At 47.0% G+C, this 72,089-nt stretch overlaps 1 protein-coding gene across 1 annotated transcript; it reads left to right on the top strand.

Annotated features, from left to right (window-relative positions):
- Window positions 1-20,766: 20,766 nt before the first annotated feature.
- On the top strand, window positions 20,767-69,704 carry LOC141156646 (pancreatic alpha-amylase-like). Its single transcript, XM_073642848.1, has 10 exons — window positions 20,767-20,964; window positions 40,742-40,888; window positions 49,193-49,390; window positions 49,491-49,721; window positions 52,570-52,703; window positions 68,024-68,146; window positions 68,265-68,364; window positions 68,434-68,555; window positions 68,853-68,978; window positions 69,302-69,704. Exons 1-10 carry the CDS (start codon window positions 20,797-20,799, stop codon window positions 69,489-69,491), a joined length of 1,539 nt encoding a protein of 512 aa, XP_073498949.1. The 5' UTR covers window positions 20,767-20,796; the 3' UTR covers window positions 69,492-69,704.
- Window positions 69,705-72,089: the final 2,385 nt, after the last annotated feature.

Below are 72,089 nucleotides of genomic sequence, written 5' to 3'. Positions count from 1 at the left end.
CATGGGGAAGATTGCTGACTTGAAAGATGTCCAGAAGGCAGTCATTGACACACTCCACAAGGAGGGTAAGCCACAAAAGGTCATTGCTAAAAAAGCTGGCTGTTCACAGAGTGCTGTATCCAAGCATATTAATGGAAAGTTGAGTGGAAGGAAAACGTGTGGTAGAAAAAGGCGCACAAGCAACCGGGATAACCGCAGCCTTGAAAGGATTGTTAAGAAACCCTAAGGCCATTCAAAAATTTAGGGGAGATTCACAAGGAGTGGACTGCTGCTAGAGTCATTGCTTCAAGAGCCACCACACACAAACGTATCCAGGACATGGGCTACAAGTGTTGCATTTCTTGTGTCAAGCCACTCATGACCAATAGACAATGCCAGAAGCGTCTTACCTAGGCCAAGGAGAAAAAGACCTGGACTGTAGCTCAGTGGTCCAAGGTGTTGTTTTCAGATGAAAGTAAATTTTGCATTTCATTTGGAAATTAAGGTCATAGAGTCTGGAGGAAGAGTGGAGAAGCACACAATCCAAGCTGCTTGAGGTCTAGTGTGAAGTATCCACAATCAGTGATGGTTTAAGGAGTCATGTCATCTCCTGGTGTAGGTCCACTGTGTTTTATCAAGACCAAGGTCAATGCAGCCGTCTACCAGGACATTTTAGAGCACTTCATGCTTCCCTCTGCCGACAAGCTTTTTGGAGATGGAAATTTCATTCTCCAGCAGGACTTGGCACCTGTCCACACTGCCAAAAGTACCAATACCTGGTTTATATACAACAGTATCACTGTGCTTGATTGGCTAGCAAACTCGCCTGACCTTAACCCCATAGAGAATCTACGGGGTATTGTCAAGAGCAGGGGTCTCAAACTCGGCTGGGTATATGGGCCGCACATGGAAAAAATTTGAATTTGGGGGGCCGCATTCTTTGTTCAATGTGACATTTTTAGTGATACCATTTTTTTTGTATACACCTTTTGAACATTTTTGCCGTGTTTATTTTTTATGGCTTTGGTCGTTATGGATGTGGCGATAATAAACGTGCACTTTTTTGTGTTTACTTTAGTTTACATATAAAACAGCATTTTTAGTGCCCAATATTTTTTCATGCTTTATTTTATTTTTTATTTTTTTTACAATTTTATTTCCCCCAATTGGCCACATACAGTAATATTGTCTTACAATTAGCATCATATAGTAATAATGGAAAACATCTTGTAGTAATGTTCCCCATCCAAGTCCCCATCTTGTACTAATGTGCCCCATCCAGGTCCCCATCCTGTGGCTATGTGCCCCATCCAGGTCCCCATCCTGTGGCTATGTGCCCCATCCAGGTCCCCATCTTGTGGCTATGTGCCCCATCCAGGTCTCCATCTTGTGGTTATGTACCCCATGCAGGTCCCCATCCTGTGGCTATGTGCCCCATCCAGGTCCCCATCCTGTGGCTATGTGTCCCATCCAGGTCCCCATCTTGTGGCTATGTACCCCATCCAGGTCCCCATCCTGTGGCTATGTGCCCCATCCAGGTCCCCATCCTGTGGCTATGTGTCCCATCCAGGTCCCCATCTTGTGGCTATGTACCCCATCCAGGTCTCCATCTTGTGGCTATGTACCCCATCCAGGTCCCCATCCTGTGGCTATGTGCCCCATCCAGGTCCCCATCCTGTGGCTATGTGCCCCATCCAGGTCCCCATCCTGTGGCTATGTGTCCCATCCAGGTCCCCATCTTGTGGCTATGTACCCCATCCAGGTCTCCATCTTGTGGCTATGTACCCCATCCAGGTCCCCATCCTGTGGCTATGTGCCCCATCCAGGTCCCAATCTTGTGGCTATGTACCCCATCCAGGTCTCCATCTTGTGACTATGTACCCCATCCAGGTCCCCATCCTGTGGCTATGTGCCCCATCCAGGTCCCCATCCTGTGGCTATGTGTCCCATCCAGGTCCCCATCTTGTGGCTATGTACCCCATCCAGGTCTCCATCTTGTGGCTATGTACCCCATCCAGGTCCCCATCCTGTGGCTATGTGCCCCATCCAGGTCCCCATCCTGTGGCTATGTGTCCCATCCAGGTCCCCATCTTGTGGCTATGTACCCCATCCAGGTCCCCATCTTGTGGCTATGTACCCCATCCAGGTCCCCATCCTGTGGCTATTTGCCCCATCCAGATCCCCATCCTGTGGCAATGTTCCCGATCCAGGTCCCCATCTTGTGTCTATGTGCTCCATCCAGGTCCCCATCTTTTGGCAATGTTCCCCATCCTGGCGCCCATCTTGTACTAATGTGCCTCATCCAGGTCCCCATCTTGTGGCTATGTGCCCCATCCAGGTACCCATCTTGAGGCTATGTGCCCCATCCAGGTCCACATCTTGAGGCTATGTGCCCCATCCAGGTCCCCTCTTGTGGCTATGTGCCCCATCCAGGTCCCCTCTTGTGGCTATGTGCCCCATCCAAGTCCCCTCTTGTGGCTATGTGCCCCATCCAGGTCCCCTCTTGTGGCTATGTGCCCCCTGTGCTGTTCTTCACACACATAAAATAGAAAAAAAAGATGATTCTCACCTGTCCTCCGTTCCCTCGGCGTCCTTCCTGCAGATGTGGCCCGCAGGCACAGACCCCTTGACGATCCCGACCTGGTCCAGGAGGAGCCTCCGACAGCAGCGCTGCATTGCCGCACAGAGACTGTCTCCCAGCACAGCACTTCCAATGTCAGCCGCCGGCCAATCAGAGGCCAGCAGCTGACATCTGCATATGGCAATGACGTCATACTCGCTGCGCCGACACGCAGATATCAGCTGCTGGCCTCTGATTGGCCGGCGGCTGGCATTGGAAATGCAGTGCTGGGAAGCAGTCTCTGTGTGGCAATGCAGCGCTGCTGTCGGCGGCTCCTCCTGGACCTGGTCGGGATCATCAAGGGGTCTGTGCCTGCGGGCCGCATAAAGCAGCCTCAGGGGCCGCATGCGGCCCGCAGGCCGCGTGTTTGAGACCCCTGGTCAAGAGGAAGATGAGAGACACCAGATCCAACGAGCTGAAGGTTGCTATCAAAGCAACCTGGGCTTCCATAACACCTCAGCAGTGCCACAGGCTGATCGCCTCCATGCCACGCCGCATTGATGCAGTAATTGATGCAAAAGGAGCCCCGACCAAGTATTGAGTGCATTTACTGAACATACATTTCAGTAGGCCAACATTTCGGATTTTAAAATAATTTTTCAAGCAGTTGTTATAAAGTATTCTAATTTACTGAGATAATGACTTTTGTGTTTTCATAGGCAGTAAGTTATAATCATCAACATTAACAGAAATAAACACTTGAAATAGATCACTCTGTTTGTAATGACTCTATATAATATTTGAGTTTCACTTTTTGTATTGAAGAACTGAAATAAATTAACTTTTTGATGATATTCTAATTTTGTGAGAAGCACCTGTATGTTGAGGGTGAAGTTTGCCTACACAGAGGGGAACAAACAGAGTTAATGCTATGGGTGAAGAGTCCATTTACCAGCAAAGCAAATTGTAAACCAGTTCAAAGGTGGGCAACTAGATTATTACATGTGATGAAAGGCTTCTCCTATAATGAAAGGTTAGAAAAGTTGGGCTTGTTTAGCTTAAAAAAAGTCGTCTCACTGGAAATCTTATTTATATGTATAAATACATGTGTGGTCAATACAAATGACTGGCAAATGATTTACTGTTTCTAAGGACCTTACAAACAACCAAGGGACATTCTAGAAGAAATTTGATTCTTGTATCCAAATAAGAAAGGGTTCTTTATAGATAGAGCAGTCAGACTATGGAATGCCCTACTGAAAGTTATGGCAGATACTATGTTCACATTTTAAAAAAGGACTAGATGCTTTCCTCACAATCAGTGACATTGTGAGTTATAAATAATTTATCGATAGAGAATGTATAACTGGTGGAGAAAGCTTGAACTTGATTGATGAATGTGTTTTTTTAACATATGTAACTATATGTAACTAACTATATGGAAAATAAGGTGTTAATATATGTGCAAACTATTCATATAATCCTGCATTAGGGGACAAAGTATAGATGACAATATATATTGTAAAATTAATAATTCATACAAAAATAAATAAAAACACAGTTGGTGAAATTATGAAAAAATTAAGAAAGCGCATAAATTGACAATACAAAACACATGCAAAACATGACAAATGCGAATCAAAAAGTAAAAAGAGAAACTCTGAGTAATACGTAAAATAAAAAAAATGCATCCAATATACACACAGCATTAAATATATGGTAATTAAGTAATAAGTAATTAAATCATTTCAATTTACAAAAAGTCCACATCACAGAATGTATGTTTAAGCCCTTTCCGACCCAAGGCGTACTAATACGTATCTGTGCCCTTGGACTTATGGACAAGATACGTATTAGTACGCCCTATCTTTAAAGCGGCACCGCGACCGAAGTCGCGGTGCTAAAATTAAAATTCCGGTGCCATCTTACCTCAGGGTAGATGGCGCCGGCATCTCGGGGGGTGGCGCCGCCCCCCCCCGCACCCACGATCGCTGTGATTGGCTATTCAATTCTGAACAGCCAATAACAGCATTTCTCACTGTTTCCGGCAATCAGATTGCCGGAAACAGTGATGTGCAGCCTAGGATCGGTGCTCCTAAGAGCCCTCTCCCCAAACTGCTAGGATCGGTGCGATCGCCGATCAAATCGATCGCACCGATCACAGCGGGACCGCGCTGTAACAGGGCGGTCACGGGGCGGTGACCGGCTTGTGACCTGCCTGTCACCTCCCCATGACCCCCTGTGAAGTCATACAAGCCCCCAGCCAGCTCTGATTGGAGCGATCGATGATGACATCGATCGCTCATATCAGAGTACATGAACACAGGTGACACGGCGGTCACAGGGCGGTGACCGGCTTGTGACCTGCCTGTCACCTCCCTGTAACCCCCTGTGGTGCGTGCCCAGGCCCCAGCCATCTCTGATTGGTGTGATCGATGTCATCATCAATCACACCAATCAGAGTACCTGACCAGGTGGTGACCGGCCTGTGACCTGCCTGTCACCCCCCTGTGACCTCCCTGCAGATCCTCACACTTGGTGAGGATTTCTACAGAGTGGTCACGTCTGGTCACTCTGTGCTGGGCCTTGTAGATCCACAACCTTTTGTGACACTGCAAGACCTCTCTCCTACCTGCTCCAGTCGCTGCTTCTGCTCCGGCATCCCTCCTGGATCTCCGGCATCCTGCTGAACTCTTCAGGCTGCTGGCTGAGCTTCGGCGTCTGGCTGCTGTCCAGGGTCCTGGATCTCCTGCTCCTGTCTCCTAGGTCGTCGGTCTCCAGCTCCTTATCCTGCGGATCCTGCTCCTGAGCCTGCTGAAAGAAGAACAGAGAAGACTTTGGTAAGTGCATCTCTGTTCTCCCCTCATCCATCCCTCTCCCCCCCACCTCCCCCCCCCCTCCTTTTTACCAATTTTTTTTTTTCGTGCGTCCTGCAGTGGCCGAGCGCTGAGGAGTGTCTACGTCACTGATCAACGTCCGTGCTCGCTGCTTTTCACGACTTTTCTTTTTTTCTTTTCACAACTTTTCTTTTTTTCTTTTCCGTGTTCTCTGTTTTCACGACTTTTCTTTTTTGCTTTTCCGTGTTCGCTGTTTTCACGACTTTTCTTTTTTCTTTTCCGTGTTCTCTGTTTTCACGACTTTTCTTTTTTTCTTTTCTGTGTTCGCTGTTTTCACGACTTTTCTTTTTTCTTTTCCATGTTCGCTGTTTTCACGACTTTTCTTTTTTTCTTTTCTGTGTTCGCTGTTTTCACGACTTTTCTTTTTTTCTTTTCTGTGTTCGCTGTTTTCACGACTTTTCTTTTTCTTTTTTTTTTCTTTCTCTTCTTTCTCTTCTTTTTCTTGTCCCTGTCAATTCTCCCCCCCCACCTTTGCACCACATCCGTGCACACACCCAGCAGCTGCCGAGATTTGATTGGTGACATAGTTCACCAATCCGCACTCGTGCTCGCTGTTTGAACCACCCACGGTAGTTCTTTTTTTTCTCTTTTTTTTCAGGAAAAAAAAAGTTCACACCAAGCACACTGACACACACACACACTCTAAATAAATTACTGACACACACGCACCACATGCACGGAAAAAAAAAATGGCCGGCTCGTCCCAAACTTGCTATTCAGCGGAGGAGGCATACTCTTTTGTTGCCTCCGACACTGAGACCGACAGCGAGGGCGAGGATCCCACATTTCTTTGCTTTTCTGATGCCTCATCGTCCTCCTCTTCCTACTCTTCTTTCTCCTCTTCTTCCTCAGGTTCTCCTGGACCGCCCCGCAGTCATCGCAGGAGAGAAGATGTTCCAGCGCCCCCCAATACTGACCCCATATGGACCTCGCCCCCGAAAATTTTGAGCCATTGATTCCTGATTTCGTGGCGGAATCAGGAATCAAGTTTGACACCACCGGCCTCACAGAAATAGACTTTTTCAAAGTCTTTTTCTCTGAGGATTTTATAAACCTCATAGTGGGCCAAACGAATGTGTATGCTCATCAATTTTTGGAACAAAACCACTCTTCATCATTTACTGACTGGTCTCCTGTAGACGCAGAAGAAATGATGACATTTTGGGGCCTGGTCCTTCATATGGGGATCCTGAAAAAAACAGAGATTCGGCAATACTGGAGTGTTGACGTTTTGTATAACACTCCAGTGTTCCGAATGGTGATGATCGGGAAACGTTTTGAGGCCATCCACAAGTTCTTGCATTACAACGATAATGCAAGGTGTCCTGCACGCGATGACCCGAACTTTGATCGTCTTTTCAAAGTTCGGCCAGTCATCGAGCACTTCAACAACAAGTTTGGTGAAGTGTTCGTGCCCCAAAGGGACATCTGCGTGGATGAGTCCTTAATTGCTTAAAAGGGGCGGCTTGGATTCCGGCAGTACCTGCCCAGTAAAAGGTCCAGGTACGGGATCAAGCTGTATAAACTTTGTGAGAGTACCTCAGGGTACACTCACAAGTTTAGAGTTTATGAAGGGAAGGTATCCCGGATTGAACCCCCTGAATGCCCCCCTGTTCTGGGAGTGAGTGGGAAAATTGTGTGGGACTTGGTGCACCCACTGCTGGATAAAGGTTATCACCTGTACGTGGATAACTTTTATACAAGTATCCCACTCTTTAAGTCCCTCTCTGCACGACATACCGCAGCTTGCGTTACTGTCCGCAAAAATCAGAAAGGCCTCCCAATGACGCTAATTGGGCAGCTGCTGAGAAGGGGTGAGAGCAGAGCCCAATGTAGCGACCTCCTGTTGGTGGTCAAGTACAAGGACAAGAGGGATATCCTTCTCTTGACCACCATACATGGTGATGGCTGCACCCTCAGCACTGTAAGAGGTTCCACTACACAGGTCGCCAAAATAGACTGTGTAGTGGGGTACAACAAGTACATGGGGGGAGTTGATCTCTCCGATCAAGTCCTCCAGCCATACAGTGCTTTGAGAAAGGCCAAGGTATGGTATAAGAAGCTGGCCGTGCACATTGTTCAGATGGCAATGCACAACGCTTTCCTTCTGTCTCAATGTGCAGGCCATACTTCTGCGTCGTATCTTCACTTTCAGGAGACAGTTATCAAGGCCCTGATATTTGGCAGTGGTGGCGGAGCGGGTCCCACTACTTCTGGAACTGAAGGACCTCGAATTGTACCGGGCAAGCATTTCCCGGGGCAGATCCCTCACAGCGGAAAAAAGGGTAAGTCACAAAAGAAGTGCCGAGTGTGCTACCAAAGAGGAATACGCAAGGACACCATTTACCAATGTGACACCTGCCCCGACAAACTTGGCCTCTGCATGAAAGACTGCTTCAGAAGATACCATACCTCCATGGACTATTGAATTAATTTCTGACGTATGAGAACCCGACGAACACTACACAGCAGACGTAGTGTTCGTCAGGTTGTCATACTTCAGGTGTGTGGTGTTTGTCAGGTTGTAATACACAACTGGCATATAACACTACATAATAAAATTGACAAATCAGGAATCTGTTCCAAAAAGGGGGCACTTGTGGGGGAGCTCCAATGTTTAGGCACACAGGGGCTCTCCAAACGCGACATGGTTCCAATTTGTTAGCGGACACCATGTCGCGTTTGGAGAGCCCCTGTGTGCCTAAACGTTGGGGCTCCCCCACAATTGACCCCATTTTGGAAACTAGACCCCCCAAGGCACCTATATAGATGCATAGTGAGCACTTGGAACCCCCAGGTGCTTCACAAATTAATCCGTAAAAATGAAAAGTATGTTTTTTTCCACTTTTTCATTTTTACGAATCAATTTGTGAAGCACCTGGGGGTTTCAAGTGCTCACTATGCATCTAGATAGGTGCCTTGGGGGGTCTACTTTCCAAAATGGGGTCACTTGTGGGTGAGCTCCAATGTTTGGGTACACAGGGACTCTCCAAATGCAACATGGTGTCCGCTAACAAATTGAATGGAAAATCGGCTCAAATTGTTAGCGGACACCATGTTCCGTTTGGAGAGCCCCTGTGTGCCCAAACATTGGAGCTCCCCCACAAGTGACCTCATTTTGGAAACTAGCCCCCCCAAGGCACCTATCTAGATGCATAGTGAGCACTTGGAACCCCCAGGTGCTTCACAAATTGATTCATAAAAATGAAAAACTGTTTTTTTTTTCACTTTTTCATTTTTATGAATCAATCTGTGAAGCACCTGGGGGTTCCAAGTGCTCACTATGCATCTAGATAGGTGCCTTGGGGGGGTATTCTTTCCAAAAAGGGGGCACGTGTGGGGGAGCTCCAATGTTTGGGCACACAGGGGCTCTCCAAACGCGACATGGTTCCAATTTGTTAGCGGACACCATGTCGCGTTTGGAGAGCCCCTGTGTGTCTAAACGTTGGGGCTCCCCCACAAGAGACCCCATTTTGGAAACTAGACCCCCCAAGGCACCTATCTAGATACATAGTGAGCACTTGGATCCCCCAGGTGCTTCACAAATTGATTCGCAAAAATGAAAAAGTGTGTTTTTTTCCACTTTTTCATTTTTATTAAACAATTTGTGAAGCACCTGGGGTTCCAAGTGCTCACTATGCATCTAGATAGGTGCCTTGGGGGGTCTAGTATCCAAAATGGGGTCACTTGTGGGGGAGCTCCAATGTTTGAGCACACAGGGACTCTCCAAATGCAACATGGTGTCCGCTAATAAATTGAATGGAAAATCGGCTCAAATTGTTAGCGGACACCATGTTCCGTTTGGAGAGCCCTTGTTTGCCCAAACATTGGAGCTCCCCCACAAGTGACCCCATTTTGGAAACTAGACCCCCCAAGGCACCTATCTAGATGCATAGTGAGCACTTGGAACCCCCAGGTGCTTCACAAATTGATTCATTAAAATGAAAAAGCGTTTTTTTTTCACTTTTTAATTTTTACGAATCAATTTGTGAAGCACCTGGGGGTTCCAAGTGCTCACTATTCATCGAGATAGGTGCCTTGGAGGGTCTAGTTTCCAAAATGGGGTCACTTGTGGGGGAGCTCCAATGTTTGGGCACACAGGGACTCTCTAAATGCAACATGGTGTCCGCTAACAAATTGAATGGAAAATCGGCTCAAATTGTTAGCGGACACCATGTTCCGTTTGGAGAGCCCCTGTGTGCCAAAACATTGGAGCTCCCCCACAAGTGACTCAATTTTGGATACTAGACCCCCCAAGGCACCTATCTAGATGCATAGTGAGCACTTGGAACCCCAGGTGCTTCACAAATTGATTCGTAAAAATGAAAAAGTGAAAAAAAAAAACACTTTTTAATTTTTATGAATCAATTTGTGAAGCACCTGGGGGTTCCAAGTGCTCACTATGCATCTAGATAGGTGCCTTGGGGGGTCTAGTTTCCAAAATGGGGTCACTTGTGGGGGAGCTCCAATGTTTGGGCACACAGGGGCTCTCCAAACGCAACATGGTGTCCGCTAACAATTTGAGCCGATTTTCCATTCAATTTGTTAGCGGACACCATGTTGCATTTGGAGAGTCCCTGTGTGCCCAAACATTGGAGCTCCCCCACAAGTTACCCCATTTTGGAAACTAGACCCCCCAAGGCACCTATCTAGGTGCATAGTGAGCACTTGGAACCCCCAGGTTCTTCACAAATTGATTCGTAAAAATTAAAAAGTGAAAAAAAAAACACGCTTTGCCTAACACGCTTATGTCTAATAATAACCATTGCCACAATGCAAATCAAATGTATCAGATATAAATTATGTTATAAATGGTTAGACAAGATCACAGGTTAAACATGGCCAGATGTGCTAACACAAAGAATAAAAAAAGAAAGATAGCATATTCCTTGAAAGGAATCAGATCCATTCCACTACAATGTTTAAACAGGAGATGTCTTGAGTAGTGTTGAGCCACCCCTGTAGTGTTCGGGTTCGGTTCGTCGAACACCGGGATGTTCGAGGAACTGTTCGTCGAACTGTTCGTCGAACACCTTAGAACACCGTCGAACACCGTTAAAACCAATGGCAGGCAAACAAAAACACATAGAAACACATAGAAAACACCTGCAAAGGTGTCCAAAAGCTGACAAACTGCTCAGAAGACACTCTCTTTAAAAAAGCCGGCCGGCAAATTCAGAAGCGGCATACACCGGTACCCGACAATTTAGACAAGAAGGAATAGAGCATCACACATAGATTAGATAGATAGAAACATGTCAGTCACACATATAAGAAGCACAGTGACAGTGTTGGTTACTGCACTTGTCATTTAGTGTAAAGGATTTATTAAAAAAAATATTAGTGTTTTCATGCACCGTCTCTTTAAAAAAGCCGGCCGGCAATTCAGCATCTGTACCCGACAATTTAGAACAGAAAGAATAGAGCTTCACACATAGATTAGATAGATAGAAACATGTCAGTCACATATATAATAAGTACAGTGATAGTGTTGCTTACTGTACTTGTCATTTAGTGTAAAGGATTTATTTAAAAAAATAATAGTGTTTTCATGCACTGTCTCTTTAAAAAAAGCCGGCCGGCAATTCAGCAGCGGTACCCGACAATTTAGAACAGAAAGATAGAGCATCACACATAGATTAGATAGATAGAAACATGTCAGTCACATATATATGAAGTACAGTGATAGTGTTGGTTACTGTACTTGTCATTTAGTATTAAAATAAAGGATTTATTATTAAAAAAATTGGCGTGGGGTTCCCCTTAATTTTAGGCTCTAGCGGAGGTTAAGCAGACGGCTGGGGCAGATGTTTGAAGCCTGGGAAGGGGGTAATACCCACGGAGCTTCCCAGGCTACTAATATCAGCCCCCAGCTGAATACATAGCCTTTACTAGCTATTAAAATGGGGGACCCCCCAAAAAAAATGACGTGGGGTCCCCCCTAATTTAATAGCTAGCAAAGGCTAGGCAGACAGCTGGGGGCTGATATTAATAGCCCAGGAAGGGAGCCATGAATATTGGCCCCCTCCCAGGCTAGAAACACCAGCCGTCAGCCGCCCCAGAAATGGCGCATTCATAGGATGCGCCAATTCTGGCACTTAGCCTCGCTCTTCCACGCTGCCCTGGTGCGGTGGCAGGGGGTAATAGGGTTGGGGTTGATGTCAGCTTATAATGCCAGCTGACATCAAGCCCAGGTTAGTAATGGAGAGGCGTCTATAAGACACCCCCATTACTAACCCCATAGTCAAAGTTAAAAAAAACACAAACACCCAGAATAAAGTCCTTTAATTGAAATAAAGACACAATCCTTTATTGTTCTAAATTAAACCATACTTACCATCACGCCCATTCCAGCTGAAGCCAACGATCTCCTGCAATAAAAGAAAAATAATAAAGCAACCTCATCCTTACCTTTCCATGGTTCCCACGACAGCTTCAGCTCTGCTACATCGAGATGACAGGCTGGACCGCAGCAGAACGCTGCCATCCAGCCTGTCATCCCGCAGACACTGAGAAGCGCAGGCTTGCTTGCGCTGCTCAGCGTCTCTCTGTGACGACATCCAGATGAGCCGAGTTCATGTCCAATGAACTCGGCTCACCTCATGCACGTCACTGACAGCGTGGGAAAATTCTCACGCTGAAGCGCTGATTGCAGGAGAATTTTCCCACGCTGTCAGTGACGTGCAGGAGGTGAGCTGAGTTCATTGGACATGAGCTCACCTCATGCACATCACTGACAGCGTGGGAGAATTCTCCTGCACTCAGCACTTCAGCGTGAGAATTTTCCCACGCTGTCAGTGACGTGCATGAGGTGAGCCGAGTTCATTGGACATGACCTCGGCTCATCTGGATGCCGTCACAGCGAGACAGTGAGGAGCGCAAGCATGCCTGCGCTTCTCAGTGTCTGCGGGATGACAGACTGGATGGCAGCGTTCTGCTGCGGTCCAGCCAGTCATCTCGATGTAGCAGAGCTGAAGCTGTCGTGGGAACCATGGAAAGGTAAGGATGAGGTTGGTTTATTATTTTTCTTTTATTGCAGGAGATCGTTGGCTTCAGCTGGAATGGGTGTGATGGTAAGTATGGTTTAATTTAGAACAATAAAGAATTGTGTCTTTATTTCAATTAAAGGACTTTATTCTGGGTGTTGTGTTTTTTTTAAATACTTTACTAGAAATTCATGGCGGTCATGTCTAATACTGGCGTGACCCCATGAATTTTGGGCTTGGGGCCAGCTGATAATACCAAGCTGGCCCTAACCCCTTTATTACCCAGTGAGCCACCGCACCAGGGCCCTGGATGAGTTGGGTACAGCGCCAGAAGATGGCGCTTCTATGAACGCGCCATTTTCCGGGGTGGCTGCGGACTGCAATTTGTAGCGGGGGGGGGCCCAGAAAGCTTGGGCCTCCCTGCGCTGCAGATTCCAGTCCCCAGCTGCCTAGTTGTACCTGGCTGGACACAAAAATAGGGCGAAGCCCCACGTACTTTTTTTTTAATTATTTCATGAAATTCATGAAATAATTAAGAAAAAAAGGGCTTCCCTATATTGTTGTGTCCGGCCAGGTACAAATAGGCAGCTGGTGGATGGGGGCAGCCCGTTCCTGCCTGCTGTACCTGGCTGGACACAAATATAGTGCGAAGCCCCACTTCAATTTAAAATGAAATAATTTAAAGAAAATTGACGTGGGGCTTCGCCCTGTTTTTGTGTCCAGCCAGGTACAACTAGGCAGCTGGGGGCTGGAATCCGCAGCGCAGGGAGGCCCAAGCTTTCTGGGCCACCCCCGCTGCAAATTGCAGTCCGCAGCCACCCCGGAAAATGGCGCATTCATAGAAGCGCCATCTTCTGGCGCTGTACCCAACTCATCCAGGGCCCTGATGCGGTGGCTCACTGGGTAATAAAGGGGTTAGGGCCAGCTTGGCATTATCAGCTGGCCCTAAGCCCGAAATTCATGGGGTCACGCCAATATTAGACATGACCACCATGAATTTCTAGTAAAGTATTTAAAAAAAACACAACACCCAGAAAAAAGTCCTTTAATTGAAATAAACACACAATTCTTTATTGTTCTAAATTAAACCATACTTACCATCACGCCCATTCCAGCTGAAGCCAACGATCTCCTGAAATAAAAGAAAAATAATAAAGCAACATCATCCTTACCTTTCCATGGTTCCCATGACAGCTTCAGTTCTGCTACATCGAGATGACAGGCTGGACCGCAGCAGAACGCTGCCATCCAGCCTGTCATCCCGCAGACGCTGAGAAGCGCAGGCTTGCTTGCGCTCCACAGTGTCTCTCTGTGAGGGCATCCAGATGAGCCGAGTTAATGTCCAATGAACTCGGCTCACCTCATGCACGTCACTGACAGCGTGGGAAAATTCTCCTGCACTCAGCGCTTCAGCGTGGAAGAATTCTCACACTGAAGCGCTGAGTGCAGGAGAATTCTCCCACGCTGTCAGTGACGTGCAGGAGGTGAGCTGAGTTCATTGGACATGAGCTCACCTTATGCACGTCACTGACAGCGTGGGAGAATTCTCCTGCACTCACCGCTTCAGCGTGAGAATTTTCCCACGCTGTCAGTGACGTGCATGAGGTGAGCCGAGTTCATTGGACATGAACTCGGCTCATCTGGATGTCGTCACAGAGAGACGCTGAGCAGCGCAAGCAAGCCTGCGCTTCTCAGTGTCTGCGGGATGAGAGGCTGGATGGCAGCGTTCTGCTGCGGTCCAGCCTGTCATCTCGATGTAGCAGAGCTGAAGCTGTCGTGGGAACCATGGAAAGGTAAGGATGAGGTTGCTTTATTATTTTTCTTTTATTGCAGGAGATCGTTGGCTTCAGCTGGAATGGGCGTGACGGTAAGTATGGTTTAATTTAGAACAATAAAGGATTGTGTCTTTATTTCAATTAAAGGACTTTATTCTGGGTGTTTGTGTTTTTTTTAACTTTGACTATGGGGTTAGTAATGGGGTGTCTTATAGACGCCTCTCCATTACTAACCTGGGCTTGATGTCAGCTGGCATTATAAGCTGACATCAACCCCAACCCTATTACCCCCTGCCACCGCACCAGGGCAGCGTGGAAGAGCGAGGCTAAGTGCCAGAATTGGCGCATCCTATGAATGCGCCATTTCTGGGGCGGCTGACGGCTGGTGTTTCTAGCCTGGGAGGGGGCCAATATTCATGGCTCCCTTCCTGGGCTATTAATATCAGCCCCCAGCTGTCTGCCTAGCCTTTGCTAGCTATTAAATTAGGGGGGACCCCACGTCATTTTTTTTGGGGGGTCCCCCATTTTAATAGCTAGTAAAGGCTATGTATTCAGCTGGGGGCTGATATTAGTAGCCTGGGAAGCTCCGTGGGTATTACCCCCTTCCCAGGCTTCAAACATCTGCCCCAGCCGTCTGCTTAACCTCCGCTAGAGCCTAAAATTAAGGGGAACCCCACGACAATTTTTTTAATAATAAATCCTTTATTTTAATACTAAATGACAAGTACAGTAACCAACACTATCACTGTACTCATTATATATGTGACTGACATGTTTCTATCTATCTAATCTATGTGTGATGCTCTATTCTGTCTGTTATAAATTGTCGGGTACCGCTGCTGAATTGCCGGCCGGCTTTTTTAAAGAGACGGTGCATGAAAACACTTATTTTTTTTGATAAATCCTTTACGCTAAATGACAAGTACAGTAAGCAACACTGTCACTGTACTTCGTATATATGTGGCTGACATGTTTCTATCTATCTAATCTATGTATGATGCTCTATTCTGTCTGTTATAAATTGTCGGGTACCGCTGCTGAATTGCCGGCCGGCTTTTTTAAAGAGACGGTGCATGAAAACACTATTATTTTTTTTGATAAATCCTTTACGCTAAATGACAAGTACAGTAAGCAGCACTGTCACTGTACTTCTTATATATGTGGCTGACATGTTTATATCTATCTAATCTATGTGTGAAGCTCTATTCTTTCGGTTCTAAATTGTCGGGTACCGGTGTATGCCGCTGCTGAATTCCCGGCTTTTCATGTTTCACTATTGGCACTGTTCCCATCCATTTGGGCAATCACTGTAATGCCACAACCACCATGGCTGTGGCATTACAGTGAGTGGCAGACAATCCCTGCATGATTGGTGCTCTAAATAGCGCCAGACATGCAGGACACGCTTTTGGTGCACGAACAGTTATCGAACATAACCTCGAACAGCCGAATTTTTTGCAAATCGTTCGGGTTCGTCGAACAACTCGAACACCGCCCAAAACAGCTCGAATTTGAGATTGGCGAACAGTTCTAGTCGAACAACGCTCATCTCTAGTCTTGAGCTGAAAACTGCATAAAGGAAAAAAAATGTACATACTGTATAGACACGTATAATGAAAAAAAATCAGCTAGATAAAAACAACTAAAAAAGTAATGACATATATGCACATGTGTACACATATTCACACATATGCCCATCATATAAAGGAGAAAGGCAACCAGCCTTGTTCTTAGAAGTGGAAAATTGATATTTATTAAACTGTCACATCCTATACTTTTACAAACAAAAGTACATGAATTGCAGAAAAGGACCAAAACTATTATATTAATTTAATCCTTGGGGAGGAAGAGTATTACATTTTGTGATCCTCATGGTCTTACGTTGCACTATTGTCTTCCAATGTCTCAACTTTGGGCCTGCTGTTGTCTAATTGATAACTACAAATATGGAATGTGGATGAGTTACAACTGTGTAAAACTTTAAATTGTCAAGGAATGTTTTTTGGCTTATTCAAATCTTGTTCTTCTCGTGCCTCCTCAATACAACCAACAACCATATAAATACTCCTACAACCATGTTAACATGTACACCATTTGAATGGCCAAGTCATCATGCCACCATATAGCTTATCACATGGATAGGTGGCAGTATGGATAACACAGATGCTGGAGGAATCAATGTGATGTGTGATATTGTAGGACTTGTTATGTGTAGAGTCCCATAAAACCATTGTAGTTACCACATTAGGATATGTGACAGAACCACCACAGGAAGAACAGCCCCATCTGAGGCAACAAGATCCAAAGACAGATCTTGGTTTTGTCTCCCTGTGGTATTCGTGAACCACCTTATCACATCCATTTTTGGAGCTGCGATATGTAAATAATGGAATTGAACCAATGTATTCATGTAAACCTGAATTACGTAAAGATGTCCATAAACTCAGTTTGAATTTTCTGAATGCTCTCCTCAGACATCGTTTACTGTAGCCTCTATCCAAGAAGCTCTGTTGTCGTGATTTTGTCTGTTCTTCAAATCTCAAGTCTTCTGAGCATATATAGCAAACCTATAAATATTACCTGTTTGTTATATTGTAAATTAAACACATCGTAAGTGCAGAGTTTGCATGTAGTAATTTATTGGCTGATGTAATTTTTCCTGAAAAAGATCTATTTTTATAGACCCATGGTTGTCCATATACCTGTAAATCAAGAAAGTCGACTGACTAGTTTACAATAAAAGATGGATCCTGCATTGCCAGGCAGCAACCCCCCCCACAAAGATTATAGGCGGGACAAATTTCATCTGTTTGTGGCTGCCTGGATTCATGTCCTTATTGGGTAATAATACTTCTGTGTCCTTAATTTCATGCATATAGATTTTCGTATTTATAGTACCGTGCGCTTACTCATACATACATACACACATATATATATATATATATATATATATATACAGTATAGACCAAAAGTTTGGACATCCCTTCTCATTTAAAGATTTTTCTGTATTTTTATGACTATGAAAATTGTACATTCACACTGAAGGCATCAAAACTATGAATTAACACATGTGGAATTATATACTTAGCAAAAAAGTGTGAAACAACTGAAAATATGTCTTATATTCTAGGTTCTTCAAAGTAGCCACCCTTTGCTTTGATGACTGCTTTGCACACTCTTGGCATTCTCTTGAAATTGAACTTTTTGCATTTAATTGATGGTGCATCCACGGGGACCAATCAGAGTGGACAGTTGTCTAAAAATTTGATCATGCTCTAATTGTTGGCAATCCCTGACGAAGGAGGTCGTATCCTCGGAAACGCATCGGATATCGCTGGGAGCATTCTTTCGATTCCGAGAGGCTCGCAGTTTCAGTGACGTCACTCCAACATGGAGCATTGATTCACCACTCTGATACTCACACAGGTGTGACCGGTCGGCACAACGTGCTACACCACGTGGATTGTCTTGTGCCATACTACTGTGCATCACATCTCCCTCATCCAGCTCTTTCTCCCACAGAGCTAGTGGAGCTTGTGGCACCTATCTGACCAATTTCTGGACACAGTGGGTCTTGTCCACTCTGCACCAATCATCACAAACATCTGAGTCCCCGCAGTCTTCCATATCCACCGGAGAATCTGTGAAGCAGGTGAGCGGTCTCTTCCAGCTGGTTCGGTCTGTACCGAGTCGGGCCAGCCACAGAGCACCATGGACATTAGAAGCACTGCCGCTTTCTGCACTTACCTTGGTGCATTAGAGTCAGCTGGATCCTCCCCACAGCACCACCGACATCGGAGCCGTTGGAGCGCCTGTCACTTATCAGTATATCCTGGTACCAGCGGGCTCTAGCAAGTCGCATCTACCACAGAGCACTGTGGACATCAGAGGCATTGCTGCTCTCCGCACTCACCTAGGTGACTGTGGAGCAAGTGGGCAGCGTTCACCCTAGTGGGTTCCTCATGGTCCACATCAGGTAAGATCTTGCTTTACTCCACTTGATTTTCTTCATTTGGTGTGTGAGCGCGTTCTGCTCTTTCTACATCGGTATAAACTATTGAGCACGTGGACTACTAGTGCATTTTTAGAACGCAGCTCTTCATCTATTATTCATTGTATTAGTGGCAGCGCTATTGCAGACCTTCTTTGCATCTAACAATTAAGAAAAATGTTTTACAAAGAATAAAAAATAAAAAGTATTAAAAGATTAAATAACCCGCCTTTTCCTTCTTCAAAAATAACTGAAAAAATAAAAATACAATGTAAAGCTTTAAAATTGATACAAAAAAACAAGCCCCAACACTGGTCCACCAACCAAAAAATAAGAAACGTTATGGATTTCACAGCACAAACAATATTTTTTTCATAAATATTGTTACCCTTTTGCTCATCAGTATAGTTGTCAAAATACAGGTGCATCTCACTAAATTAGAATACCATCAAAAATTTAATTTATTTCAGTTCTACAAACAGAGTGATCTATTTTAAGTGTTAATTTCTGTTAATGTTGATGTGTATGGCTTACAGCCCATGAAAACACAAAAGTCATTATCTCAGTAAATTAGAATAATTAACAAAAAACACCTGCAAGGCTTCCTAAACATTTAAAAAAGTCCCTTAGTCTGTTTCAGTAGGCTCCACAATCATGGGGAAGACTGCCGACTTGACAGATGTCCAGAAGGCAGTCATTTGCACACTCCACAAGGTTCCAGAGTTCCAATTTTCATTTGGAAATCAAAGTCCCAGAGTCTGGAGGAAGAGTGGAGAGGCACACAATCAAAGCTGCTTGAAGTCTAGTGTGAAGTTTCCACAATCAGTAATGGTTTGGGGAGCCATGTCATCTGCAGATGTAGGTCCACTGTGTTTTATCAAGACCAAAGTCAGCGCAGCCGTCTACCAGGAAATTTTAGAGCACTTCATGCTTCCCTCTGCCGACAAGCTTTTTGGAGATGGAAATTTCATTCTCCAGCAGGACTTGGCACCTGTCCACACTGCCAAAAGAACCAATACCTAGTTTAAAAACAACAGTATCACTGTGCTTGATTGGCCAGCAAACTTGTCTGACCTTAACCCCATAGAGAATCTATGGGGTATTGTCAAGAGGAAGATGAGAGACACCAGACCTAACAATGCAGATGAACTGAAGGCTGCTATCAAAGCAACCTGGGCATCCAAAACACCTCAGCAGTGCCACAGGCTGATCGCCTCCTTGCCACGCCGCATTGATGCAGTAATTGACGCAAAAGGAGCCCCGACCAAGTATTGAGTGCATTTACTGAACACACATTTCAGTAGGCCAACGTTTCGGATTTTTTTCAAGCTGTTGTTATAAAGTATTCTAAATTACTGAGATAATGACTTTTGTGTTTTCATTGGCTGTAAGCCATAATCATCAACATTAACAGAAATAAACACTTGAAATAGATCACTGTTTGTAATGACTCTATATAATATATGAGTTTCACTTTTTGTATTGAAGAACTGAAATAAATTAACTTTTTTGATGATATTCTAATTTACTGAGATGCACCTGTATACTATTACAGCATGGTGCAATTATAGGCTCTTTGCCATAATGTAATCGAGTGTCATGGAGAGGGAGAGTGTTATCTTTACCTATGCAGGGAATTTAGAACTTTGTATAAAAGCAATGTTCCAACCAAAAATTCTAATAGTTTTAATCCCTTACCCACATGCGACAAACATGCAACCACATGTTGGGCCCTCAATGTATGGCAGAACAAATGACAACTTTCTGTAACTGCTACAGGCAGAGCTTCAAATGAAATAAATACACTGTGACATACAGCAGCCAAGCAATCATAGGCTCAAATGTAAAAACAAAAATATTTTAAAGTTAAGAAAAAAAAAAGAAAGAAAAATAAACAAACATACAATTTCAAATTACCCTTCTGATCCTGTTCTGTAAATTAAAAATGAATTAAAAATTGAAAAATAATCCTATTAGATATTACCACACTTGTGAGTCCTATCTTTGAAAATATAAAATTAAACTCCTCACCTTCCCCCCAAAAAAGGGAATAAAAAGACTTAAAAAAAAGGCCTCATCAAAATCGATAGTAAAAAAGTATCATGACAATAAAAAGAAAGTGAAAGAATGAAAAAATGGCCTTGGCTCGAAAGGGGTAAATATATTGTATGCTATGAAATGGACTGACACAAAATGTTGGACTTATTTAGCTTTTTTTCTGCTATATTTTGATTTTGGAAGAGTTGGTTTCCTCTAATATAAGGATAATTTTAAACTGTCTCTTGGAGGACATTTTATTTTCCTGTAGACCTCAAAGTACACAGGTTGAAGTAAGTTGATCATGTGTTTTTTTTCAACCTTCATACTGTATGTTACCCTGTAAGTTGTCCTTGTTTATATGAGTTCTGTTTATCATGTTCAATTGATATGAATATACTACAAATATGATAAAACATGTCTATTTGTGGGAATTTCCAGAATATTATCACCTGGCTTCATATATCACAGAAAAAGATTTGCAGGTGGCCACTTAGAAACACAACCCATTGCGTAACTCATAGTATAAAAGAGTATTCCAAAACTGTATGCTGTCACATTAGCGGGCAGGATGAAGCTCCTTCTTCTGTTGGTGGCTATTGGGCTATGCTCAGCTCAGTACAATCCCAACACTAAATATGGACGAACATCAATCGTTCACTTATTTGAGTGGAGGTGGGATGACATTGCAGCAGAGTGTGAAAGATACTTGGGGCCCAATGGATTTGGAGGAGTCCAGGTGGGTAGATCAATATAAATCTTATGAATGTTACATGTTATGAGTTTTGCATTTTTGTCTCAACTGATTTGTTATGTTGTTTAACATGATTACTGAAAGATAATTGTCTGCTTTGCTATCACCCTTTAAATGTCTTAAGCTAGAAATTATTTATTAAATTAATTTGAATTTAGCAAAATCTATGAAAAATATCCTGTAAACAGTAAATGGAAATTCACATAAAAAATCAATAAACCTGCAAAAAACATGTACAAACCAAGATAACAGCATGGTAAAAAAGTGATAAGTAATTTATAATATTATAGTTAAAATCTCATTCATTAAAAACTCACACAGAAAAACAAAAATAAAAACTGGTGAGTAAGCACAGGGGTAGAAAAAAATTGCAATTAATAAATCATAAATATATTATATAAGCCTTCTTTCAAAAGTAACCTCCTCAAAATAAATATATCAAAATATAAGGCCAGTAATTATAAACAGTATCTAAAAAAAAACAAGTGGTATATGAAATAGTTATGAAAAAATGTAGGGCTGCTCAAAAGAATACTCAAGAATATGTCAAAAATAGGTCATAAAGTGCACAAGACAAAGAAAAATTATTACATTATTTCATACGCTACTTGTTTTTTTTTTATAAATTATTTATATTTGCTTCTCTTATATTTTGATATATTTTTTGATTGTAAGGAGGCCATTTTTGAAAGATGGCTTATATTATATGCCCACACCACTGACTGGCATTTTCTTTGTACATTGTATAGTGACAGAAAGCTGCTAATCATTGGTGAGGTGTGGTTGGACTTGGAGACATGAGGTCAGTTGTCCTGTAGTGATGATCTTCTGCTGATAAAACATTGATTGTATTGAAACAGTAAAACACAGCTTAGTAAATGACACACCTCTATAGTCAGGATCTCTTCCATTACATCATGGTTATCTCAGATTACATTCCAAAACCTTGTGACAGATTCCCTATAATGGATGTAATTTGAATTTAGTAAAATTGACAACTCATTAAACAGTTATGAACAAAATTGATAATTTATTAAATCGTTATTTCCCAAAAATCAAGTTATCCATTATACAAAAGATAGGGGAAAACTTGTTGATTGCTGGTAGTCTGACTTCTTGGGCGCCCAGTGGTCCTGTGATTGACGCTCCCGAACCTTGAGAACAGGGTTCTACAGCCCCATATTGAATGGAGTGGTAGTGTACACGATTGGCTTCCAGTCCATTAATTGTTAAGGGGGCTGTTGAAGAAAGCCAAGTACAGCACTTGTCTCTCTCTGACACTTTCATGGACAATAAATGTAGCAAAGGTCGAGCATGTGTATCTACACTCTACTCCAGATTGCGCTTCATAGCACCATTTTCGAGTTTCCAGATGGATATAGGGAATAATATGGGAATAGTGTTTTAAAGATGTATACATACCAAAAATGTAACATAGCAAATTAAGATAATAAAAAATAATAAAAACAAACATTACTCATCAACTAATTACTTTTTATATCTAGTACTGATGCTCAAATGGTTCCCGCATATTGATTTTTATTTTCCTGGTGCATTGATGGCATGTGACAACTGCAGCAAATCACTGACCTCAGAACTAATGCTAGAATATGTGGCACAGTGATTGTTTGTAATAGTCTCTCTTGACAGATGATGGTGGGCAAAGGAAGGATTGAAAAGGCTGGACATATTGGATTTTAACTTGCTCCATCCTTTGTTCCCACTAAGCTGCCACAGAGGTGTCTAACAGGGAGTTGCTATTCTCTTTTACTGAAAAAATATGCACAAGCAACAAAATTGATCATGCATGTGTATGTGGGGATCCACCGAATAGCTTTAGAATGGTTCCCCAACAATAGTTTGATCAAAACTGTCCCTCTAGTGATACCTACAGTGATCAAAAATTTTCCAATAGAATCAGTTAGCTATTTAGTAGGTATCGAGTTTGTTTTAGATTGAAAGACATTGAGGCAAAGTTACTATTTTTAATGAGCCTTTAGCAGATAATGGATCAAAATTTAGCTAACTTTGGCACAAACTCTAGTATTACACTGTGTTCCAAATTATTATGCAAATAATATTTTCTCAGATTTTCCCAAATTACCTATATGAATTGCAGTCATTGTAATTTTCCAGTCAAATAACTATTAGAGTACAATTGAAAGGTTTTTTTACAAACTGCCGATGATAACAGTATATTTAAAAAAAAATAAAAAACTCAAACTGCACTCAAAATGCATGTTCCAAATTATTATGCACAGCAGAGTTTTCAACCTTTTCATTTTACTAAAGAACAAAAAAATTGTCCTGTGTGCTGCTGCTGCTCAAAGTGCTAGACTTAGCCCCAGGTCTCAGGGGCCAGGAAAAATCCTTTTTTTTTCATCTAAATCCTCTTTTTTTTCCCTCAGTCAGACTGCACAAATACCTGTCTTATTAACCTTTTGGTATTTCCACCCCCCAAAAAAAAATTTGAGTGTGTCTGTGAGTGTTCAGACACAAATATATCTGTTGAAAAGAGTCTGGTTTAGGCCAGATAACTAGAACTGTGGTTTTGCAGTTCCATGGTTCAAATCTCTGTATTATCCACTTTGTCAAATCTGGGTGTTATACACCTTTTTGCCTTTTTTTCCATAAAAAAAAACAGTTTGAGTGTCTCGGTGACTGTTCAGACACAAATATATTTATTTAAAAAAGTCTGGTATACGCCAGGAAATTAGAACTGTGGTTCTCCTCTTCCACGGTTCAAATCAGGGTGTTATCCACCTTTTTGCCTTTTTTCCATAAAAAAAACTGTTTGAGTGTCCCGGTGACTGTTCAGACACAAATATATCTGTTTAAAAGATTCTGGTGTAGGCCAGGGAACTAGAACTGTGGTTTTCCTCTTCCACTGTTCTAATCTCCTTTTTATTACCATTTTGCCATTGATAGTGCGAGTGTAAGCTATTTTACTTCATTTACAATGGGCAAGGCGTGTGGCAAGGGACATGGAACTGGATGTTCTGGTGATGGTGCGGGCAGAGGATGGGGCCGTGGCCAAGGTGAAAATGTGCCACAACCAACAGACACATCTTCCCGCTTCCAGTTCTTGACTGAATTACCAGGGAAGCACAGAACAACACCACTATTGCGAACTGATCAGTGTGAACAGGTTATTAATTGGATAGCAGATAATACTTCCAGTCACCTGGGCACCACCACCTCCAGTCTGTCTTCCACACGGTCAAGTCTTAGTAGCCGTGAGTCTCGACCGCATTCTCCTCCTCACCCTGATGCTCCTTCCTTCCACAATGCCGAGTGTCGTCAGACAGCAACTGATCCCACAGTTGGACTCTCTGAAGAGCTGTTCACTGGTCCATTTCCATATTTGGGCCCCTAGCCTGCTCCGCTTAAAGTGGTGGAAGAGGAGATCCCATGTAGCGATGCCCAAATATTTGAACAGCCACGGCCACAGGAAGGTGACACTGGCAATTTGTCATAAGAGGTGAATGATGAAGAGACACAATTGCCACGAAGTGAGGAGGAGAACCGTGGTGCGCAAGTGGAAGAGGAGGAGGTGGTGGATGATCTAGTAACTGACCCAACGTGACAGGTGGACACGCAGAGCGAGGCCAGCAGCACACAGGGGGAGGAAGGCAGAGTACCCCAACAGGCAGGAAGAAGCAGTGTGGTGGCCGCAGACAGAAGGCTGGCAACCGTTCCCGTAAAACATCAACACGAGGGACATTGCCAGTACAAGGGGTAAGTCTTCCAGAGTCTGGAATTTTTTTAAAGACTTTGCTGATAACCCCAAAAAGGCCATTTGTACCACCTGCCAGTCCAGCATCAGCAGGGGTGACAAAACTACCAGCCTGACCACCACCAGCATGATCAGGCACATGGCAGCAAAGCACCCGACTTTGTGGGGCGAACCTCAGGGTCCACGACCAGTGTCAGCGGGTGTCACCACTGCTTCTTCCGCTGTTGTGCATGTAAGAGAACCCCCTGTTGTGCGTGCAAGGCAATCCTCTGTCCATACTGCATGCAAAGATGCCCCCTCCTCTCAGTCTTCACTTGTTCACTTGTTATGGCAGTTTCTCAAGAAACAGCATCAACGTCCACGTCCCACCGCAGCATTCAATTGTCCATATCTCAGACATTTGAACGAAAGCGCAAATTTGCAGCCAACGCCCCACAGGCAAGAGTCCTAAATTCGCACATTTCAAGACTGCTTGGCTTGGAAATGCTGCCTTTTAGGCTGGTGGAGACGGAATCCTTCCGCAACCTGATAGCGGTGGCAGTCCCGCGGTACTCGGTCCCCAGCCGACACTATTTTGCCCAGTGTGCCATCCCCGCACTACACAAGCACGTGTCCCAAAACATCTGCCGTGCCCTCAACAACGCAGTTGCTGGGAGAGTTCACCTGACAACGGACACGTGGACAAGTGCTTGTGGCCAGGGACGGTACATCTCCCTGACGGCACACTGGGTAAACATAGTGGAAGCCGGGACCCAGTCGGATCTTGGGACGGAACACATCCTCCCCACACCGAGGATTGCGGGCCCTATGTCAGTCAGAGTTGCCCCCACAGTGTACAGCTCCTGCGCATCATCCTCCTCCTCATGTTCAGCCTCCATCTCAGATATCACCACATCAGTTATAAGCTGGAAGCACTGCAGTACTGCCTCAGCCAAGCGGCAACAGGTTGTGCTGAAACTCATAAGCTTAGGTGATAAACCTCACACTGCTTGTGAGTTGTGGACAGCTATGAAAGAGCAGGCAGATCTGTGGCTGAGACCGCTGAACCTACATCCAGGGATTGTCATGTGTGACAATGGCCGCAACCTGGTGGCGTCTCTGAGGTGAGGCGTGATCACACACATACCATGCCTGGCTCATGTGCTTAACCTCGTGGTTCAGCGGTTTCTTAAATCGTACCCCAAGTTGCCAGATCTGCTCATCAAAGTACGCCGCCTGTCAGCTCATTTTCAGAAGTCGGCTACAGCTTCCGCCGCCCTTGCTGTGTTGCAGCAGCGTTTGCAGCTTCCGCCACACCGACTGGTGTGTGATGTCCCCACACGTTGTAACTCTACCCTCCACGTGTTGCAAAGGATTTGTGAGCAGAAGAGAGCAGTTGTGGAGTACCAGCTGCAACAAGGCCATCAATATTCAGGTCAGACTCCACACATAAGACCTCAGGAGTGGACCTGGATGTCTGACATATGTACCATCCTGACAAACTTTGAGGAGTCCACCAAGATGGTGAGTGGCGATGACGCCATCACTAGCGTCAGCATCCCACTTGTCTGTCTTTTGCAACGCTCTCTGCAGAGAATTAAAGAGGAGGCATTGCAGCCAGAGTATGATGAGATGGAACAAGAAGCTGTAGCGGTCGATTACACACAGCCCAGCCTCATCTCCTCCCAACGTGCATTGGGGGACAATGAGGGAGAGGAGGAGGAGGAAGAACAGGAGCTTGTATCATGCGCAGTAGACGGTAGTGCCTGTACAACTGTCATACCGTTGGTTCAGCGTGAGTGGCCTGAGGACAGGGGGGAGAAGGAGAAGGAGGAGAGCATGGTCAGTCGTCATCTTGGTGAGGACACGGAAGTCTTGCCCGTTGCCAGTCTGGCACACATGGCTGACTTTATGTTACGCTGCCTTAACCGTGAGCCTCGCGTTGTCAAAATGTTGGGTGACAGTCATTACTGGTTGGTGACACTTTTAGACCTCCGCTAAAAGGAAAACTTTCACTCTCTTATTCCTGAGGTGGAGAGGTCTACAAAAATGGGGCAGTACCAGAAGGCCCTTGCTGCAGAACTGTTAAAATAATTCCCATTTGAACACGCTAGCGGCAGAGGTCACAGTTCATTGCCCAACCAAGGCGTACAGGTGAGGGAGACACAACTCCAGTCCAACTGAGACAGGGGAACACTGTCAACGTTCTGGGACAGTTTTCTGAGACCCACCCAGCTTACAGGCCCTGAGGCACGGGGTACTATCACAAGGAGTGGAAAGTTTCAAAAGATGGTGAGGGAGTACCTTGCCGACCATACCAGCATCCTCCATGATTCCTCTGTGCCTTTTAATTATTGGGTATCTGAGCTGGACACATGGAATGAACTCGCTCTGTATGCCTTGGAGGTCCTCGCCTGCCCTGCCGCTAGCGTGTTATCGGAGCGTGTTTTTAGTGCTGCTGGGGGAATTATAACTGATAAGCGCACTCGCCTGTCAACTGACAATGCTGACAAGCTGACCCTTGTCAAAATGAACAAGGGCTGGATTGGGCCAGACTTCTCATCACCACCAATTGACAGCAGCGTAACATAAAGTCAAATCCACTGTGTTATTTCGGGAGGTGTATTCCCATGAACCGCTTCATACCCACACATGGGTATACGCTTCCTCATTTCAGCTGTTTTTTGCTCTTCTCTTTATCCTCAGCCTCCAGCACCACTATACCACCAGGGTGACCGTGGTCCATGTTGCCAGCATTGCAAGTTCCTTCGTCCTAATTTTTGGCAGCTTTTGCTTGGAAGGCATAGGCAAAGACTATGGGAGTCCCACTCCCCAATAACGGGAATAATGTTTTTAATATGCTGTACTGCATGGCTCTTGTAAGGGGCATTGCAAGTTCCTTCGTCCTAATTTTTGGCAGCTTTTGCTTTGAAGGCATAGGCAAAGACTTTCGGAGACCCACTCCCCTATAATGGGAATAATGTTTTTAATATGCTGTACTGCATGGCTCTTGTAAGGGGCATTAAAATCGTCTTGTTAAGCTACTGTGACCTCCACGTCTCTTCCAAGGGTCATTGATATTGTCATTTTATTCTACTGGGACCTCCACGTCTCTTCCATGGGGCATTGATATTGTCTTTTTATTCCACTGCGACCTCCACGTCTCTTCCAAGGGGCATTAAAACCGTCTTGTTAAGCTACTGTGACCTCCACGTCTTTTCCAAGGGGCATTAAAACCATCTTGTTAAACCACTCTGAACTCCATGTCTCTTCCAAGGGGCATTAAAATCGTCTTGTTAAGCTACTGTGACCTCCACGTCTCTTCCAAGGGTCATTGATATTGTCTTTTTATTCCACTGGACCTCCACCACTCTTCCAAGGGGCATTGATATTGTCTTTTATTCCATTGAGACCTCCACCACTCTTCCAAGGGGCATTGATGTTGTCTTTTTATTCCACTGTAACCTCCACCACTCTTCCAAGGGGCATTGATATTGTCTTTTTAATCCACTGGGGCCTCCACCACTCTTCCAAGGGGCATTGATATTGTCTTTTTATTCCACTGGGACCTCCACGTCTCTTCCAAGGGGCATTTAAACCGTCTTGTTAAACCACTCTGAACTCCACGTCTCTTCCAAGGGGCATTAAAACCATCTTGTTATGCTACTGTGACCTCCACGTCTCTTCCAAGGGGCATTTAAACCATCTTGTTAAACCACTCTTAACTCCACAGCTCTTCCAAGGGTCATTGAAATGATGTTTTTAATTACCTCTAACCTCCACGACTCTTCCAACGGGCATTGCATTTCCTCCTAATTTTAGTCAGCTTTTGCTTTTCAATGCATAGGCGAACACTAAGGGAGACCCACTCCCCAATAATGGGTAGAAGGTTTTTAGTACGCTGTAATCCACATCTGTTTCAAGGGGCATTGCAGTTCCTCATAATTTTTGGAAAGCCTTCCATTCACTGCTTAGGCCAACAGTGCACTGGAGACCCAGTTTCTATAAATGGAAAAAACGGTTTAGTAAAAGCCCTCTGACCTCCACGTCACTTCCAAGGGGCATTGGAGTGCATCGAAATTTTTGGTAGGCATTGCACTCACTGTATGCCCTATAACTGTGTAGCCGAACCGCTCCTTTTGGTACAGAAACATATCCTGCAAGACATGTGTGGTTGACTGGCCTGATATTGATGTGAATGGTCCCTGTTCCTCCTGCTCTTTCTCCTTTGCCACCACCTCATCCATAATTCATCACCTGAAGCTTTGTTTTAACAGGAGTCATAGAACTGGGATAGTAGAAGGAAAACATCCAGCAATCCTTGGAGGAGGTAGGATATGCGCCAAAACGCTGACCACCTCAGGAGTAGCCGCTACAACATACATGCGCTTGTATTCCAAGGAACAGAAAGCTAAGGAGATTGATGGCCTCATGATCATGAATAATTTACTCGTTGTGTAGGAGGCCGACCACTGCTGCTGTGTACCTTCTGAACTTTGTGTTGAAGCCTGATTGACCCAGGACCCGCAATCCTCTATGTCTGGAATACGTGTTGCATTCCTGTGTCCAACTGTGTCCCAGCTTCCACAATTTTAACCCAGTGTGAAGGCGTCAGTGAGATGGACCATCCCTGGCCACATTCACTTGTCTACGTGTTTGTGGTTAGGTTGTCCTTCCCACTAAATGCACTGGGGAGGGCACAGGTAATGTTTTAGTATGCGCGCTTGTGTATAAGGTGCACCGGGACAAATAGGGGCGGCTGGAGACCGTTTATGGACACCTGGCCGCCCCCAGGTGGCTGGGGACCGTGTGTGGGCACCTGGCCGCGGGGCTGCTGGGGACCGAGTATGGACACCCGGCCACCCCCTGGCAGCTGGGGACCAAGCGTGGACACCCGGCCGCCGGGCAGCTGGGGACTGAGTATGGATACCAGGCCGCCGACGCAGCCATGACATGGTGGCCAGATTCCGCCTCCACATGCCTAAAAGGCCTAATTTCAAGTGCAAGCAAGCATTATGGTATTGCAGCCTGGGGGTGGGTGGGCGGCAGGATGCATACTTGCGCTTGCATTGCAAGGAATGGGAGAGGTACAATTGAACATTGCCCTGGGACAAGGACTTGAACAGGGATAGTTGCAAGTCTGCAACGACAGGTGCAGGGCGGGAGGCATCTTCGCATGTGCCATGAACAGGGGGTTGGCATGCACACACTACAGCAGAATAGGCTGTCCTTCCCACTAAATGCTCTGGGGAGGGCACAGGTAATGTTTTGGTATGCGCGCTTGTGTATAAGGCTCACCGGGACAAACAGGGGGCTGCCGGGTGTTCATACTCGGTCCCCAGCTGCTGTGTGGACACCCAGCCGCCGGGCAGCTGGGGACTGAGTATGGACACCCGGCCGCCCCCTGGCGGCTGAGGACCGAGTGTGGACACCCGGACGCCGGGCGGCTGGGGACTGAGTATGGATACCAGGCCGCCATGACATGGTGGCCGGCGTCTGCCTCCAACAGCCTAAAAGGCCTCATTTCAAGTGCAAGCAAGCTAGCAGTATGGTATTGCAGCCTGGGGGTGGGTGGGTGGCAGGCTGCACACTTATGCTTGCATTCCACGAAAACAAAGCAGATGCTAACTACTATCATCATCATCATGCTCCTCACCTTGGCACTCTCAACTCCCCTGAGGGAGAAGCCAGGGCCCACCGGAGGAGTCTCTGGTTGTCTGGTGGGCTTGTCCAATGCTGCCCTAAAGCAGGCCAGGCTAAGAAAAGTGTGGGGAAGGTTCCCGGGACAAATAGTGGCGGCTGAGGACTGAGTATGGAGACCTCGCCGCTGACGCAGCCATGAGGTAGCGGCCAGCTTCGGCCTCCTCCAAACTAAAAGGCCCCATTTCAAGTGCAAGCTAGCAGTATTGTATTGCAGCCTGCGGGTGGGTGGGTGGTTGGCTGCATATGTGCGCTTGCAAGGAATGGGGGAGGTACAATTGAACACTGCCCTGGGACAAGGACTTGCACGGGGATAGTTGCAAGTCTGCATCTTCTGATGCGGCAAGGATCACTTCTGATGGGCACACTTTTAGGCAATGACCTGGGTGTCAGAGATGCTTCCAGGGGTCTTCCCCATGCTGTTCCCATGTCTTTTCAGCACTGTATGCATGTGTCACACAGCACATGGCCAGATAAGGTTGTAAAATGTTAAAATGACATTTCTCGGTGAATGCATTTGTCACGGTTGAAAGCAATACAAAAGTGCAAAAACGCATAAAAAATGCTGCTTGTGGACATAGCCCAAGGTGTGGAGGAGTATTTTTGTTTTTGGTTATTTATTTTTCTTTATACACAAGTCTTTACCCTGGAAAGGATGTTCCTTAACATATTTCACAGGAAAACAGTTTCAGTTTAGTTTTTGATCGTTTTATTGTGAGTCCGTAAAAGTGGCTTAATATCTCTGACCATGTTGTTGACAACAGTGACCTGGGGGTCAGAAACGCTTCCAGGGGCGATCCCCATGCTGTCCTCATGTCATTTGAGCACTGTCTCTATCGTTTTGGGCACTTTTTAAGCATTCTACAAACTGCCGGGTTTGCCACTGCAAAAATGCTCTGGTCTCCCATAGACTAACATTGGGCTCATTGCTCGAGTCGAGCACCCGAGTATCACGGTGAGCTCGGCCCGAGCTTCGAGCACCCGAGCATTTTAGTGCTCACTCAACACTAGCAAAGATGAATACAGCTGGATATGCAGGTTAGCATGAGCTTCAGCAGAAATGGAAGTACTAGATGCAGCAGATCATAGTGTGCGAACAGCACTAGGGACAGTAGATATGAGAAGGCAGGCGAGCACCTAGATGCAGTAGAGTGCGGATAACACCGTCAATCTACAAAGAAAACTAGATAGTATCTTAATGTAGCAGAAATGAATGTGCAGACAGAGGTGAAAAGACAATAAAGCACATATTGTAGCAGAGATGGATGTGTGGGTAACACTCAGGAACAGCAGAGATGAGTGGACAATCAAGTTACCTTGTTGTAGCAGAGCTGGATGACTACAAAGTACATAGGAAAAGCAGAGCTAAGTAAACAATCAAGCACCTTGTTCTAGCCAAACTTGATGTGCGGATACCATGCAGGAACAGCAGAGCTGAAAAGATAATCAGGCACTTTGTTGTAGAGCTGAATGTGCAAGTAGCATGTAAGAATAGCAGAGCTTAAAAGACAATCATACACCTGATAAAATCAACTCTCAATGTGAAAATAGTACTCAGTAGCATCTGAGTACTCAGTAGAGATGAGCGGTGTTCGACTAGAACTGTTCGCCAATCTCAAATTCGAGCTGTTTTGGGCGGTGTTCGAGTTGTTCGACGAACCCGAACGATTTGCAAAAAATTCGGCTGTTCGAGGTTATGTTCGATAACTGTTCGTGCACCAAAAGCGTGTCCTGCATGTCTGGCGCTATTTAGAGCACCAATCATGCAGGGATTGTCTGACACTCACTGTAATGCCACAGCCATGGTGGTTGTGGCATTACACTGATTGCCCAAATCGATGGGAACAGTGCCAACAGTGAAACATGAAAAGCCGGCAATTCAGCAGCGGCGTACACCGGTATCCGACAATTTAGAACCGAAAGAATAGAGCTTCACACATAGATTAGATAGATATAAACATGTCAGCCACATATATACGAAGTACAGTGAAAGTGCTGCTTACTGTACTTGTCATTTAGCGTAAAGGATTTATCAAAAAAAATAATAGTGTTTTCAGGCACCGTCTCTTTAAAAAAGCCGGCCGGCAATTCAGCAGCGGTACCCGACAATTTAGAATAGAAGGAATAGAGAATCACACATAGATTAGATAGATAGAAACATGTCAGTCACATATATAAGAAGTGCAGTGACAGTGTTGATTACTGTACTTGTCATTTAGTGTAAAGGATTTATTTAAAAAAATAATAGTGTTTTCATGCACTGTCTCTTTAAAAAAGCCGGCCGGCAATTCAGCAGCGGTACCCGACAATTTATAACAGACAGAATAGAGCATCATACATAGATTAGATAGATAGAAACATGTCAGCCACATATATACGAAGTACAGTGACAGTGTTGCTTACTGTACTTGTCATTTAGCGTAAAGGATTTATCAAAAAAAATAATAGTGTTTTCATGCACCGTCTCTTTAAAAAAGCCGGCCGGCAATTCAGCAGCGGTACCCGACAATTTATAACAGAATAGAGCTTCACACATAGATTAGATAGATAGAAACATGTCAGTCACATATATATGAAGTACAGTGATAGTGTTGGTTACTGTACTTGTCATTTAGTATTAAAATAAAGGATTTATTATTAAAAAAATTGGCGTGGGGTTCCCCTTAATTTTAGGCTCTAGCGGAGGTTAAGCAGACGGCTGGGGCAGATGTTTGAAGCCTGGGAAGGGGGTAATACCCACGGAGCTTCCCAGGCTACTAATATCAGCCCCCAGCTGAATACATAGCCTTTACTAGCTATTAAAATGGGGGACCCCCCCAAAAAAATGATGTGGGGTCCCCCCTAATTTAATAGCTAGCAAAGGCTAGGCAGACAGCTGGGGGCTGATATTAATAGCCCAGGAAGGGAGCCATGAATATTGGCCCCCTCCCAGGCTAGAAACACCAGCCGTCAGCCGCCCCAGAAATGGCGCATTCATAGGATGCGCCAATTCTGGCACTTAGCCTCGCTCTTCCACGCTGCCCTGGTGCGGTGGCAGGGGGTAATAGGGTTGGGGTTGATGTCAGCTTATAATGCCAGCTGACATCAAGCCCAGGTTAGTAATGGAGAGGCGTCTATAAGACACCCCCATTACTAACCCCATAGTCAAAGTTAAAAAAAACACAAACACCCAGAATAAAGTCCTTTAATTGAAATAAAGACACAATCCTTTATTGTTCTAAATTAAACCATACTTACCGTCACGCCCATTCCAGCTGAAGCCAACGATCTCCTGCAATAAAAGAAAAATAATAAAGCAACCTCATCCTTACCTTTCCATGGTTCCCACGACAGCTTCAGCTCTGCTACATCGAGATGACAGGCTGGACCGCAGCAGAACGCTGCCATCCAGCCTCTCATCCCGCAGACACTGAGAAGCGCAGGCTTGCTTGCGCTGCTCAGCGTCTCTCTGTGACGACATCCAGATGAGCCGAGTTCATGTCCAATGAACTCGGCTCACCTCATGCACGTCACTGACAGCGTGGGAAAATTCTCAAGCTGAAGCGGTGAGTGCAGGAGAATTCTCCCACGCTGTCAGTGACGTGCATAAGGTGAGCTCATGTCCAATGAACTCAGCTCACGTCCTGCACGTCACTGACAGCGTGGGAGAATTCTCCTGCACTCAGCGCTTCAGCGTGAGAATTCTCCCGCTGAAGCGCTGAGTGCAGGAGAATTTTCCCACGCTGTCAGTGACGTGCATAAGGTGAGCTCATGTCCAATGAACTCAGCTCACCTCCTGCACGTCACTGACAGCGTGGGAGAATTCTCCTGCACTCAGCGCTTCAGTGTGAGAATTCTCCCACGCTGAAGCGCTGAGTGCAGGAGAATTTTCCCACGCTGTCAGTGACGTGCATGAGGTGAGCCGAGTTCATTGGACATTAACTCGGCTCATCTGGATGCCCTCACAGAGAGACACTGTGGAGCGCAAGCAAGCCTGCGCTTCTCAGTGTCTGCGGGATGACAGGCTGGATGGCAGCGTTCTGCTGCGGTCCAGCCTGTCATCTCGATGTAGCAGAGCTGAAGCTGTCATGGGAACCATGGAAAGGTAAGGATGATGTTGCTTTATTATTTTTCTTTTATTTCAGGAGATCGTTGGCTTCAGCTGGAATGGGCGTGATGGTAAGTATGGTTTAATTTAGAACAATAAAGAATTGTGTGTTTATTTCAATTAAAGGACTTTTTTCTGGGTGTTGTGTTTTTTTTAAATACTTTACTAGAAATTCATGGTGGTCATGTCTAATATTGGCGTGACCCCATGAATTTCGGGCTTAGGGCCAGCTGATAATGCCAAGCTGGCCCTAACCCCTTTATTACTCAGTGAGCCACCGCATCAGGGCCCTGGATGAGTTGAAATAATTAAAAAAAAAGTACGTGGGGCTTCGCCCTATTTTTGTGTCCAGCCAGGTACAACTAGGCAGCTGGGGGCTGGAATCTGCAGCGCAGGGAGGCCCAAGCTTTCTGGGCCCCCCCCCGCTACAAATTGCAGTCCGCAGCCACCCCGGAAAATGGCGCGTTCATAGAAGCGCCATCTTCTGGCGCTGTACCCAACTCATCCAGGGCCCTGGTGCGGTGGCTCACTGGGTAATAAAGGGGTTAGGGCCAGCTTGGTATTATCAGCTGGCCCCAAGCCCAAAATTCATGGGGTCACGCCAGTATTAGACATGACCGCCATGAATTTCTAGTAAAGTATTTAAAAAAAACACAACACCCAGAATAAAGTCCTTTAATTGAAATAAAGACACAATTCTTTATTGTTCTAAATTAAACCATACTTACCATCACACCCATTCCAGCTGAAGCCAACGATCTCCTGCAATAAAAGAAAAATAATAAACCAACCTCATCCTTACCTTTCCATGGTTCCCACGACAGCTTCAGCTCTGCTACATCGAGATGACTGGCTGGACCGCAGCAGAACGCTGCCATCCAGTCTGTCATCCCGCAGACACTGAGAAGCGCAGGCATGCTTGCGCTCCTCACTGTCTCGCTGTGACGGCATCCAGATGAGCCGAGGTCATGTCCAATGAACTCGGCTCACCTCATGCACGTCATTGACAGCGTGGGAAAATTCTCACGCTGAAGTGCTGAGTGCAGGAGAATTCTCCCACGCTGTCAGTGATGTGCATGAGGTGAGCTCATGTCCAATGAACTCAGCTCACCTCCTGCACATCACTGACAGCGTGGGAAAATTCTCCTGCAATCAGCGCTTCAGCGTGAGAATTTTCCCACGCTGTCAGTGACGTGCATGAGGTGAGCCGAGTTCATTGGACATGAACTCGGCTCATCTGGATGTCGTCACAGAGAGACGCTGAGCAGCGCAAGCAAGCCTGCGCTTCTCAGTGTCTGCGGGATGACAGGCTGGATGGCAGCGTTCTGCTGCGGTCCAGCCTGTCATCTCGATGTAGCAGAGCTGAAGCTGTCGTGGGAACCATGGAAAGGTAAGTATGAGGTTGCTTTATTATTTTTCTTTTATTGCAGGAGATCGTTGGCTTCAGCTGGAATGGGCGTGATGGTAAGTATGGTTTAATTTAGAACAATAAAGGATTGTGTCTTTATTTCAATTAAAGGACTTTATTCTGGGTGTTTGTGTTTTTTTTAACTTTGACTATGGGGTTAGTAATGGGGGTGTCTTATAGACGCCTCTCCATTACTAACCTGGGCTTGATGTCAGCTGGCATTATAAGCTGACATCAACCCCAACCCTATTACCCCCTGCCACCGCACCAGGGCAGCGTGGAAGAGTGAGGCTAAGTGCCAGAATTGGCGCATCCTATGAATGCGCCATTTCTGGGGCGGCTGACGGCTGGTGTTTCTAGCCTGGGAGGGGGCCAATATTCATGGCTCCCTTCCTGGGCTATTAATATCAGCCCCCAGCTGTCTGCCTAGCCTTTGCTAGCTATTAAATTAGGGGGGACCCCACGTCATTTTTTTTGGGGGGTCCCCCATTTTAATAGCTAGTAAAGGCTATGTATTCAGCTGGGGGCTGATATTAGTAGCCTGGGAAGCTCCGTGGGTATTACCCCCTTCCCAGGCTTCAAACATCTGCCCCAGCCGTCTGCTTAACCTCCGCTAGAGCCTAAAATTTAGGGGAACCCCACGCCAATTTTTTTAATAATAAATCCTTTATTTTAATACTAAATGACAAGTACAGTAACCAACACTATCACTGTACTTCATATATATGTGACTGACATGTTTCTATCTATATAATCTATGTATGATGTTCTATCTTTCGGTTCTAAATTGTCGGGTACCGCTGCTGAATTGCCGGCCGGCTTTTTTAAAGAGACAGTGCATGAAAACACTATTATTTTTTTAAATAAATCCTTTACACTAAATGACAAGTACAGTAAGCAACACTATCACTGTACTTATTATATATGTGACTGACATGTTTCTATCTATCTAATCTATGTGTGAAGCTCTATTCTTTCTGTTCTAAATTGTCGGGTACAGATGCTGAATTGCCGGCCGGCTTTTTTAAAGAGACGGTGCATGAAAACACTATTATTTTTTTTGATAAATCCTTTACACTAAATGACAAGTACAGTAAGCAACACTGTCACTGTGCTTCTTATATGTGTGACTGACATGTTTCTATCTATCTAATCTATGTGTGATGCTCTATTCCTTCTTGTCTAAATTGTCGGGTACCGGTGTATGCCGCTGCTGAATTTGCCGGCCGGCTTTTTTAAAGAGAGTGTCTTCTGAGCAGTTTATCAGCTTTTGGACACCTTTGCAGGTGTTTTCTATGTGTTTCTATGTGTTTTTGTTTGCCTGCCATTGGTTTTAACGGTGTTCGACGGTGTTCTAAGGTGTTCGACGAACAGTTCGACGAACAGTTCCTCGAACATCCCGGTGTTCGACGAACCGAACCGAACCCGAACACTACGGGGGTGGCTCAACACTAGTACTCAGACATCTGTCTCTAACAGAGTCAAGTGAGAAGTGTGAAGGATGTGGTCCTGCTTTTCAGCTGCAAAGTCAGAATTTACACCCCCACCAGCTAGCAAGTGAGCTCCTACAGGAAGACCCCCTGAGGATTCAAACCATGCTGTCTGCTTTGTTCAGACAGATACAAATTCCATATCTTGTTATGGAAATACTATACATCCTAGCCATACATTGTGTATACTTCCAAGATCCCCAGGATATGGGGAATGTCTGCCTGGGTCTCGACCCATTCTAGCCCATAGGGATGGGGAGATACGTAGAATAACTAGTAGGAAATAGATAGTACAGCTGTGTTTAGTCTCCATGCGTAGCAGGGACCCGGCTGGATCTGATGACACCAGAAACACCTCCCTAGGACAGTCCATTAAGGAGTTATGACCAATCTGAAGTTTTGGAGTTATCTGCCAGGGGTATGGGGAGAGGAGTCAGGTTCAGCCCAGTTGGCAGGAGGGGCATTACCCAAAGGAGATATAAGCTAGAGTAAGGTCACATGTTTCTCTCTCTTACTCTGATGCATGCGGTTCACTTCGGACAGGGGGTCTCGAGTCGAGTAACGTGCTGCAAATGGCATAGAAGCCCGCTGAAAGCTCAGGCCCCCATGTGGCTCAGTGCACACATGGTCAGACCTCACCAGTAATTGACATGATTCATCTGCTTATATCTTTTGTCCTACCACTGTTTTATTTGCATATCTGACCATTATATATGTATAACCCTTGTGTATATAGTGTATTGTCTAGTGTGTCCTTAAGGCAATTAAATATATAATTTAACCTTGGGTTGCTCTTTTATCTCGATCCACAAATCCACACATCCATTTCTTGGTTTAATTTCCCATGCTACCGGGGTTGGTTTTTGGCCCGATATAATTGGACTGGGCTTATATTAAATGGGAACTGGTGGCAGCTCTACCAGGCTGAAAAGGTTTTTTTTCACTGGGGCTAGTGAAAGAGGCCCCTCAGCATGTCAGAAGTGTGAGCGAGCGTGGTGCCACTTCAGTGACTGAGTGAGCCACCTCTTCTCACTCCCTATAATTTCTTGAGCCCATGAGGACAGGGGGGTGTCCGTGTAAAACTGAACCAATCTGACCTTACGTGTCCCCAAGCGGTGAGGAACATCATATTGGTGCAAAGTGCAGATCCGTATCATGTGATCCGTCTGATATAATAGTAACATCAGGCGGGTGGCAAGGTGCGGATTCATCACATGAAGTGTGGCTTAACTTCTGGAAAGCATATGATAGCAGCTCGCATTTGCTACTCGAATAATCAAGCAGCATGTAGCCACCGGAGCTGGCCCTATAAGGCCTTAGATAATGACATCAGAGGTATGCTTTGGGTTAACATAGTAATCCGTTATGGACTAGCACATAAGGAGATAGCAATTAAGCAATGAGGAAGTAGTGCCAGATACTGGAGTATCCTGAGCCAATATTCCCAAAATGTTGGTGCAAAAAAATTGATCTAGAAGTAGGCCAACCAAGTGGTAGTGTAAAGCTAGGCAAGCTTTTTAAATGTGCTAACTGTATCATCTACCAGCAGCCTCTGTGATAAGTTTTGTTCATTTTCATATTGTCTAGTCTTAGTTTATACTGCCTACATAATTACAAGGCTAGTAAATCTGCTCCACCATTTGTAACTACTCTTTGCATGAGCTAGTAGAAGAGGAAGCTTCTAAATAGGTAATCCTTATCCTCTTTTAAACTTATAACTTGTAAGGTATTTAAAATCAGGTATCAAAAAGGAGGAACTTTTATTAACAGAGGCTTAGAGTTGCTTTAATTTCAAAGTAAAGCTTGAAGGGAAACTGACAGCTGTTACATGCTGACTGATCCACTGGCACCATGTATCAGACATCAGCTGTATGATGTCAGGAATATATGAATGACTATTACGCTCCTAGGTGGTACAGGTGGTTCATGGACCGACAGTGCCATGGACCTGACTTACCCTGGAGGGGCGTGACTAAGCAGCTACCACGGTATTCTGTGGAGCCTCTAGTGGAGAGGTAAGGCTTGTGGGGCAGGTAGCTGCCAGGTGCAACTCCAGGGCATCCGGCTATAGCTGCCGACCCCAAAGTTCAGAGACGATACTTCTGATTCCCAATAGGGCAGGATCACCACTAGGAACAAGTTTAGACTGTGCCGACAGGATGGCCACTGGAATAGGTTCTCATTGTGCAGACAGGACAGCCACTGTGACACGTTCACACTGTGCACACAGGATGGCAACTGGGACAGGTTAACACTGTGCAGGCAGTATGGCCACTGGGACTGGTTCAGAATTATGGCCTGGATATTCAGCCCGCTGGGTGCCAGATTGGTACCGCTGATGTGGCCATGGAGTACAGGTGCTGCTTACGCGGTTTCAGGATTTCGACTCCACCAAAGCTGCCACAGGGAACTATGGCGGGCTAATAGGACACAGGATACGGGATACTATAACAGACTAAGGACGGGGGACCTGGCAACATACAGTTGCATACACACCAACCACCTAACAAAATTATAGATGTTGATCAGGCACCTCTCTATTGAGGAGGGTACCTTTTATACAAGATGCCTTCCAGTTATTGGCTGGGAGACACCTTGCAGGTGAACACATTATCAAAATGCTTCCCAGCTGTCAGCTACTCCTTTAAGAGCAGTAGAGCATGCGCACGTGTGTAATACGTGCGCCGTTGACACACAGTGCGGCGTGCAGACTAGGAAGCAGGAGGCAGGAACACAGCACGCCGGAGATGGCGTCGACGGCCATGGCAGAAAGCTGGCATCCCAGCATGGAGGGAGAAGGGCACACCATGCAGGGGGCTAGCAATGGCGCTACCATGACTATGGAACGCTGTGGCGTTTCAGAGAGGAACATACTTTATATGTCACCAATGACCAAGCCGCATGAGAGACTAGTCAGAGTTATTGCTCATATACCATAGTTGACATTATGGGTAATCTGTGGTTTGTCCTGAAGAAAAATTGTTGCTACTTTGAAACGTGTAGACAAATAAACCGCATTTTGTATCTCATGAATACTTGGCTTCATTCACCTTTAATCCTTTGGTCCGGCATGCAGAGTTTAACCCATTATTTAGAATCATCATCCTTCCTTTGGTGGGTCTACAGCAGCCAAATCCATGTGCTATCTATGGTTGTGGTACACAACCTGAAACAGTGAGCATGTTTTTCCCTAATCCCATTCCAATTTCTAATAGGATTAAACTCTATTTGCGCTATTGTTCTTCCAGCTTTTACACTTTATAGTTAACACTATGAATACAGCTTCAGAATGTTTAATATAATAACTTCATTGTAGGACATATACAGTACCATTTATATTTATGTTTTCCTTCATGTTGTAGGTTTCTCCACCAAATGATAATATCATTGTTACCAATCCATGGAGACCATGGTGGGAAAGGTACCAGCCTATCAGCTACAATCTCTGCTCTCGCTCTGGTAATGAACAGCAGTTCAGAGACATGGTGACCAGATGTAACAATGTTGGGGTAAGTTGAAATGTTATATAAGAGTCTCTGAACATAAAATTGAGAGTATGTTATATTACAACACTGTCATTTGTCCTAGCCTTTGCATTTTATAGACAAAATCCTATTTGTACATAAAAAAAAGTTTGGTCCAACAATTGAAATTTTCCCAATCCATAGAAAAATTTATGATAGCTAATGCAAAATTACAACATCCAGTTGCCTCTACCTATTAGACTCTGCTTTTGCCAGTGTGTCACCCTACCTGGATGCCACAAGTGTAATAAAGCTGTGTCTGAGAGCAAGGGGGAGGTTCTCTGGTCAGGGGAACATTAGCATGCAATGCCTCCTGTCTCAGGCCAGTAGGGGGAGCAGGCTGCCCCTATAAAAGCTGGTACTGGGGACAGAGTTAGAGAGAACTGGATTGCCTGTCTCAGCTTTGAGACGTGTCCCAGAGTGGAGCAGGGACAGAAAGTTGATTGCACCTAAGAGGAAGTGTGGCAGTAGGAGAGAGCCACCAGCCAGAGACAAGAGGCGAAGAGAGCCTGTCTTGGCAGATAAAGACTTACTTTACCAGACTTTGGTGTCTGAGGCTGGAAGGATTCCACATCCCCCAGCAGAGAACCAGTCCGCAAGGGACTGTACATTCCTTGGCCTAAGAAGCCTGGAGGCCCTACCACAACCGAAGGGACCAGTAAAGCCGTACAAGGCTGGGAGCAGAAAGGAACCCACGTCGCAGGCCATACAGGCGAGAAAGCACGGAAAGCTCGGAAACGTGGGCTGTTACCCTATCAGGAGGAGATAGCCAGAAGGAGCGTAGAAAGCACGGTAGGCCTACACCCTCACCCTGACCAGGGCCAATTTCCCCGTTGCTCTCAGACATCCAGGTCCCCTCCTAGCTGGGACTGTTTGTGGGTCAGTTTACCTGTTTAGTAAAGACCCTGGACTGCAACCTGTTGTCTGTGTGCTCCTTGCTCCTCCAGCACTATCATCACTGGGACTCTCACTACCATCACTCCCACCATCCACTATACTGCCCTGGGGCCGCACTCTTCCCGTGGGGAGTCACACTACCCTAGCTGCACACCTCATCAGCCCCAGCGGTCTGCATGCACCGGCGGTTCCTAATAACCGCAATCCACGGGTGGCGTAGTCGGACATTATCAATAACACATAACGGACTACCACTGGCCTGACCACCCTGAGCCACGGAACCGGGTTGCCACTACTACTCCCATCGTTCCCCCTATTGCCCGGATCCGAGTGCCCCACGGCCCAGGGGGTGAGTCAGCTTTGGCGTAGTCGGCAGGATTTCGTGCCCGCAACCACCGAGTACTGCGTGCCTGAAAAAGACTTTTGTAACTTACCTGTGGCAAAGTTTCCCGCCGTCCGGAGTCGTTTCCCGCCATCCGGAGCCGATTCCCGCCATCAGACGCCATCTTGGACCGTTTCCCGCCGTCTTCTGCCGTCTTCCCGCCATCCGCAGCTGTTTCCCGCCATCGGACGCCATCTTCAGGACGCCGCGCGGGAAGAAGAGGGGCGTGGACGCCGAAAGCGCGCGAGACCCGAAGCTCCGCCCCACGCACCGACGCTGCGCAAGGTCCTGGAAGGGAGAGAGAGCGACGCTGACGTCATCGGAGTGCGACGCCAGGTCCTCGTCCAGAGCAGCAGCGGAGCCGCGGCCTACAAAAGAGGATCGTCGGAAGGTAGGCCACACTTCACTAGGGGGGGAGGAAGATGTCGGACACAGAGGCGCCCACTACCACCAACGCAGCTGCAGCAGCGGTGATGCCCTTTTCCTTGCCCTACATCCCTGGAGCGGCCTGGCTGCCCAAATACTCAGGGGAGCCCCATGCCCTAACTGACTTCAAGGAAAGACTGTATAGTTTGTTCCAAGTTTACCCCCTGACAGAGGAGCAGAAGGTCAGCATATTGACAGGGCAGTTAACTGGCGCAGCCCAAAGGGAGGTAAAATCATGGCCCATTGAGGAGAAAGGGACTGTGAAGGGTATTCTGGCCCGGCTGCGGGGTACCTTTGATACACGTACCTCCGCTGAAATTAAAATGAGGTTCTATGGATGTAAGCATCGGGCACAGGACAGCATCAGAGACTATGCCCTAAATCTGCAGGAAGCCTTGAGGGCTATTCAACAAACTGACCCTGGCAGTGTGCAGGAAACCGATAAGCTGCTAACAGAACAATTCATAGAGGGTCTGCTGTCCAGCGCCCACAGGGCCCAGCTGCGCCTCATGTTCTTCCAGAACCCCGACCTGACCTTTGCCCAATTTAAGGACAGGGCCATAAGGGTGCGCCGTGAATCTGCAACTAGTGGTGCTATAAACCCCCGGCGCCCTGCTATCACCTATCACCAGGAGGCGGCGCCCTCCTCTATGGACTCCGTGGAGGCTGATGCACAGGCCCTGAACCAAGCCCCGTCGAAAGGCCTGCACCACCAAGTCCAGGAGCTGACCAGGAGCGTCGCGGCGTTGACCAGGACCGTCCAGGCGTTGCAAGTGGACCCGTCAAGACCCATCAAGCTGGCTTCAAGTCCGGAGGATGTCCCGTGGCGTCGACAGAGGAGGATCCCGTCGTTCCGAGGGAGGTCCACAGACCGCTACGCAGAGGATGGACAGCCCATTTGCCGTCGTTGCAACCAGCCCGGACACATTTCCAGGTACTGTAATTTAAACGGGTCCAACCTGGGGCAGTGGGCCGACCCCCAGGCATAAGATCACCAGGCCCTTATAATTGGCGTGATAAGTACGTTGGGGGGCGCCCGGTTTTACCCGTGGTGCTGGACGGTATCCCCATGAGCGCCTTGCTGGATACTGGGTCACAAGTAACCACAATCCCTTATGTACTTTTTAAGCAGTATTGGACTGATGCTGATATCACACGGTATCCAGACAGTAACTTGAGCATCATCGCCAGTAATGGCTTACCCGTGCCGCAGATGGGGTTCAAGGAGATGACCATTAAAATTGGTAAAGTTGAACTGCCGGCACAGGGAGTGATTATTGTGGACATTGACCGTCATGAAAGTCACCCTAAAATAACTGTGGGTACTAACATAATTGAAAATTGTCTTTCAGAAGTAATTGTAATTCTACAACAGGTGGCGGTGAATGCTAGTTCCAGCCAACAGAGAGTCCTCAACAAGGAGATAAAAGCCCTGATGAGACGGCAGCAGGTAGAACTGTCTGGTGGTGAGATCGGTAGCGTAAGACTCAGTGATACATTCCCCATTTCCATGCCTCCCAAAAGTGAAATGATGATCTGGTGTCGGACTGCAATCGGGTTGAGAGGTAGAGACTACCAAGCCATGGTAGAACCCGTGTACTCAGACAGCAGGTCCACCATTTTGACAGCCCGGGGGGTGGCTGATGTCCGTCATGGGAGGGTGCCCGTCCGCATCCTCAACATTGGGGAGAGGGAAGTACACTTACCCAGGTACGATACACTCGCCAAACTGTTTGTCGTCGAACACCAAGCTATCAGGGCCGTGGAACCCTTGCCTCCATCTCCACAGGCGGAGGGTAATGGCTCCCAGAAACAAAAGGAGGACTGGTGCCAGAAACTCCACGTGGGTGCTGACTCCACTCCCCTGCACCAAAAACAAGGAGTCTACCGGGTGGTACGGGAGTACGAGAGAGTCTTTAGTAAGCACCCGCTAGACTTCGGCAGAGTAAAAGGGATAGAACACCACATCCCCACAGGGAGCCACCCACCAATAAAAGAGAGGCACAGACCTGTACCCCCTGCACATTATCAGAACGCCAAGGGTATGCTAAGGGAGATGAAAGAAGCTGGGGTCATTAGAGACAGCTGTAGCCCCTGGGCAGCCCCCTTGGTTCTGGTCAAAAAGAAAGACGGCACCATGAGAATGTGCGTGGACTATAGACAAATCAACCGTATCACCCACAAAGACGCATATCCGCTGCCTAGAATAGAAGAGTCTTTAGCCGCACTAAAATCTGCTAACTTCTTTTCTACTTTGGACCTTACTAGCGGGTACTGGCAGGTTCCTGTGGCAGAGGCTGACAAGGAGAAGACCGCCTTCACCACCCCGATGGGACTGAGCGAATTCAACTGTATGCCTTTCGGGCTCTGCAACGCACCAGGGACCTTCCAGCGGCTGATGGAATGCTGTCTAGGGCACCGAAACTTCGAGACGGTCCTCCTTTACCTGGATGACGTGATCGTCTATTCGAAGACCTACGAGGACCATCTCAAGCACCTGGCTGAGGTGTTCGAAGCCCTGGCAGGCTATGGCCTGAAGGTGAAACCATCGAAGTGCCACTGCTGAAACCAAAGGTCCAGTACCTAGGGCACGTGGTAAGCGCGGAAGGAGTGGCCCCCGACCCTGACAAGGTCACGGCAATCAAGAGCTGGCCAAGCCCCTCGAACATCAAAGAGGTGAGACAGTTTCTCGGGTTGGTAGGCTACTACCGAAGGTTCATCCCCGGGATCACTAAGATGGCAGCTCCTATGCAGGACCTCCTGATCGGACAGTCTAAGTCCAGGAGTCAAAAGCCACCTTTCAAGTGGGATAAACCGGAAGAGGAGTCCTTCCGCCAGCTAAAGATGGCCCTCACGGGGGATGAGATCCTGGCCTACCCTGATTACGGCCAGCCTTTCATTCTCCACACAGATGCCAGTAATGTGGGACTGGGAGCCGTACTGTCCCAAAACCAACAGGGCAGAGAACGGGTGATCGCATACGCCAGCCGGAAGCTGAGGCCCACCGAGAGGAACCCGGAGAATTACAGCTCCTTCAAGCTAGAATTCTTGGCGGTGGTGTGGGCCGTGACGGAACGCTTCAAGCATTACCTGGCCTCCGCAAAGTTCACCGTGTACACGGACAACAACCCGTTGACACACCTGGACAATGCAAGACTGGGTGCCCTGGAACAGCGGTGGATGGCCCGTCTCTCCAACTATGACTTCGTGATCAAGTACCGGGCAGGCAAAACCAACGCCAACCCGGACGCCCTATCAAGGATGCCTCACTTACCTGAAGGTGACGAAGACCCAGAAGAGCTGGAGGAGGTAGAACTCCCCGCGTTTCACCGGTATGGAGCCGCTCAACACTCCCACCGCGTGAAGGAGGAGGATCTAACAACTGTGATGATGAATCCCCTACCTCACCACAGCTGGGCCGAGACCCAAGATAGTGACCCTGCAGTCCGCCTGGTGAAAGATCTGCTGACCCGGGAAGACGCCCGCCTAGATCCAGATGCCCCAGAGGAAGCCAAGCAGCTATGGAAGGAGAAGAGCAAGCTGTTCCTCTACGAAGGCAAGTTGTGCAGAAGGATTGTTAACCACCGGACGCACGAGCTGACCTGGCAAGTCGTGGTCCCAAGGCGAGATGCAGCTATGGTCCTGGGGGCTTACCATGACAGAGCGGGACACTTCGGTTGGAAGAAACTGGAGTTCCTACTAAGAGGAAGGTTCTTTTGGGTCGGCATGAGAGGAGCTGTGGAAAAATGGTGCAGAGACTGTGGCCCTTGTCACCTGAGGAGGAAGGACCGCACCAGCCAGAAGACACCCTTGAGGCCCATCGTCACCACGCAGCCTCTTGAGCTGGTAGCTCTGGACCACGTCAAATTGGCTCCAAGCCGGTCCGGATACATCTACGCCCTGACAATCGTGGACCACTATTCCCGTTTTCTAGTGGTGGTCCCGGTAAAGGACTTGACAGCCCAAACAGCGGCCAGAGCCTTCCAGCAATACTTCTGCCGTCCACACTGGTATCCGGAGCAGGTCCTGACGGACCAGGGTCCAGCGTTCGAGGCTGAAATCTTCCAGGAGTTCTGCAACCTCTATGGCTGTAAGAAGATTCGGACAACGCCTTACCACCCCCAAACCAACGGGATGTGTGAGAAGATGAACAATATAGTCAATGATCTCCTGAAGACATTGCCCCTGGAGGAACGCAGCCTGTGGCCAGAAAAACTGCCGGACCTGGTAGACATGTACAAAAACATCCCGGTGAACGCTACAAACTGCACCCCGGCTTACCTGATGCGAGCCAGACCGGGTAAGCTGCCCGTAGACCTGGAGATGGGAGTCCTAATACCTGAGGACACCTCCCCGGATGCGGACTGGGATACGGAAAGGCAACTGCAGTACAAGAAGGTACAGGAGAGTGTGGAGAAGAGCCTGGCCCAGGTGAGAGAGAAGCAAGAAAGACTCTTCAATCAACACGCCCCTGCTGGTCCCCTAGAACCTGGTGAGCAAGTCCTAAAGCGAAAAAGAAGGCTACATAAGTTGGACGACCAGTGGGAAAGGGAACCCTACACCGTACTGCAGTCTGACCACGACAACCCAAAGGTGTGCATAATCACCAAGGACGGAGGAGAAACCACTAGTGTCGTCTCCAGAGACCACCTCAAAAGGTGCCCCGAGCAACTCCGTAGTGCAGAAGAGGATCAGAGTGACCTTGAACCCGCAGAGGACAAGGAAGAAATGATCAGCACCGTTCTCGGAGAGTTCCCTCAGTTCTGGACTCGCATAAATGATGCTATAGTGGTACCCGTCCTGCATTTCCTGCAACCGGCCCAGCAACAACCAACACCAGAGCCGGAAGGTGAAGAGGAGCAAGCGGTTCCAGAGGCAGAAGAGCCTGTTCCAGCAGCCCAGGAGAGTCAACCCTCTGCTGACAGTGAGCCTGCCATGCCTGCGGTAAGCCAAAGAACCCGCAGACAGCTGCCTGCCCTACCTGTACACCCAGCTGGTAGCTGTACCCCTAACGCTAGTGGGGAAAGCCAGGTTGGTCCACCACCAGACAGTGGGTTAAGGAGGTCAACCAGGAGCACAAAGGGACAGATACCCGCTCGCTGGAGAATATAGAGTGTACTAAAAGTGTAAATAACGCTTGTTGCCAAATGTTGAATTGTTTGCCAAAGTTACCTGCATGTTTATTGATAGTGTGTTTCAGTCTCTTGCAGCAACCGTAAGGACTCACAGGTTATGGACTTTTTATAACCGGGACCTGGTATGGACTGCATTCTGAGCCTAACCCAGGAATGAACTAAGACTGTGAAGGACTTGGGGTAGGACAGACCCCCACCTGGTTAAGGCTCCCGTTGTTCTGGTGATATGGACACCCGGTCACAGACCACACTGTGACCTTAAGAACTCAATTTGTGCGCCGTCTGTCTATTAATGTTTTATTGTTATGCATATTGTCTTTGTTTATTGTTTAGTCCCGGAGTACTAAATTTCACTAGGGGGGAATGTGTCACCCTACCTGGATGCCACAAGTGTAATAAAGCTGTGTCTGAGAGCAAGGGGGAGGTTCTCTGGTCAGGGGAACATTAGCATGCAATGCCTCCTGTCTCAGGCCAGTAGGGTGAGCAGGCTGCCCCTATAAAAGCTGGTACGGGGGACAGGGTTAGAGAGAACTGGATTGCCTGTCTCAGCTTTGAGACGTGTCCCAGAGTGGAGCAGGGACAGAAAGTTGATTGCACCTAAGAGGAAGTGTGGCAGTAGGAGAGAGCCACCAGCCAGAGACAAGAGGCGAAGAGAGCCTGTCTTGGCAGATAAAGACTTACTTTACCAGACTTTGGTGTCTGAGGCTGGAAGGATTCCACATCCCCCAGCAGAGAACCAGTCCGCAAGGGACTGTACATTCCTTGGCCTAAGAAGCCTGGAGGCCCTGCCACAACCGAAGGGACCAGTGAAGCCGTACAAGGCTGGGAGCAGAAAGGAACCCACGTCGCAGGCCATACAGGCGAGAAAGCACGGAAAGCTCGGAAACGTGGGCTGTTACCCTATCAGGAGGAGATAGCCAGAAGGAGCGTAGAAAGCACGGTAGGCCTACACCCTCACCCTGACCAGGGCCAATTTCCCCGTTGCTCTCAGACATCCAGGTCCCCTCCTAGCTGGGACTGTTTGTGGGTCAGTTTACCTGTTTAATAAAGACCCTGGACTGCAACCTGTTGTCTGTGTGCTCCTTGCTCCTCCAGCACTATCATCACTGGGACTCTCACTACCATCACTCCCACCATCCACTATACTGCCCTGGGGCCGCACTCTTCCCGTGGGGAGTCACACTACCCTAGCTGCACACCTCATCAGCCCCAGCGGTCTGCATGCAGCGGCGGTTCCTAATAACCGCAATCCACGGGTGGCGTAGTCGGACATAATTAATAACACATAACGGACTACCACTGGCCTGACCACCCTGAGCCACGGAACCGGGTTGCCACTACTACTCCCATCGTTTCCCTAATTGCCCGGATCCGAGTGCCCCACGGCCCAGGGGGCGAGTCACCAGCCATTAATAATATAGTAATGTCTTTTTCTTCCCTGGATTTTAGGTGCATATCTATGTGGATGCCGTCATTAATCACATGTGTGGCTCTGGAGGTGGTGCCGGTACTCATTCATCCTGTGGCTCCTATTTCAATGCTGGTTCAAGAGATTTCCCTTCTGTACCATATTCTGGCTGGGACTTTAACGATGGCAAGTGCAAAACTGCCAGTGGAGAAATTGAAAATTACAATGATCCCTACCAGGTATACATGCTTATTCTTACCTAATACCAGGTGCTTACATGCAGTATTTGTTAGTCTGTTCATAATTCTCTTGACGAAGACATTAATTTTTACTTCATAGGTCAGAGACTGTCGTCTTGTTAGTCTTTTGGATCTTGCCTTGGAAAAAGACTATGTCCGTGGAAAGGTTGCTGAATTTTTGAACAATCTCATTAATATTGGTGTTGCTGGCTTTAGATTTGATGCTGCCAAACACATGTGGCCTGGAGACCTCAAGGTTATTTCTGACAGACTTAACAATCTCAACACAAGATGGTTTGCTGGTGGTACAAGACCCTTTATCTTCCAGGAGGTAATGTTTTCATTTGACGTCCAATTTTTCCCAATGTTATACAGTATTTTTCCCTTTTGTTACTCCTTGGAAAAATATAAAAATAGTTAAATTCTTTGCGTTTGTGCACAACAGTTTTAATCTTTAATGCTTTTTGTTTATTGATGCATAACTAGGCTCCTTTGGTCACCATTGACAGACAATTTTGAACAATTTTGGACATACTTTTCATGCATATTGAGATACCCATACCATTTGTGGATAATTTGTTGTGACATAGAGAACAGTTTTTATGCCAACATTCAATTTTTTTATGGTTAATTGTACATAAAGTACAGAAATTAGCATTTTATTTTTTTGGTTTCTTTATTTTTTAATTTAGTAGTTTCACTCTGAAATTAAATAGAACGATGACTAGAGCAGAATATAGTTACAGGATGGCTTGGCAATGATAATATGCTATTTTTTTCTTTGTGCTTTTTTGTGACTTCTGCTACTAATTGTAAGCAAGCTGCCAATCAGTGGTTTGGGTGGGTTATACAGAGCTCAGCATTCAGAGAACTGATAGATCTGCAGCAGATAAAACAGTGATTTTATCAAAATAACAGCAAGCAGCCCAGTAGGTTGACACATCACTGAAATCAGGGTCCCTGCCCCTTAATCATGCTGCTGCCAGATGGGTTAGCAAAAATCTGGTGGCAGGTTGCCTCTAATAATCACATTTACTATGCAGTTTTTCAATGTAATTGGGGCTTACACAGGGCACCTGTGATTAAATTATGTCATGTGCTTGCACTGTCTACAGATGTTATCTAAGGGGTAACATTTATCTTTTTGAAGAGTGACATACCAGGCCTGGCATGCCACTGTGAGGAGGCTTATAAGCCATGCAATGCTCCTCTGGGAAATTAAATATGCAATTTTTCTTCAGAGAGAAAGAGGACTTGAACTTTAGTTCAACCTATTGGAGCTAGCAATCCTACAAGTCAATATTGATCCTTTAACAAGCCTTGCCATATGACAAAAGCACAACCAGAATCTCAATTTGCAGACACAGTGTTTTGGTGTTTTGCCCCTCGTCAGTGAAAAGCATGAGATTTGATTTGGCTGATGAGATCTGATTTGGCTGTATGAAAGGCTTCTGACTGTGATCTAAGAAGTACTTTGCAATGCTCCTCAGGGAAATTAAATATGCAAATTACTTGATGGACGCAAGTCTTTATTCGGCTTTACAAACTATGTTACTATGTTACTATGTTACTTCTTCAGAGAGCAAGATGACTTGAACTCTAGTGCCACCTATTGGGAGTAGCAATCCTAAAAGTCAATATCGACCCTTTAACAAGTGACAATTTGCATATATAGTTTCCCAAAGGAGAAATGGATGGCTTATAAGCCTCCTTACGCTGGCATGCCAGCATGTCACTTTCCAAAAAGAGAAATGTTACCCCTTTTATCCCATGTCATATGCTCATTAACCCCTTAACAACCTTGGACGTATAGGTATATTCAAGGTCACCTCCCCTTCTTTGGTGCAGGCTCCGGTGATGAGCCCACACCTTTCCTGGCACATGACAGCTGATATGATCAGCTGTCATGAGCCCCTAACAGCCGTGGGTGGAATCGCGATCCATCCGTGGCTGTTAGCATGTTAAATGTCGCTGTCAAACTCCGACAGCAGCATTTAACATGGCTGCACCAGAAGTGCATCACAAACCACGCCCATTGGCGTGCCCGTCGTATGATTGTGGGTCGCCAATGGGTTGGCATTACAACCCAGGGTCTTCAGAAGACCCCTGTGGTTGTCATAGCTGATCTGCTATGAGCGCCCCCCATTGGTTAGCGCTCATAGTAGATGAGCATTTTTGCTGCACATAGCAGGGCTGAAGCGCTGCTATTTGTTACAAAGGCAATCAGAAGATCACAGCTTCTAATCTCCTATGGAGACTGTTGAAGCCAGTGAAAAGTAATAAAAAAAGTTTTTAAAACTAATAAAAAATATTTAAAAAATATAAAAGTTCAAATCACCACCCTTTCGCCCCATTCAAAATGAAACAATTTAAAATCAATCAAAAATGCACACGTTTGGTATCGCCACATTCAGAATCGCCCGATCTATCAATATAGAACAATAATTAATATGATCGGTAAACAGCGTAATGAGAAAAAAAAATCTAAATGCCAGAATTACGTTTTTTTGGTTGCAGCAACATTGCAATAAAACATTGTATCTACCTCAAAATGTTATCAATAAAAATATCAGCTCAGTATGCAAAAATAAGCCCTCACCCAGCCCCAGATCATGAAAAATGGAGACGCTACAGGTCTTGGAAAATGGCAACATTTTTATTTCATTTTACAAACTTTGGATTTTGTTTCACCACTTAAAAAAAGGAACCTATACATGTTTGGTATCTAAGAACTTGTAATGACCTGGAGAATCATAATGGCAGGTCAGTTTTAGCATATAGTGAACATGGGAAAAAAAAAACTTTTGAGGAATTGCACTTTTTTTGCAATTTCCTTGCACTTGAATCTTTTTCCCCGTTTCCAGTACATGGTATGGTAAAATCAATGGTGTTATTCAAAAGTGCAATTTGTCCTGCAAAAAACAAACCCTCACATGGCCATATTGACAGAAAAATGAAAACAGTATGGCTCTGGAAAGAAGAGGAGCAAAAAATCGAAAACAGAAAAACCCAAGGTGATGAAGGGGTTAAAGGGTTGATATTGACTTTTAGGATTGCTACTTCCAGTAGGTGGCACTAGACTTAAAGTCCTCTCTCAAGAGGCAATTTACATAGAGATGTTAAACATTTAAGTTTCTTTTTGCGGTAGGAATATTTAAATTGATATCTTTATGGTATAGGTCATTGATCTTGGAGGTGAGGGCATTTCCACCAATGAATACTTTGGAATTGGAAGAGTAACAGAATTTAAGTATGGTGCCAAGCTTGGAACAGTTATCCGCAAGTGGAATGGTGAAAAGATGGCCTATCTGAGGTACATTGTAACATTGATCAGCATATTTGCACTGTACATTAGGTAATAATTTAATAATTCACTAAAGAGTATCTGTCAGATCTCGTGACATGTTTGCTTAAAAAAATGGTTATATACTTCATGAAATACAAATCTAAGACATCTTTTTCTTTTAATACTGTGATGTGACAAGCTCCAAGAAAGGTGTAAATTGACAACTGAGCATTACCAGTTGGTGGCATAGGCAGACTATAATGAGGGCAATCAGGGCTACCGCCCGGGGCTCCAGGGTGCCCGAGGCTCCGGGGGTTCCATAGCCCGACTGCCCTCATATAATCCTTTGTGCACCGAAATCTGAAGCTCAGTAGCGTCTAGAGTGGAGTTGATTTTTTAAGGGGATGATGTCACCGGAAGGGGCGGGGCTTCCTTCAATCCAGTGAAGACCCGATAGCAGGAAGCAACGTGGAGCTGGAGCAGTGACTGCTGAAGCGGACAGAGAGGCTGCATGATGGAGCTGTGTGCAGGTGGGAATGAGGACACAGGGCTCAGCGTAAGTGGGCTGAGGATGAATTTTGGGTGCAAAGAAGTGTGGATGATGGGGGCTGCATGATGGAGGGATGTATAGGGAAATGGCCACTTCTACTTGTATAAGGCTGCTTATGGAAGGGGGCTTTCACAGAAAAAGGGTTTATGTTATATGCATGAGGCTGCATGGGGAAGGTGATGATGGGCTGTAAAGAGAAGAGGGGTATGATGAGGGTCTGTGTGGAGAGGGGTGATGATGATGGGGGCTGTAAGGAAGGGGAATGATGATGATGGGGGCTGAGAGGAGGGGAAATGATGATGATGATGGGGGGGGCTGTGAAGAGGGGGAATGATGATGATGATGGGAGGTGTGAGGAGGGAGAATGATGATGATGGGGGCTGTGAGGAGGGGGAATAAAGATGATGGGGCTGTGAGGAGGGGGAATGATGATGATGATGGGGGCTCTGAAGAGGGGGAATGATAATAATGGGGGATGATGATGATTATGGGGCTGTGAGGAGTGGAGATGATGATGATGATGATGGAGGCTGTGAGAAGGAGGGATGATGATGATAATGGGGGCTGTGAGGAGGGGGGATGATGATGATGATGGAGGCTGTGAGAAGGAGGGATGATGATGATAATGGGGGCTGTGAGGAGGGGGGATGATAATGATGATGGGGCTGTGAGGAGGGGGATGATGATGATGATGGGGCTTTGAGGAGGGGGGTTGATGATGATGATGGGGGTTGTGAGGAGGGGGGATGATGATGGGAGCTGTGAGGAGGGGGGATGATGATGATGATAATGATGGGGGCTGTGAGAAGGGGGGTGATGATGATGGGGGCTGTGAGGAGGGGGATGATGATGATGATGGGGGCTGTGAGGAGGGGGATGATGATGATGATGGGGGTGTGAGGAGGGGGGTGATGATGATGATGGGGGTGTGAGGAGGAGGGGTGATGATGATGATGGGGGCTGTGAGGAGAGGGAATGATGATGGAGGCTGTGAGGAGGGGGATGATGATGATGGAGGCTGTGAGGAGGGGGATGATGATGATGGAGGCTGTGAGGAGGGGGATGATGATGATGGAGGCTGTGAGGAGGGGGATGATGATGATGGAGGCTGTGAGGAGGGGGATGATGATGATGATGATGGGGCTGTGAGGAGGGATGATGATGATGGGGCTGTGAGGAGGGGGGTGATGGGGCTGTGAGGAGGGGGGGTGATGATGATGATGGGGGCTGTGAGGAGAGGGGATGATGATGGGGGCTGTGAGGAGGAGGGATGATGATGATGATTGGAGCTGTGAGGAGGGGGGTGATGATGATGATATTGGGGGCTGTGAGAAGGGGGGATGATGATGATGGGGGCTGTGAGAAGGGGGGATGATGATGGGGGCTGTGAGTAGGGGGGATGATGATGATAGGGGCTGTGAGGAGGGGGGATGATGATGATGGGGGATGATGATGATGATGATGATGGGGCAGTGAGGAGGGGGCTATGATGATGATGATGATGGGGGCTGTGAGGAGGGGGGATGAAGAGGATGATGATGATAATGGGGGCTGTGAGGAGGGGGGATGATGATGATTGGGCTGTGAGGAGGGGGGATGATGATAATGATTGGGGCTGTGAGGAGGGGGAGTGATGATGATGATGGGGGCTGTGAGGAGGGGGGATAATGATGATGATGATAATGGGGGCTGTGAGGAGGGGGGATGATGATGATGGGGCTGTGAGGAGGGGGGATGATGACGATGATGGGGCTGTGAGGAGGGGGATGATGGTGATGATGGGGGCTGTGAGGAGGGGAATGATGATGATGATAATAGGGGCTGTGAGGAGGGGGGATGATGATGAAGGGGCTGTAAGGAAGGGGGATGATTGTGGTCATAATGATGGGGGCCGTAAGGAGGGGGGTGTTGATGATGATGATGATGATAGGGGCATGGGGAGAGGGAATGAAGATGGGGCTGTGAGGAGAGGGATGATGATGATGGGGGCTGTGAGGAGAGGGATGATGATGATGGGGGCTGTGAGGAGAGGGATGATGATGATGGGGGCTGTGAGGAGGGGGATGATGATGATGGGGCTGTGAGGAGGGATGATGATGATGATGATGGGGGCTGTGAGGAGGGGGATGATGATGATGATGGGGGCTGTGAGGAGGGGGATGATGATGATGATGGGGGCTGTGAGGAGGGGGATGATGATGATGATGGGGGCTGTGAGGAGGGGGATGATGATGATGATGGGGGGCTGTGAGGAGGGGGGATGATGATGGGGGCTGTGAGGAGGGGGGATGATGAAGATGGTGATGGGGGCTGTGAGGAGGGGGATTATGATGATGATGAACATGGCGACTGTGAGGAGGGGGATGATGATAATGATGATGCGGGCTTTGAGGAGGGGGATGATGATAATGATAGGGGCTGAGAAGATGGGGGACTTTGATGATGGGGGCTGTGTGGAGGGGGGATGATGATAATGGGGGCTGTGAGGAGGGGGGTGAAGATGATGATGGGGGTTGTGAGGAGAGGGGTGATGATGATGATGGGGGCTGTGAGGAGGGGGGATGATGATGGCGACTGGGAGGGGGAGTGATGATGATGATGAGGCTTTGAGGAGGGGGGATGATAATGATGATGGGCGCTGTGAGGAGGAAGGATGATGATGATGGGGGCTGTGAGGAGGGGGAATGATGATGGGGCTGTGAGGAGGGGGGATGATGATGATGATGGGGGTTGTGAGGAGAGGGGTGATGATGATGATGGGAGCTGTGAGGAGGGGGGATGATGATGATGATGGCGGCTGGGAGGAGGGTGATGATGATGATGATGATGGGGCTGTGAGGAGGGGGGATGATCCTGATGATGGGCGCTGTGAGGAGGAAGGATGATGATGATAATGGGGGCTGTGAGGAGGGGGAATGATCATGATGGGGCTGTGAGGAGGGGGGATGATGATGATGATGGGGCTGTGAGGAGGGGGGATGATGATGATGGGGCCTGTGAGGGGGCGTGATGATGATGATTGGGCATTGAGGACGGGGTGATGATGATAATGATGGGGGCTGTGAGGAGGGGGGATGATGATGATGATGGGGGCAGTGAGGATGGGGGATGATGAAGATGATGGGGCCTGTGAGGGGCAGTGATGATGATGATGGGGCAGTGAGGAGGGGGGTGATGATGATGATGGGGGCTGTGAGGAGGGGGGATGATGATGATGATGGGGGCTTTGAGGAGGGGGGATAATGATGATGATGATGGGGGTTGTGAGGAGGGGGATAATGATGAGAGGTGGGAGGAGGGGGATGATGATGATGATGGGGGCTGTGAGGAGGCAGGATTATGATGATGATGATGATGGGGCTGAGAGGAGGGGGGATGATGAAGATTATGATGGGGGCTGTGAGGAGGGGGGATGATGATGATGATGGAGGCTGTGAAGAGGGGGGATGATAATGATGATGATTGGTCTGTGATGAGGGTGGATGATGATGATGGGGGCTGTGAGGAGGGGGGATGATGACGATGATGGGGGATGTAAGGAGTGGGGGGTGATATTGATGGGGGATGTGAAGAGGGGGGATGATGATGATGGGGGCGGTGAGGATGATGGGGCTGAGAGGAGGAGGATGATGATGATGGGGGTTGTGAGGAGTAGGGTTGATGATAATGATGGGGGCTGTGGGGAGGGGGGTGATGATGATAATGATGGGGGCTGTGAGGAGGGGGGATGATGATGATGGGGCTGTGAGGAGGGAGGATGATGATGATGGGGGCTGTGAAGAGTGGGGATGATGATGATGATGTGGGCTGTAAGGAGGGGGGATCATGATGGTGATAGGGGCTGTGAGGAGGGGGTGATGATGGGGCTGTGAGGAGGGGTGATTATGATGGAGGCTTTAAGGAGGAGAGATGGTGATGGGTGCTGCGAGGAGGGGGGAAGATGATGATGATGGGGGCTGTGAGGAGGGGGATGATGATGATGGGGCTGTGAGGAGGGCAGATGATGATGATGGGGTCTGTGAGGAGGGGGAATGATGATGATAAGAGTCTGTGTGGAAAGAGTGTATGAATGATTGGGGCTGTGAGGAGGGGGTGATGATGATGATAATGGGGGCCTTGAGGAAGGGGGATCATTAAATATGATGGGGGCTGTGAAGAAGGGGGATGATGATGATGGGGACTGTGAGAAGGGGCATGATGATGATGGCGGCTATGAGGAGGGGGATGATGATGATGATGGGGGCTGTGAGGATGGAGGATAACGATGATGATGATGGGGCTGTGAGGAGGGGGGATTATGATGATGATGGGGGCTATGATGAGGGGGGATGATGATGATGATGGGGCTATGAGTAGGGGGGATGATGATATTGTTGGGGGTTATGAGGAGGGGGGATGATGATGATGGGGCTATGAGGAGGGGGATGATGATGATGATGATGGGGCTATGAGGAGGGGGATGATGATGATGATGATGATGGGGCTGTGAGGAGGGGGGATGATGATGTTGATGGGGGCTGTGAGGAGGCGGGATGATGATGATGGTGGCTGTGAGGAGGGGGAATGATGATGATGATGTTGGGGGTGCGAGGAGGGGGGATGATGATGATGATGTGGGTTATGAGTAGGGGGATGATGATGATCATAAGGGCTGTGAGGAGGAGGGATGATGATGATGATGGGGGCTGTGAGGAGGGGGGATGATGATGTGGGTTATGATGAAGGGGGTTATGATGATTAAGGTTGGCTGTGAGGAAGGAGATTGATTAGGATGATGATGATGGGAGCTGTGAGGAGGGGGATGATGATGTTGATGGGAGCTTAGAGGAGGGGGGATGATGATGATGGGAGCTGTGAGGAGGGTGGATGATGACTATTATGGGGGCTTTTAGGAGGGGTATGATGATGGTTCTGTGAGTAGGGGAGATGATTTTGATGATGATGGGGCTGTGAGGAGGGTGGATAATGATGATGGGGCTGTGAGGAGGGGGGATGATGATGATGGGGGCTGTGAGGATGGGGGATGATGATGATGTTGGGGGTTATGAGGAGGGGGATGATGTTGATGATGGGGGCTGCGAGGAGGAGGGATGATGATGATGATGTGGGTTATGAGGGGGGGTGATGATGATGATGGGGGCTGTGAGGATTGGATATGATGATGATGATTTTGTGGCTGTGAGGAGGGGAAATGATGATGATGATGAGGGTCTGTGTGGAAAGAGTGTATTATGGATGCGGCCTGTGTGGAGGGGGGAGGATGATAATGATGATGGTGGCTGTGAGGAGGGGGATGATGATGATGATGTGGGCTGTGAGGAGGGGGGATGATGATGATGGGGTTGTGAGGAGGGGGATGATGATGATGGGGGCTGTGAGGATGGGGATGTTGATGATGATGGGGGTTTTGAGGAGGGATTATGATGATGGGGCTGTAATGAGGGGAGATGATGATGATGGGAGCTGTGAGGAGGGAGGATGATGATGGGGGCTGTGAGGAGGGGGATGATGATGGGACTGTGAGGAGCGGAGATGATGATGATGATGGGGGCTGTGGGGAGGAAGGATGATGATAATGAGGGCCTGTGTGGAGAAGGAGGATGATGGATGGAGGCTGTGTGGAGGGAGGATGATGATGATGATGGTTGCTTTTAGGAGGTGGGATGATGATGATGATGGGGCTGTGAGGAGGGGGGATAATGATGGGAGCTGTGAGGAGGGGGGATGATGGTGATGATGGGGCTGTGAGGAGTGGGGATGATGATGATGATGATGGGGCTGTGAGAAGGGGTGATGATGATGATGATGGGGCTATGATGAGGGGAGATGATGATGGGGCTATGAGGAGGAGGGGATGATGATGATGATGTTGGGGTTATGAGGAGAGGGGATGATGATGATGATGGGGCTGTGAGAAGGGGGGATGATGAGGATGATGATGGGGCTGTGAGGAGGGGGGATGATGATGTTAATGGGGGCTGTGAGGAGGGGGGATGATGATGGTGGCTGTGAGTAGGGGGAATGATGATGATGTTGGAGGTTATGAGGAGGGGGATGATGATGATTGGGGCTGCGAGGAGGGGGGATGATGATGATGTGGGTTATGAGTAGGGGGATGATGATGATGGGGGCTGTGAGGAGGAGGGATGATGATGATGATGATGGGGGCTGTGAGGAGGGGGGATGATGATGGGGGTTATGAGGAGGGGGGTTATGATGATGATGGGGGCTGTGAGGAAGGAGATTGATTTTGATGATGATTGGAACTGTGAGGAGGGGGATGATAATGTTGATGGGGGCTGTGAGGAGGGGGGATGATGATGATGGGAGCTGTGAGGAGGCAGGATGATGATGATGATGGGGGCTTTAAGGATGGGGATGATGATGGTTCTGTGAGGGGGGGAGATTATATTGATGATGATGGGGGCTGTGAAGAGGAAGGATGATGATAATATGGGTCTGTGTGGAGACGGGATGATGGATGGAGGCTGTGTGGAGGGAGGATGATGATGGGGGCTTTTAGGAGGTGGGATGATGATGATGGGGCTGTGAGCAGGGGGAATGATTATGATGATGATGGGGCTGTGAGAAGGGTGGATAATGATAATGGGGTCTGTGAGGAGGGGGAATGATGATGATGATGGGGGCTGTGAGGAGGCCAGATGATGATGATGAGGGCTGAGAAGAGGGGGGATGATGATGATGGGGCTGTGAGGAGGGGGGATGATGATGATAGGGGCTGTGAGGAAGGGGGATGATGATGATGGGGGCTGTAAGAAGGGGGATGATGATGATGGGGGCTGTGAGGAGTGGGGATGATGATGATTGGGGCTGTGATGAGGGGGGATGATGATGATGATGGTGCTGTGAGGAGGGGGGATGATGATGATGATAATGGGGGCTGTGAGGAGGTGGGATGATGATGGGGGCTGTGAGTAGGGGGGATGATGATGGGAGCTGTGAGGAGGGGGGTGATGATGATGATGATGGCGGCTGTGAGGAGGGGGGATGATGATGATGGGGGCTGTGAGGAGGGGGGTGGTGATGTTGGGGGTTATGAGGAGAGGGGATGATGATGATGATGGGGCCATGAAGAGGGAGATGATGATGATAATGATGGGGGCTGTGAGGAAGGGGGATGATGATGATGATGGGGGCTGTGAGGAGGGGGGATGATGATGATGATGGGGCTGTGATGAGGGGGGATGATGATGATGATGTGGGTTATGAGGGGGGGTGATGATGATGATGGGGGCTGTGAGGAGGGGGGATGATGATGATGATGGGGCTGTGATGAGGGGGGATGATGATGATGATGTGGGTTATGAGGGGGGGTGATGATGATGATGGGGGCTGTGAGGATTGGAGATGATGATGATGATTTTGTGGCTGTGAGGAGGGGAAATGATGAGGGTCTGTGTGGAAAGAGTGTATTATGGATGCGGGCTGTGTGGAGGGGGGAGGATGATAATGATGGTGGCTGTGAGGAGGGGGATGATGATGATGATGGGGGCTGTGAGGAGGGGGGATGATGATGATGATGGGGTTGTGAGGAGGGGGATGATGATGATGATGGGGGCTGTGAGGATGGGGATGATGATGATGGAGGTTTTGAGGAGGGATTATGATGATGGGGCTGTAATGAGGGGAGATGATGATGATGGGAGCTGTGAGGAGGGAGGATGATGATGGGGACTGTGAGGAGGGGGATGATGATGGGACTGTGAGGAGCGGAGATGATGATGATGATGGGGGCTGTGGGGAGGAAGGATGATGATAATGAGGGTCTGTGTGGAGAAGGAGGATGATGGATGGAGGCTGTGTGGAGGGAGGATGATGATGATGGGTGCTTTTAGGAGGTGGGATGATGATGATGGGGCTGTGAGGAGGGGGAATGATGATGGGGCTGTGAGGAGGGGGGATGATGATGATGATGGGGCTGTGAGGAGTGGGGATGATGATGGGGCTGTGAGAAGGGGTGATGATGATGATGATGGGGGCTATGATGAGGGGAGTTGATGATGATGATGGGGCTATGAGGAGGAGAGGATGATGATGATGATGTTGGGGTTATGAGGAGGGGGATGATGATGATGGGGCTGTGAGAAGGGGGGATGATGAGGATGATGATGGGGCTGTGAGGAGGGGGGATGATGATGTTGATGGGGGCTGTGAGGAGGGGGGATGATGATTGTGGCTGTGAGGAGGGGGAATGATGATGTTGGGGGTTATGAGGAGGGGGATGATGATGATGATTGGGGCTGCGAGGAGGGGGGATGATGATGATGATGATGTGGGTTATGAGTAGGGGGATGATGATGATGGGGGCTGTGAGGAGGAGGGATGATGATGATGATGGGGCTGTGAGGAGGGGGGATGATGATGGGGGTTATGAGGAAGGGGGTTATGATGATGATGGGGGCTGTGAGGAAGGAGATTGATTTTGATGATGATGATGATTGGAACTGTGAGGAGGGGGATGATAATGTTGATGGGGGCTGTGAGGAGGGGGGATGATGATGATGGGAGCTGTGAGGAGGGAGGATGATGATGATGATGATGGGGGCTTTTAGGAGGGGGATGATGATGGTTCTGTGAGGGGGGGAGATTATATTGATGATGATGGGGGCTGTGAAGAGGAAGGATGATGATAATATGGGTCTGTGTGGAGACAGGGGATGATGGATGGAGACTGTGTGGAGGGAGGATGATGATGGGGGCTTTTAGGAGGTGGTATGATGATGATGATGATGGGGCTGTGAGCAGGGGGAATGATTATGATGATGATGGAGCTGTGAGAAGGGTGGATAATGATAATGGGGTCTGTGAGGAGGGGGAATGATGATGATGATGGGGGCTGTGAGGAGGCCGGATGATGATGATGAGGGCTGAGAAGAGGGGGGATGATGATGATGGGGCTGTGAGGAGGGGGGATGATGATGATGGGGCTGTGAGGAGGAAGATGATGATGATGGGGGCTGTGAGGAGGGGGATGATGATGATGATGGGGGCTGTGAGGAAGGGGGATGATGATGATGATGGGGGCTGTAAGAAGGTGGATGATGATGATGGGGGCTGTGAGGAGGGGGGATGATGATGACGATTGGGGCTGTGATGAGGGGGGATGATGATGGGGCTGTGAGGAGGGGGGATGATGACGATGGGGGCTGTGAGGAGGTGGGATGATGATGGGGGCTGTGAGTAGGGGGGATGATGATGGGAGCTGTGAGGAGCGGGGTGATGATGATGATGATGGCGGCTGTGAGGAGGGGGGATGATGATGATGGGGCTGTGAGGAGGGGGATGGTGATGTTGGGGGTTATGAGGAGAGGGGATGATGATGATGATGGGGCCATGAAGAGAGGGATGATGATGATAATGGGGGCTGTTAGGAGGAGGGATGATGATGATGATGGGGGCTGTGAGGATGGGGATGCTGATAATGATGATGGCTGTGAGGAAGGGGGATGATGATGATGATGATGGGGCTGTGAGAAGGGGGATGATGATGATGATGGTGATGGGGCTGTGAGGAGGGGGGATGATGATGATGATGGGGCTGTGATGAGGGGGGGTGATGATGATGGTGCTGTGAGGATGGGGGATGATGATGACGATGGATCTGTGAGGCGGGGGGATGATGATGATGATGTGGGTTATGAGTAGGTGGATGATGATGATGATGGGGGCTGTGAGGAGGAGGGATGATGATGATGATGATGGGGGCTGTGAGGAGGGGGATGATGATAATGATGATGGGGGCTGTGAGAAGGGGGGATGATGATGATGATGGGGGCTGTGAGGAGGGGGGATGATTAATGATGATGGGGCTGTGAGGAGGGTGGATGATGATGATGATTTGGGTTGTGAGGAGAGGGGTGATGATGATGGGGCTGTGAGGGGGGGATGATGATGGGCTGTGAGGAGGGGGGGATGATGATGATGTTGGGGGTTATGAGGAAGGGGATGATGTTGATGATGAGGGCTGCGAGGAGGAGGGATGATGATGATGATGTGGGTTTTGAGGAGGGGGGATGATGGTGATGATGGGGGTTGTGATGAGGGGAGATGATGATGATGATGATGAGACTGTGAGGAGGGGGGATGATAATGATGATTAGGGTCTGTGTGGAAAGAGTGTTTTATGGATTGGGGCTGTAAGGAGGGGGGATGATGATGATGATGGGGGCTTTGAAGAGGGGGGATGATTAATGATGATGAGGCTGTGAGGAATGGGGATGATGATGATGGGGGCTTTGAGGAGGGGGATGATGATGATGATAATGGGGGTTGTGAGCAGGGGGATGATGATGATCATGGGGACTCTGAGGAGGGGGATGATGGTGATGGGGACTGTGAGGAGGGGGGGTGATGATGATGAGGCTGTGAGGAGGGGGATGAATATGGGGGCTGTGAGGAGGGAGTATAATGATGGTGCTGTAAGGAGGGGTGTGTTGATGATGGGAGCTGGGAGGAGGGAGGATGATGATGATGATGATGATGGGGGTTGTGAGGAGGAAGGATGATGATAATGAGTGTCTGTGTGGAGACGGATTATGGATGGAGGCTGTGAGGAGGGAGGATGATGATGATGGTGGGGGCTTTTAGGAGGTGGGACGATGATGATGGGGGCTGTGAGCAGGGGGGATGATTATGATGATACTGGGGCTGTGAGGAGGGGGGATAATGATGATGGGCCTGTGAGGAGGGGGATGATGATGATGGGGGCTGTGAGAAGGTGTGATGATGATGATGATGGAGGCTGTGAGTAGTTGGGATGATGATGACGATGATGATTGAGGCTGTGAGGACAGGTTATGATGATGATGATGGGGGCTGTGAGGAGGGAGGATAATGATGATGGGGCTGTGAGGAGGGGAGATGATGATGATGGCTATGAGAAAGGGGGATGATGATGGGGGCTGTGAGGAGGGTGGATGATGATGATGGGGGCTGTGAGGAGGGGGAATGATGATGATGATATTGGGGGTTATGAGGTGGGGGATGATGATGGGGGCTGCGAGGAGGGGGGATGCTGATGATGTGGTTATGAGTAGGGGAGATGATGATGATGATGGATGCTGTGAGGAGGAGGGATGATGATGATGATGATGGGGGCTTTGAGGAGGGGGCATGATGATGATGATGAGGGTTATGAGGAGGTGGGATTGTGATGATGATGGGGGCTGTGAGGAGGGTGATTGATGATGATGATGGGAGCTGTGTGGAGAGGGTTGATGATGATGGGGGCTGTGAGGAGGTGTGATGATGATGATGATGATGGGGGCTGTGAGGAGAGGTGATGATGATGATGATGGGGCTGTGAGGAGGTGGGATGATGATGATGGGGGCTGTGAGGAGGGGGGTGATGATGATGAAGATGAGGCCTGTGCGGAAGGGGTATGATGATAGGGGGAAGATGATGATGATGGGGGCTGTGAGGAGGGGGACTGATGATGATGATGATGGGTGCTTTGAGGAGAGGGGATGATGATGGGGCTGTGAGGAGGGGGGATGATGATGATGAGGGGGGACTATGAGGAGTGGTGATGATGATAATGATGATGATGCTGATGATGGGGGCTGTGAGGAAGGGGGTGATGATGAAAATGATGGGTGCTGTGAGGAGGGGAGATGATGATGATTATGGGGGCTGTGAGGAGGGGGGATCATGATGATGAGGGTCTGTGTCTAGAGGGGGATGATGAATGGGGGCTGTGAGGCGTGGGATGATGATGATGGGAGCTGTGAGGAGGGGGGATGATAATGATGATGATGGGGCTGTGACGAGGGGGGATGATGATGATGATGATGGGTGTGTGAGAAGGGGGATGATGACGATGATGATGAAGGCTGTGAGGAGGGGGAATGATGATGGGGGCTGTGAGGAGGGGTAATTATGATGGGGATGATGGGGGCTGTGAGAAGGGGGGATGTTGATGGGGGATGATTATGGTGGGGGTAGTGATGAGGGGGGATGATGATGGGGGAAGATGTTGATGTTGGGGGCTGTGAGGAGGGGGGATGAAGATGATGTGGGATGATAATGATTGGGCTGTGAGTAGGGGCGATGATGATAATGATGGGGTATGATGATGGGGGCTGTGAGGAGGGGGGGTAATGATGATGTTGATGAGGGGCATTATGGAGATGGGAGCTGTGGAGGGGGAGTGATGTGGGGCTGAGCGGGGAAGGGTGGTTGATGCTTGATGGCTGCAAGGGAAAATGGGTAATGTCACTCTTGTAAAGCTGCATGCAAGTTGGCTGCGTGGGGCTGCGGGATGTGTTGTGAAGGGAGTGATGCTACTCACATGGGGCTGCATAGTGAAGGGGATAATGTCACTCATGTACGGCTGCATGCTGAGTGCCTGTGTGGAGAAGGAGGTGATGTTACTTCTGTGGGGATGCATGCTGGGGTTATGCATGGAGCTATGTGGGGCTTATACTGTATATAGGTAGTTAAATGAGTTCTCATACTGAATCTAGGTAGCTATGTGGGAACTCATACTGTACCTAGGGAGCTGTGTGGGGGCTCATACTGTATGTAGGTGTTATATACCTCACGTGTCTGTGAGGTATATGGATGTTTTGCGACTTAATTACACTGCCACTTAACTGGCCATTTATTATCTGAAGGGTTTCTAGTATGTATATTTTATAAATGTTTATTAAATATTATCTGATTACCTTTTGAGAATGCCTGGTCAGTTAGAGTAGTGGTCAGGCTACAGAGGGGCAGTCGAAGAGGAGCGGGGGCGCCATACCGTGTAAACTTAGGGTGCCAACCTTGGCTGTCAAGAACGGAATTGTGAAGGGAAAAACTAGTCCCCAACTCCCCGCATTTTTGCTCTTTTTTTATATTTATGTCTGTATGTTTTGGGGTTTTTAAACTAAGTAAAAAGAGAATTTTTCAAGTATTTTTTTGTTAGGGCTTACAAGAATAAGGGCCCCATAGGTTGATCACTCTGGTTGTTGATTGAGGGGCTATGTGGGAGCTCGTATTGTATATAGGGGGATGTCAGGATACTTAATTCTGCTCAATATTAAGTCATACAATTATGAATAAAAATTATTTTTTACTAAATGGAGGCCCGATGCTATGACATCGGGAGGGCGGTAATGTCACAATGGGGGCCGGCTTTGCAGCGTTGAGAATCCCCCCCCCCCCCATGTGCACACCCACCTATCCACTCTCTCTTTCCCCCATGTGCTGACTTCTCCCGTCTGTGCTCTCTTCTTTGACCTGTCTACCCCATGTGCTATCCCCCTTGTCTGCTGTCTTTCTCCTTCCTGTGCTGTGTTCTCCCCTCATGTGCTGTCCCGTTTGAGCTGTCTCCCCCATGTGCTCTGTCTGTCTCCTGCCTGTGCGCTTTCTCTCTCCCCAACTGCTGTCTTCTCCTCTCATGTGATCTCTTCTTTGACCTGTGTACCCCATGTGCTCTCCCCCTTGTCTGCTCTCTCTCCACCCCTGTGCTGTCTTCTTCCCTCATGTGTTCTGTCATTTGAGCTGTCTCCCCGTGCAGTAAATCAGATCGCTGCCATCTTTGTGCAGGCAGATAGCGGCGGTCACATTAAAACTGCCCATGTGCTCCTCCTGTACAAAGGTGGTGGCGGTCAGTGAATCATTCAGCTGATCCCGGAGGCGGCATGTACGGCGTGTTTGCGACGGTATTCCTCTGGTGGTATCGTGCAAGAGGCTGAGTACGGCGTATATAGTCTGTGTGTGTGGTGCATACGGCGTATACAGTGTGTGTGTGGTGCATACGGCGTATACAGTGTGTGTGTTTGTGTGTTGCGTACGGCGTATACAGTGTGTGTGTGGTGCGTACGGCGTATACAGTGTGTGTGTGTGTGTGTGTGTGTGTGTGTGTGTGGTGCATATGGCGTATACAGTGTGTGCGTTTGTATGTTGTGCGTACGGCGTATACAGTGTGTGTGTTTGTGTGTGTGTGTGTGTGTGGTGCGATGGTGTTCCGCTGGTGGTACTGCACAAGAGGCTGGTTCCACCAGCGGTTTCCATATTGAAACACCCATCACTTGAGTGTCCCAAAATGGCGGTCGACGAACTTCCGCCGCTTGGAATTCTGGGATCCGGACACATCTGGACGGAACAGGATGTGTAGACCTTATAAGGTAAGTATATTATAGATACTATGGTAATATTGAGCAGAATTAATTTCAGCGTATTGGTTCGGCCTCCTGAACAGTCACGGTCTCTCGCCCCTGCTCTGTTATGTATGGCGCTGTACATAAGAGAAAAATTTGCATGTGTTACTAACATGACCTATCACATGATCTATCAAATGGGATCATGTAACATGCCATGTAATACATCCGGTATCTGGGGGGGCCCAAGCCTTCTAAACTGCCCGGGGCCCTGGCTACTCTTAATCCACCCCTGGTTGGTGGTGTGTCCTTTTGCAATTTAACACTATCCAATCAGTGCTGAGAGCATAAGACTGCGTGACACCTCTTCGATGAACGCAATGGTAATGCCCAATTTGCAATTTATTCATACATTTCCAGTAATGGTACAATGCAGCATTTTATAATAGGTGCAGCAGTGTTGTGATTTTATGGAAACACAAGTATTTATAGAAACAAACATGTCAGAAGTGGTGACAGGTTTTCTTTAAAAATAAAGAATAATGCAAAGCAGCAACAAATATGCATATAGAATAAATGTATTTTCCTCTAAAGTAATCTGTTGAGGCATAGGGTTATATATTTAATAAAAAATGCAGAAATTTATAATTTTATGTATTATTATTATTATTATTATTTCTCCTTTCTCTAGGAACTGGGGAGAAGGATGGGGTTTCATGCCTTCTGACAGAGCGCTGGTATTTGTAGACAACCACGATAACCAGAGAGGACACGGTGCAGGAGGAGCCTCAATTCTTACCTTCTTTGATGCTCGGTAATTTCACTTAAAAATTATTTAAAAAAAAATAAAAATGACTATATTTCAAATATTTATGTTAATTATTAACAATTCATTTTTGTTTAACACCTATGACTTCATTGTTGATCTACAGTATCTACAAGATGGGAGTTGGCTTCATGTTGGCTCATCCCTATGGATTCACACGTATCATGTCCAGTTTTAGGTGGCCTAGAAACTGGGTCAATGGCAAGGTAAGTTACTTGCAAAAAATGTAGGTTCAAGCTCAAATCAACTATGATAGCTATTACTATCTTTTATAGGATGTCAATGACTGGATTGGACCACCAAGCTACTCTGATGGCTCCACAAAACCTGTTACTATCAATGCTGACACAACTTGCGGCAATGACTGGGTCTGTGAACACAGATGGCGCCAGATTAAGTAAGCTATAAAATAACTCAAAAATGTATATTACACAACAATCAAAATGTGTTTGGTATGCTATGTTCACTTCTTATACTTTTTCTTTGTAAACTAATATAAAAAATGTGCCTTCTAGAAATCTTGTTCATGTGGAGTAGCCATCGACACAGTCATTGCTTTTTCTTTTACCAATGAAAACATTATGAAAGCCAGTGGTAATGTTCATTATTATGTAAGCAGGCTATTTTTCAGCAGAATATGGTCACTGTCTCAATATTGTACACAATGTAAAGATTCTGATGTTTTTCTGCTCAGGAACATGGCTATTTTCCGTAATGTAGTAGATGGACAGCCCTTCTCCAACTGGTGGGACAATGGAAGCAATCAAGTTGCATTTGGACGTGGAAACAGAGGATTCATTATCTTTAATAATGATGATTGGTAGGGATATTATTTGCCTTTATATGAAATGTAATATTATATTAATATAATACTATATTCAGAAAAAATAACAATAATAATAATAAACACGTTTATTTCAGAGGAATTACAGTGTAACACAATTCTGTAGGTGAAATTATCATCGCTTCATGAACCTATGTCTGGTTGAATTCTTTCTAGCTCATTTTAATAAATATACTTGATCTCTCCATTATGCATTTGACTAACATGTTCAATTTAACCTAAATACCTGAGCAGTGCATGAAGCAAAAATAGTGGTTATTACATATTTCACATTTAAACCTATTTTATTTCTATTTTAGGTATATGGATGTCACACTTTACACAGGTCTTCCTGCTGGAACCTATTGTGACGTGATTTCTGGACAAAAGGAGGGTGGTCGCTGCACTGGCAGACAGATTAGTGTAGACGGCAATGGCAATGGTCGCTTCCAGATCAGCAACAATGATGAAGATCCCTTCGCAGCCATTCATGTTGAGGCCAAATTGTAACTTCTCAATTAAAGAAAAACTTAGACCTTCTAAACTATATGTTGTGTGGTGACCTCCATAGTCTGGAGAAACTTATGTTTTTACAAGACATTGACAAGCTACATGTGGAGTAGAACATTTTCTCACAGTATCTTCTTTGTTGTTAATCCTGTTTATATTTTCATCACTAATTAAAGGAATATTGACTATCACAAAATAAAGGCCTTGACTAGGTATGAGCGTTTTTGTGATAATGGTTCAAGAATTGTGAAAACTAATCAAGGAAATAATTTCATTTGATATTTGATGAAGCACTCCCAAGAAATCTTTTATTTGATAAAACCCAAATATGTATGTTGTATACATTACAATAATTAGCGATTGCCGTGTTTCCTGGTTTTCAGTGCCACTTCGGACCTCTTCTCACTCATGTGACTGGAATTCCAACTCATCAGATCACACAGCACTCTATGTGTGAACCGGAAGTCTCTTTTACAATGTAAGTCAATAGACTTACAGTGTGAAAGCGACATATGACCTATACATGTAAATAAACTCTATAATTATCAGAGAAAGAACAGAATCTTGCATATGAGCAACAGTTGTGCATATAGTCTCTTACATACTAGCTACAGGTACTTTTCCTTGCAACCAGAAAAAATTTAAAACCTGTCCATTTATAATGACCACAGACAAGATAAAGATTCCCAATTCACATCAGGACTATAAGATCCCAGGTACCTTCAGCTGTATCACATCTAATGTAGTGTACTTAATTATATGTACCAAATGTCCAGCTGGGGGTCTTTATGTAGGGGAGACAGGGCAAAAACTTAGAACAAGGATGAATCATCATCGCCACATAATAAAAGAAAAAAGAATAGATCTGCCTGTAGCCAAACATTTTTGTTCCCCTGATCACAGCATAAAAGATATGAAATTACTAGTATTAAAATGTAACTTCAAATCTCAGAGAGAAAGGAGAGTCTCAGAATATAAACTGATGATGACCTTTAACACTTTCAGAGCAGGAATGAATGTGTCGCATGGATTTATGTCATTCTACATCAACTAAGGAATGTGCTCCTCAGACCTGTGAGGCCATCACAACACTGGACACAGGACAATAAAACCTTCACACTCCTTATCTATTAACTGCTAAAATATTTATAGCCAGAATGGTTTATCTCTCCCATAATAACTCTGCTTTTCATCACCTGTCTTACCTATTGCATATTTTTTTTCTTGTGTGTCTTATTGTGTATAAATATGTGACTCTTCAGATTTTGTGGTATACTATGCCTGATGAAGAGACCTGAGAAGTCTCGAAAGCTTGCAATTTGTTACCATCTTTTCAGTTAGCCTTTAAAAGGTATCAACCACTGAGGACTCTCAAATCTAAATATTTTTCTATTTACTGGCTAACACGGTACAAGAATATATATTTTCCCTATATCAACAGGGAGGATACCAGAATGTACCGCATCTTCATGGAACTTAAGCCACTTCTGAAGAAACGTGCACAATTGGACAGCGACATTTTTTTCTTATCTAAATGCTAAAAGGAGAATCTAATTCCCAAAGGACTCTGGATTACAAACCCAATTCTTCATACCTACAATACTCATTATGCACAAAACCTTTGCCACAGGATTTCTGAGAGACTAAGGAACCACCTTTTGCATGTCCTCTACAGCATCAAGAGTAAAGTCCAAGGGCAATTTGAAACTCGGAGGAAAACACTTACAGAAAACACAAAGCAAAAATTACAGAAATACTATAACAAACTACGGACCCTTCTGATTCATAACAAGGAAAAGAAGCTGCACAGATTGCACCTAAACTCAGGATGCTATACAAACAGTTACAAAACAAAGCCAAAACCTGACAATTTGGACAACCACTCCATTCCAGACACAGGAGCATCTAACTGTGTCATCAATCTCTCAGATTATAAAACCAACAAAGCGGAGTTGGCTGTGCTTTCTAGGGGACTCTCATTTTGTCCTACTAAGGCCCTAGATAAAACTGAACTCTGTAGTGATATGGAAAATTATTTCAGGAGACTGCGCCTGAGGGAATACTTCAATGCTACAGAAGATTCAGAACCCACCCTAACTGAAGGAAAAGGAATCTTGACAGCCAAGAAGAAGTCAGATTGGACACCTCCATCTGGACGAAACCCTCATTTGGATACATATATAGACTCCTTCTGACATGTGATAAAATCCACCATCTTCGACACAAAGAGGAGACAAGCATCCAACATCAGTGCCCAGGAGAGAAAGGTCATATGACGCGCCACCTGGGCCATGTGTGGGGGAATACCCGTAGCCGGGTCTCTGTGTAATGCTGGGGGTTGTAGTCTCCGTGGCGGCGACCCGGTCCCGTGGCTCAGGGTGGTCAAACCAGTGGCGGATCTGTTTATTTGGTTTTGCAATGTTTAAATGTCCGACTACGCCACCCATGGATTGCGGTCACTGAGAACCGCCGCTGTGGGGCAGACCACTGAGGCTGATGTGTGCACAGCAGAGGGTAGTATAACTCCCCACGGGAGGAGTATAGCCTCAGGGCAGCGTGTGTGGATGGTGAGGGTTGCGGTGCATGGGCGCAGCAGAA

The sequence above is a fragment of the Phyllobates terribilis genome, unplaced genomic scaffold, assembly GCF_046119375.1.
Source record: "Phyllobates terribilis strain yellow unplaced genomic scaffold, ASM4611937v1 Scaffold_8__6_contigs__length_399053987, whole genome shotgun sequence".
NCBI classification, from domain to species: Eukaryota; Metazoa; Chordata; class Amphibia; order Anura; family Dendrobatidae; genus Phyllobates; species Phyllobates terribilis.
The sequence above is the reverse complement of the archived record's forward strand: the minus strand, read 5'-3'. Positions and strand labels throughout refer to the sequence as shown.

Bases quoted from the DNA above. Each gene is read 5' to 3' on its own strand.
- LOC141156646 (XM_073642848.1), top strand. From the start codon at position 20,797: ATGAAGCTCCTTCTTCTGTTGGTGGCTATTGGGCTATGCTCAGCTCAG. The intron at 20,965-40,741 runs GTGGGTAGATCA...TTCATGTTGTAG, and splicing joins ATGGATTTGGAGGAGTCCAG to GTTTCTCCACCAAATGATAA. The intron at 68,147-68,264 runs GTAATTTCACTT...GTTGATCTACAG, and splicing joins CTTACCTTCTTTGATGCTCG to TATCTACAAGATGGGAGTTG.